This window comes from Nannospalax galili, unplaced genomic scaffold, assembly GCF_000622305.1.
Source record: "Nannospalax galili isolate Female #2095 unplaced genomic scaffold, S.galili_v1.0 scaffold606, whole genome shotgun sequence".
Classification (NCBI taxonomy): Eukaryota; Metazoa; Chordata; class Mammalia; order Rodentia; family Spalacidae; genus Nannospalax; species Nannospalax galili.
In genome coordinates, this window is record NW_008355477.1 from 1,428,422 (window position 1) to 1,479,512 (window position 51,091).

Sequence of the window (51,091 nt, forward strand, 5' to 3'; positions counted from 1 at the left end):
AATAGACATCTGACTCACTAGAAGGTTTCACAGTTTGTTTTCGAAGTCTGCTTACATTTCTTCTTTCCTGGTGTTCAAGAAAGAGATTAGAAAATAGCCCTTGGGTAGGTAAGGTTTGGTACAGAATTTCTAAATTCAGTAAATTGGGACCTGATCTCTCTCTCTCTCTCTCTCTCTCTCTCTCTCTCTCTCTCTCTCTCTCTCTTATACACACACACACCCCCCTCTTTTTCTCTTTTTTTATATTTTAGATCTAGTTGTAATACACTGAATGATGACTGTGATTCCTATGAGGGAAAAATGGAAAGTTATTCCTCCATCAAGTAAACAACTCATTTTCATTTGTTCAGGGGTTTTTCTCAATCCTTTTTTTTTTTGGATATTTTATTTACTGCATGCATGTAAGTGCATCCGTGTCATGCAATGCCTGTGAAGGTCAGAAGAGGCTGTCGGATCCCCTGGAACTGGACACTTGTTAGCTGCCATATGGGTGCTGGGATTCAAACCCAGGTCTTCTGCAAGAACAGTGTTCTTAACCGCTGAGCCATCTCCCCAGCATTGCTTTTCTCAATCTTAATTGAAGGTCCTACATCCCAGGAAACTCTAGGCTACCTGGAACATCTGTTTCAAGGCCAGCCTGGTCTACATAGTAAGTTTCAGGACAGCTGGGGCTACAGGAGACCTTGTCTCAAAAAGACCAAAAAAAAAAAAGAAGAAAAGAACTTGAAATTAACTTATGGCTTGGCAGTTAAGAGCACCTGGTGGATTTGCAGAGGACTCACATTATTTCCAGAATCTACATGGTTGTGTACTGTTACTCCAATTCCAAGGGATCAGGCACCCTCTTCTGGCATTTGAGGGCACCAAGCACTCATGCCTATGAATGCAGGCACTTAACATATAACACATAAAATAAATCTTTTAAAAAATCTATACAGCCTCTAAAAGTCATGCTATTAGACTTTTTTCGACACAGGATAGTACGTAGTCCAGGCTGGCCTCATTCTTACCATATAATGAAACTTCTCTGTCCTTCTGAACCTCCCAAGTGCTGGGGTTGCAGGCATGTGCCATTATAACTGATTTATCTGATTCTAAAGATCAAACGAACTCAGGGTTTTGTGCATACTAGGCAAGCACTCTACCAAGTGAGCTACATCTCCTGCCAACATTAATAGAGCATTAAATGACATTTAAAAGTGAAATATACTGAGTAAACAAAAAGTTCTAAAACAAGTATTCATTTGGCTAGACTACACGTTTAGCCATTGTTAATATTGCTAACTCTTTACATTTCTTGTCCTTGTATTTACTAAAATATTATTAATAAATGCCTAGTATTGAAGCACGCAAGCACATGAGACCATTTAATGCCCTGGGAGCCCCATATGGTTTTGAGTTATGCACACCTTCCCTCTTGTAATAATGCACTTGCATGAATTACACACACACACACACACACGCACGCACACACGCACACACACACACACACACACACACACACACACACACAAAATCCAAACAATGTGCCTAGCAACCTCAGAAGTCCCTTGATTCTCTACTTGCATTAGGCTACATGTACACCCGCCTCTGAACAATAGTACAAATTTTCCAGTCCCTGGAAATAATCAAATTTTAACAGTTTCAATTCAAGTATATTCCCAATGTATCTGGGTATGAAGACTACAAGGGGCAGTTTGGCCTGAACTGGTTTTGGTGCATATACAAAACTGTGTCCTCTAGTTACCTTTTAGGGAGACTCCCCTATTTACCATCTTATGCCTATGCATAATTAGGTATGCACATGATTAAAATTAGATGACTCGTGGGAAGGGACAATTTTAGTAGGAAAAATGAATGTATGACGTAATATATCAATCAAAATAGAAAAACACTCAAAGTACAATCCTTAGGAACCAAACTTTTCCTTCTCCTGAGCCTCATGAAAGGAAGCCCCAAGCAATAATCGGAGCCCTTGAAGACTCTCACTCATGTTGTGAGCTGTCAATCTTGACAGTGTATCCCTCTTTAATGTGTATTATAGCTTTACTCTGAATAGTGCTATCTTTCTTCATTGGAAAATCTATATGAGGCTATGTCAGTTCTTTGGGTAAGAGGCTAAGTACCAGCTAGGCAAGGTGGCAGACATCTTTAATCTCAGCACTTGGGAGGCAGAGACAGGCAGGTCTCTGTGAGTTTGGGGCCACCTTGGTGTGCATTGCAAATTCCAGGCCAGCCAGAGCTACATAGTGAGACCCTGTCTCAACAACAACAACAACAACAAAAGGCCAAAAGGTTTAATATAGGAATCTTATCCAGGGACACCCACTCTATAGTCTCTTATTCTCTAAAAATTAGCCAGTTGTGGCCTTCTGTGTGCATTGTACTCTGTTGTGTGAGGAAGCTTCACTGGTGAGAGTTGAGGAATCTATTAGTATTCTCTCCACCCCTTGTTCTGCTATGTTCCATGAGCCTTTGGTATAGAGGTTCCCCTGTAGTTGTGTCACTTAAAGCTGGGCATCTTTCAGACATATATCCTCTGTGTGTGACAGGTTGTGGAACTCTGTAATAGCCTCTATATGTTGCAAAAAGAAGCTTCTTTGATGAGTGGTGTATAATATATTTATCTGTAATTATAAGGATCCGTATGTAGCATATGGTAAGAAATTTCATTTGGAGCTGGAGAGATGGCTCAGCAGTTAAGACCACTGGCTGCTCTTGTAGAGGACGTGGGTTTGATTCCCAGCACCCATATGGTGGCTAACAATCTTCCATAACTATAGTTCTAGGGGAATCTAAAACTCTCTTCTGACCATCATGGGCATTGCACGACATGGGTGTACTTACACACATGTAGGCAATACTCTCATACCCATAGAATAAAAAATAAATTAAAAAGAAATTTCATTTGCCTAGATATATGACACAGAGAGTTTATTCTAGGATCTATGACCTCTACAGCCATGTGTATTTGGTTATATTTACAGTGTACCCATGAGAAGGCTTCCAGGTGTGAAATCCAGTGGGGGGATATTGGGGAGGGGAATGGATGGGGGAAAGGGTCCAAATTTGATTAAGAACTATTATATGAAATGCACAAAAACTCAATTAAATATATATTTTTAAAAAGGCCAAGAACCTGAAGACACCTGGGCTAGACTTTGACCTCAGATAACACTACATTATGATCTATAAAAGGTTCTTGGAATTGAAGAAAAACCTAAAAACAGTATTGCAAAAAGTTAGCAAGGTTTGAGTACATCTGTATAATTGATGTTACTATAGTCCTATATAAATTCTCTAAAGTATTTGTGGCCAATAAAGTTCTTATATAAATGCACATAAGACAACTCGTCTCTGTCTCTGATCTTCTTGTAGGTGTTATAAACACACACACACACACACACACACACACACACACACACACACAAACACTACTGTGTATAGGTTTTTAAACATAGAATATGGCAGTTTGAAACAAAGTTCTTAGGCTTATGTGGCCAAGAATCTTACCCAATGAGCCACCTCTCCAACCGTTGGTCATATTTTCTAAAAGTGATTCCCTTCTTCCTTTCCAAATTAGCGCTTCAGCTTCGGTGGTCAGACAAAAATAGATGCAGAAAGAGCTATCATTTGCACCACAGTTCTCAGGTACATTTGTTTTTTTTTTTTTCGGGGGGTAACCAGCACAAATCAGAGCTATATTCTTGGGAGTCCTTAGCCAATATGCTGCCTTAGAAGGGAGGGAATTATGACAAACAAATGTTCCAGGTTGCCTATGGTTTCCTGGGATGTAGGACCTTCATTAAGATTGAGAAAAACACTGCTGGGGAGATGGCTCAGCGGTTAAGAACACTGTTCTTGCAGAAGACCCGGGTTCGAATCCTAGCACCCACATGGCAGCTAACAACTGTCCGTAACTCCAGTTCCAGGGGATCCAACAGCCTCTTCTGACCTTCACAGGCATTGCACGACATGGGTGCACTTACATGCATGCAGGCAATACACTCATACACATAAAATAAAGATAATAAATAAAATATCCAAAAAAAGATTGAGAAATCCCCTGAACAAATCAAAATGAGTTGTTTACTTGATGGAGGAATAACTTTCCATTTTTCCCTCACAGGAATCACAGTCATCAGTCAGTCTGTTTCAACTAGATCTAAAATATTAAAACTGTTGGTGACACTGGGAATCATCTTCCTTCACACGAATTTTACAGAGATTTTTAGATTCAGAGAAGTGCAGACATTTTCCCTGAGTCCACAGTGTACTAATCAGGACCAGACTCCAGATTGCCACATTCTGAATCTAGGCTACTTCCCACTCTTTTCCATTTTTTTTTTTTTTTTGGCATTCTTGTTCCCTTTTTATGATGCTCTTAAAATGTAAAACCAGTTCAGCTGCTTTGTCCTCTGGCCACAGAACTCAGCGTGCTACCCCTTTCAGTGGTACTTTCGATGGGATGATGAAATAGGGTTGCAGCGGAATCGGCTTGGATGAGGCCTTGGTGGATCAACATCTCCGTGGTCAAGGGGCATTCATCTCTACCTGCCATTTGTGCAGCCCACTGGGAGTGTTTCCCACATGCAGCTATTTGTTGGCATGTAAGTGCTATCTTTGGCTCAGGCAAACATGTCAAGCCTATGAACCACTCCTAAAATGTCGGGTGTGGAGGTTGCATTCCCCATGGACTATACACCTAGAAAGCACACGAGAATCTTGCTTCTATCTTGCATCCTTTCCAAGGGCACACTTATTAGTTCTAAAATGTAAAGTTAGCATACAAACTGATCGGTTTAGTATGTCACATCACATGTCCTGCTCTGTCACTCTCCACCTTAAGACAGCCTCTCTCATTGATCCTGGAACTAGGCTGGCAGTCAGCAAGCCCCAACAATCTTCCTGTCTCTGTGCCTCAGAGTTGTGGAATTACAGGTATGTGAGTGGCCACACCTAGCTTTGTACATGGTTGCTGGAAATTTGAACTGAAGTCCTCATGTTTGCACATAAGCACTTACCGTGGGCCATCTCTGCAGTCCCACAAGCCAATCATTTCTAAGTACTCTATTGACTTGTACATTCAATTTGGATGAAGGATATGGTTGTGCGTTTCAAACACTAACTGCCATGTTCCCTGGCTATCCTTCTTTCAACACATCATATATGATGTACCAAACAGCCTATGCTGTTTTGTTTTCATCTGTGCTGGAATATAACTTACATTCTGGAAAATTCTGTGGTGAATTACTACTCGTAAGAGTAGTCACTTCACTTAAGTCCTTTGCAAACTCCTTGGGGTGCATCTTCCCCTTCCCCACCTGGCCTGGTGCCTGTAGTTCAGAGGGTGCATTAGGGAGGACTTGCATAGGAAATGAAACACCTCCAAGATGTGACAGCATTAGGTGGAACTAGAAAGCTGGTGTTCTGTTTCTACCTCTCATTTGCTTTCTTCTTTCTTTGTAGAATATTCCATTATGTTCTCTTTCAAATCGGTTCCTCAAATAGACCTATTTTACATTTCTTGGTGATTTTGAGGCATTTGGTTGCCAGTCTCAGCACTTTCCATGCTTTAAAGTTGTTTCACTGGAAGAAAATAATTATAAATGTATTTTGTCCCAGGGCAAGGGAAATAGATCTGTCTGTAAAGTGCTTTCGGTAGAAGCATGAGGATCTGAGTTCGAGTAAAAAGCTAGTCATGGTGGAAGAGCCTATAATCCCAGTAATGGTGAGGAAGGGACAAGAAGATCCCCGAACTCGCTGACCAGCCAGTCTAGCCAAATCAGCAAGCACCATGTTCAGTGGGAAATTCTGTTTCAAACAATTTAGGAAGATACCCGATGTCGATCTCTGGACGTCCTTCACACACACATGCCCACAACACACATACAGACACAAAACTATTTTGTCCCCAGGAGCATAATCTATACAGTTCCTAAACAGGGAGGTGCTGGAAGGGGACCAGAAGCCTTCCGATACCCCTTAATCAAAGCACACGAACTTTTATGTGGCCTACATTTGTGTTTGGGCTGTTCCAATAAATGGATATTGAACATGACTACTTGGATGTGGAAACACAATACATGGTGCAGCCCTTATTTTAAACATTTTGTGTGTGTGTGTGTGTGTGTGTGTGTGTGTGTGTGTGTGTGTAGGTCAGAAGACTATTTGTGGGACTGACTCTTTCCATCCACCATATGGGTCCTGGCATTTGAACTCATATCTTTAAACTTCAAGGCAGCAGCGTTTACCTGCTGGGCCCTCACTGGCCCCGGTCTTTAATTTTAAAGGAAACATCAACTTGGATGCATTAAGTGGAGCAGTGGTGATACCTTTGGGAGAGAAGCTTGCTAATAAGTCCTTCACAGAGAAAAACCTTCAAAATGGAGAAGAGTGCACTTTAAATGATGTTTGGTTTTCCTTTAATTTTACAAACTTGTTTTCAATCATAAAGTAGTAAACATTTTTAGATACTTCATAAACATATCACTTCATCAAAACTAATCACTCTAAAATGATGATACAAAGTAGGAAACAAAGTAGTCAGCATATTTTTATTGAAATGTTTTAGTAAACATGACAGAATCTTAAAATTCCCTATTCTCTAAAACCAGTGCAAGCACTTCAAATAATAAATTCTTGAATTTAGTTGACATCATATCTAACAAAGGAAAGTTATTATATGAACATTTATCAGTTGACTAATATAATTTTTAAGATGGAGGCTAAGCAACTTTGGTATATTCATATTTTCCTGGCTCCCCCTTTCAGTTAGATATATGTCTAATATACCCTCATTCAGTAGAGGTGGACAGGACTGATGTATTTGGTGATTTCATTTATGGTTTATTATTTTTTTCACCACAAGTAGCAAGGAATGAGAAAGTTCTGGGTTTAGACTGCTCATGAGGCAGTTCTCATCACTTCTGCTGAACTGAAACCAGCAAATATTTGAAGCCTACATTTGCACTATGTAAGGCTCAGTCCAGTCTAGTTGGTTCATGAATGTATTCAAAGGCAAAATAAGAACAGCAACCATTAGCTCCTAATTCAGAGGACAGCCATGCAGATTCTTAAACTTTTTTCTCTGAAGATCATTATGTTAAAACTGGCTGTATGCCAAGCACGGTGACACACACCTTTAATCCCACCACACTTGGGAAGCAGAGGCAGTTGGATCTCTGTGAGATCAAGGACCTGGTTTACATACAGAGTTCCAGGTCAGCTTGGGGCTACAGGGACACCCTGTCTCAAAAACAAAACAAACAAAAAACCAAAACAAAGAAAAAAAGAAAGACCCCCCAAATCCTATAGTTGTTGTACATATTCATAATCTTTAAATATCTTAGATAATACGATTACCTTTAAATCAACTGGCTTTCGTCATGCCAGCATACCAAAACTTGTTCATATGGCGTGCAGAATTGTATCTTCATTACACTCACAGAAGCATAACATTCCAAGAAATACATATGTCATATATTTATCACAAAAACTGCACAGCATCAAAAAGGCCTTTTAACACGTCTAGCCAAGACTTTGTACAATCTATATCCCAGAGCTGAACATCCCAGGTGACAAGACCACTTTCTCCAGAGTCACTACAAATGCTAGTTTTTGTAACAAGTTCAACGATACTTTCTAACTTTTCTGCTGCCCTGAAGCCTGAAATCCTAGCGTACTAGTCAAGTTTGTTAGTTACTCAGATTTTATTTTTTCTACCTGAAGAACTTAGGTCTGGATGTTTATTCTCTACTAGTTTTAAGATTCAGCAGGGGTAGAGATTGTTTAACATTCTTAAGCTTTGTCTACACAGGAAAATCCTCTTTAGGGGCAGGAAAATTTGGGTGGTTGTTTATCATCATACATACAACATAATTGAATCAATGGGATTTTTTTGCCACTTTAACAGATCTTATAAAGGACTGGATTTTTTTTATTGTTTTTGATTATGACAGGTAGTCTCAACTCTGTAGTCTAGGCTGACCTTTAACTCACTATGTAACCCAGGCTGGCCTCAAACTTGTGGCGAGCCTCTTGCCTCGGCTTGGGTGCTGGGACTAAAGATGTGAACTACTATACTTCGCTAAGACTGTCTTATCAAGAATGCAATCCTCAGGGAATCTCTCCTTCACAATCATTTTTGAGTCATTTTTGAATGTTATCTTAACAGCACAATTGTTTACTTTTTCATCCTCTTTTCATAGGCTTCTCCTGTCTACATTTTTACATAACTTTAGTGAAGGTAATCAGTTGCTAGAGACTTATTACCTCTGATTAAAAAGAACCAAAGAACATTTCATCAAAGCTCATGAAATAGGGCTTGAACAAATATATTTGGTGGCACTCTTAAAACCTCTCCTTTTTGTTTATGTCTAAAACAAAATAATGATGAACTTAATTAAGTTTGAGGGGATTTCAGGGAGTCTTTCTTTTGGTGGCTATCTACGACATGAAGTTATTGAGAAAAAAAAATGCAAGGAAAGGCTATCACTAAAAAGATGAAGTCAAAGAACAAAATGATAGGACTTGAGATGTGTCCCAAAAGAATTATTCTCCTGGAATGGATAGAGATGAGCATCAATGTGACGGGGAACGCACTGATTACATTTTGAAATATAGTGATTGCTGAACATCATGTTGGAGTTTCAGGTAAGTTGACACGTCATACCTTCAGAGTGGTAATAATAATAAAAAAATACAAAATTACATTGCTTTTGATATGTCTAATGTCTACCAAAAGTAAATGTGTCAGTGACTACCTTAGGTTCAATAAGATTCAGTCCAAATTAAGCATAATAGCTAAATAAATCCAGTTATCATTTTAAAATTAGAAAATAGATAAATTCAAACTTCATGGTAGTATAAATTTTCTGAGCTTCACTCTGAAGTAAAGGTCTATATAGGGTTTTACCCAAATGTCCACAGGCATTATCATTATATATTTACACAAAAGGCTTTCAACTGAAGTCACCTTTGGCAACCTTAAAATATATAAACGATTACTTTCCACAATGGGATTTTAGGTTTAAAAGTTGTTGCCTCAAAGTACTAAAACAGATGAGGGAAAAGATCATCTATCAGAACAAGTCAAGATGAGAAGAACATTTCTCATTTATGACAGTTCACTTACAGATCAAATAACTACCACCTTCCCCTACCCCCAAACTGGAAAGAAGTAGTCTCGACCTTTAGAAGGGAAGACACGGAATCTCAGAGTATACAGAGATCAGATGCTTTTACCAGTGATCGTCCTAGTATTGCTGAGTCCTAACGCTAAAACAGCAGATAGACAAAAACAGTGAGAAGTTGGAGGAGGCTTGCTCCACATTCTGCATCCTGTTTCAGACTACAGTGGGACATGGCTGAAGAGATAGGACACAGATTCCCCATTGTGCGTTCTGCGGATGGCTTCAGCCAGGATCATTGAAATGTCAATCACCTGAATTGCAAGAAGAGAACACAAAGGAAGGAATTAAATTCTATTTCTTTTAAAAGCCAAAAAAAGTCAGAAAGCTTAGAAATGTCTCTTCTAGCGTGCACATTGTGTGCTTTGGTCAAACCTCCCACAGCTCCTTCTTCTGAGAAGACAGACAACTTTGAGGTCTATCTTTGAAGGAATCGCCATCAGATAACTCAAACTCCCAGAGGTTCCTAGAGGGAAGGTACTCAGGGTAGGCACACGGGGCTGCTGCTACCCACAGCTAACCACTTCACGGGACATTTGTTGTTTTGAAATTAGTTTTCCTTACTCATTGGCAGAAGCTTTTCTATGTCTCAGAAACAACAGTGACCATCATCTTTTTAAAAAGTGCTGTCTCTTTAATTTTATTTCTTAATTATTTACTATAATCACGGCAGATAATTATGAAAGCAGCCATTTATAAAACACTGGACTTAAAAAAATCAAGATAACGCTATTTATGTTTTTAAATGTTCAATTTATTATTTTTTATTTTATTCTATGTGTTTGAGTGTATTGGCTGCATGTATGTAAGTGCACCCATGTTGTGGAATGCCTGTGGAGGTCAGAAGAGGGTGTCAGATCTCCTGGAACTAGAGTTACAGATAGTTGTTAGCTGTGATGTGGGTGCTGGCAACCAAATCCAGGTCCTCTTCAAGATCAGCCAATGCCCTTAACCACTGAGCCATCTCTCCTGTCACACTATTTATGTCTTGTCTACTCAACTTTCCTGGTGATATTTCTTATAGCGTATTATAAAGAAAGTCCTATAAAACATATCTTTCCACTTGAGTGCACTTCAGTATGGAACTCTAATCAGTTAAGACGTTTATTTTTAAATTATTTTATGCATGCACATGCACGTGTGTGTGTGTGTGTGTGTGTGTGTGTGTGTGTATAAAATGATGTATGAGTGGATACACATGTTCTATGGTGTGCATATGGGTGTCAGAACAAAATTTTGTGGAGTGGATTATCTAAGTGGGTTCTGGGAATCAAATTCCCTGGTAACAGGGGATGGTAACTGTGGGCATCTAGTCAGGAGACAAGAAAGAGGAAGCTCCTAACGTACTTAGTATAGCCTGCTGCTTTGTACTATCCCCTCATTTTTAGGGCAGTATATATCTAGGGGTGGAGTTGTTCTAGGTTTAACTTTCTCACTGTTTTCCTAATTTTGTTTTGTTTTGTTTTGTTTTGTTTTGTTTTTCTTGGTGCTTGGCATGCTAGGCATGTGCTATACTGAAAATATCCCTAGTTCTCGTAATGTTTCCATGGTGATTTTATTCTTTGTATTTTTTATGACATTCATTTGTGTGTAGGGTGCTGTGGGGTGATGTGTGCCATGGCGCATATGTAGAGGTCAGGAGACAACTTGCAGCAGTCAGTTCTCTCCTTCCACCTGCTGAGCCATCTCATGGGTGCCATTTGCTATTTCTTTGTGAGACAAGATCACACATAACACAGGGTGGCCTCTTCATAATGCCCCTACCTTTACTTTCAAAGTAATAGGATTCTACATGTGTAATGCCATACCCAGATCATTTACTATTTCTTAAAAAAAATACTTTGAGATAGGGTGTCATGCATTGCAGGCTTGCTTCGAATTGAAGTTGACCCTGAACTCCTGATCCTCCTGCCTCCACCTCCTTGAGTGTTGGGATTACAGGTATATACTACAATATCTGCTTAATTCAGTACTGGGTATAGAACCCAGGGCATCATGTATGATAGGCAAAAACTCTTCCAAATAAGTTTACATCACTAGCCCTCCTTCCCCCTTTCCTTCCCTCTGTCCCTTAGTTGGTGCCTCCCTTCCTCCCTGCTTGCCTGCCTCCCTCCCTCCTGCTTCCCTTCCCCTTTCTTTTTCATTTTCTATTTCTAAATAGTGATCACTAACCTCTTAATCCTAACCATTCTCAGGGATCAAACATGACTGATAACCCATTATGATGAGATGCTTCAGTCTCTGGTAGCATGTGCCTTATCAAGTAGTCACACACAGAAAGATGGATGCTATTTTAAGGATCTGAAGCACTTGCCTTGCCATGGCTGTGACTAAGGTTTAGATGTACCTGAATCTTGGAGCAGTGCTTCATTTTATCCTCTTGTGGAATGGTGTTGGTGACTACAACAGCCTCAAAGGCAGCATTATTTATTCTGGAGATAGCTGGCCCAGAGAAGATTCCATGGGTAAGGATAGCATAAACTTTGGTGGCTCCAGCTGAGAGTAGCCTGCAAAACAGAACATAAAAAATTACTAGTTGTGGGGTAGAGAGATGGCTCAGCAGTTAAGAGCACTGGCTATTTTTGCAGAAGATCTGGGTTTGAATCCCAGCACCCACATGATGGCTAACAACCATTCATAATTCCAGTTCCAGGGGATCCGATGCCCTCTTCTGGCCTCTGTGGGCATTGCATGACACAGGTGCACTTACATACATGAAGGCATAACACTCATACACATAAAATGAAAATAAATACATTAAAAAAATTACTAGTTGTCATATGCACACTGGTCATTCCAGCAACAGAAAGGCTGAGGCAGGAAGACTGTGATCTCAATACCAGCTGGAACTACAGAAGAATGCCCTATCTCAGAAAACAAAATGTAGTGTATACAAATATTCAAATATTCTTGAATTACTCTACCTTTGTATCTATGTTAGAAGTGTAAATTGTGTCTCATAAAGGAAAAGGTGAGACAAATGGTATTTGTGTTTAGCCCAAACTGGGATCTTTTAAATGTATGTGTTAGCAAAAGTCTTTGTCTTCCTTTAAATCAGAGATTATCAATCCAGGCATTTAGGTCGATGTAGTTCCTTTTTTCATGGGGGCCATCCTATCCATTTATCATGGGGAAATTCAATAGCATCCTGCCCTCCACACACAAGCAATATTCCCATTCCCTTCTTGTAACAACCAAAGATAGCTCTAAAACATTTCAAATATTATCCAGGGAACAAAACTATTGCTAATTGAGAGCCACTGGTTTCAAACAATAGTGCCAAAATCTATGATGTGTCATCAGTTCAGAACACTGTCAGGGAGCTCGTGAATGCATCTTAAGTTAGACTGCCCACCTCCTGAGTATTCCACAGTCATGCATGGCAAGGGAAGGCCCCCACCCTGGCCAAGGAAGCTCTGTGGCCTCTGGAAAGCCATACGACCTATAAGGTTATCATGAAGGTTGGACAAGGATGCAAGGAAACCCAACAACAACAACAGCAACAACAAAACACACAAACAAAAAACTGTTCTTTTGGGTTTGGCTTCCAGGAAATTACTTTCTTTGACTCTTAAAAATAATCTGAATGTCCAACAAAGAAAATGAAAAGGACCACATTTTTTTTTCCTACCAAGGAAAGAATGAAAAGAAAATGAGCCTAGAATTTCCTTAAGCTTAACACTCCAGTGCCAAACCATTAGCAATAATTCAAAACAGCCCCAAATTTTAAAAATCAAAATCCAAAAACTGCTTTTTTTTCTTAAGATGTCCTTATGCTTTTCTGAACATACTTATCTGCAGCATGGCAGATGGTTCCACACGTGTCTGCCATGTCATCCACCAGGATGGCCACGCGGTCTTTCACATCACCCACCAGAACCATACGGTCCACTTCATTTGCTTTCTTTCTCTCCTTGTGAATCAAAGCAAATTCCACATTCAACCTGTCTGCAATTGATGTGACCCTGTAGATGAAAATGAGCATGTAAATATAGTGCATTTAAGTCCATTAAGGTATGGGGGTGCTGCAGAGATGGGTCAGTGGTTAAGAGCATTTGCTGTTCTTGCAGAGGACCCAGGTTTGGTTGCTAGTACCCACGTGGCAGCTCACAACCATTTGTAACTCCAGCTCCAGGGGATCTGATGGCCTCTTCGAGTCTCTGCAAACATGGGGTGGACATGTGGTGTGTATACATTCACACAGGAAAAAAATCCTACACATAAAATAAAAATCATTATTATTATTTTTTAAATCTGTTATTGGGCTTAGTTGGTAAAGTCCTCACTTTAAACAGAAGTAGCTAAGTTAAATCTCCAGAAGCCATGTAAAAAAAAGCCAGGAGTGGTGGTACATGCTTGTAATCCCAGCACCCAGGAGGTGGAAACAGTGGATCCCTGGGACTTGCTGGTTAGCCATGCTAGACTACATGGCAAGCTCTGGTCAGCGAGAGACCCTGTCTCATAAAATAAGTTTGATAGCCCCTGAGGAATGATAATCTAAGGTTGTCCCCCGGCCCTTCCACATGTGCATGTGTGTGCATGCACACATACACACACACACACACACACACACACACACACACACATACACACTGGTTTTTAGGAAGTGTAGGTTAGTTGTAGAGCTTTTGTTAGAATGTGTAAGTCCCTCTGTTCCATCCCTAGTAATGCCAAAAAAATTGATGTTCTTAAAAAATGTATTTTAGGAATGTAGCAAACAACTGCACTCAAAATATGAAATGAATCAGGTTTCAGTTGTGAATCATGGGGTACACACTACACAACAGACAGGGAGAAACATGCTAGTGATAAACTCCACCTTTGTGGCAGCTGCAGTGATGCCTGGACACCCCCAACCCCATGTGCTTTTTAAAGAAATATTTTTATTTTATGTGTATGAGTGTTTTGCCAGCATGTATGTAAGTGTATCATGTGTGGGTAGGGACACCCATACACGCAGACGAACACTAAGGCTGGAAAGAGACTGCCTCATTCTTTGGTCACATTGAGTGGAAGGTAGCTTGAGGCTGTGAAAATACTGGTTGAGGGGCTAGAGATATGGCTCTGCGGTTCAGAGCACTAGCTGATCTTACAGAAGACCCAGGTTCAGTTCCCAGCACCTACATAGTGGTTAACAACTTCTGTAGCTCCAGTTCCAGGGGATCTGACGCTCTCTTCCAAACTCCAAAGGCATTGAACAACATGGGAAGGATACTTACCCTACCTCATTCTTTTTTTAAAAAGATTCTTTGATTTATTTATTTTTATATGCCCAAGTGCTATGCCTGAATGTGTGTAAGTATACCTGTGTCATGCAGTGTCCACGGAGGACAAAAGAGAGCATTGGATCCCGTGGAACTGGCTGGAGTTACGAACGACTATTAGTCACCATGTGGGTGCTGGGATTTGAACCTGGGTCTTCTGCAAGAAAAGCCAGTACTCTTAACCACTGAGCCATCTCTCCAGCCCCCCCCCACCTCATTCTTGATGTTGGGTGAAGCAGGTCAGTTCTTTTTAGAAAGTTTTAAGCCACATCTCAGCTCTTCTGAGGGTAGCTTGTTGAAATTCCCATTATATGTATGATGAAAATCCTCAAGTGGGGAGTTCAATTTAAAGTGATAATTTAGGGTAGTTCTCTAAAGAGCCAGCAATAATACAGGCAAATCCTCTCAGGATTACAATGAAAAATTCTACAGAAAGTGAAGGATAACAGAAAACAGTCACAAAACATCAAAGGAAACAAGACACTCAAATTGAAAACCAGTAACAGCTGTAACCAAATTAAAGGAGCAAAGAGTGAGCTCCAGGAATTAGTTGAAAATGAAGATAAAGGAATTATTTTATATTTCAAAGAAATAAAACAGATGCTTTGATAAAAATAAAAAGACAATACGGAATGCTCAATGAGATCCGGGAAAAACTGAAAAGAATGTTGAGAAATGTAAACTATGTTGTTTTGAGAGTCAAAACATAGTAGATAACAAAATCAAAATATGTAAAGACAGAATGTCTGAATTAAAGATGAGATGAAGTTATTGTCCAGAATGCAACCCAAGAAACAGAGAAAAACAAAACATGTCAAACAACCTCAAATATGTGAATAGCGGAGCAACAAAGTGACAGGAGTAGCCGAATTCTACGAAGAGAGAAAAACGCCTGGGATGATGGCTCAGTTGATAAAGTGCTTGCCATGCAAGCATGAAGACCTAAGTTCAATACCCAGCGCCACATAAAAAGCCAGGTATGGTGGTGCTTACTTTTTATCCCAGTGCTCAGGAAGGTGGAACCAGGAAGTTCCCTGAGACTCTCTGGCCAGCCAGCCTAGTCTAATTGATAAAATTCAGGTCACAGTGAGAGAGCCTATCTCAAAAACAAATAAACAAACAAAACAAAGTACACAGCTAGTGAGGAATGACTCCTGAGATTGACATCTGGCCTACACAGACACAGACAGACAGACACACACAGATACAAAGACACACACACACATGCACGCACGCATGCATGCACGCACACACGAAAGGAAAAAAGGACAAACACACTATTCAAAGAAACAATACTTGAGAATTTCCTAGGTGATCCAATAAACCTGACAGATGAATCCCAAAGCAACTTTAGTAAAATTGTAGAAAATCAGAAATCTTAAAAGAGACAGACAGGCTACCTAGAAAATAAACAATCAGTCCCAGTCTGGCAGCACTTTCCAATACCTACCATGAAGTCAGTTACCATTCTAGAACCAATAAAATTTTATTTCCACAGTAAAGGGGACATGAAGATATTTTCAGGAAAACTTTAGGATACAAGAATTCAATTCTAATATCCAACTTAAAGAAAACAACTCATACAAAAATAAAACAGTAGGCGATGCATTGAAATGTGGTAGAAAAAAAGACGTGAGCCAAGATATCAATCACTACATGGACAACACCCCTTTTAGAATTTTATTTATTGATTGTGTGTATTCCAAAGGCCATGGCACACAGGTGGTAGTCAGGAGGACAACCTATAGGGGTTCGCTTCTAATACTCTGTGGGTCCTGTGTCTCAAACTCAGGTCATCAGGCTTGGCTTGGCAGCTAGTGCCCTTACCAGCTGAGTCATCAAATCAGCCCTGGACAACTCTTGATAAATGTTGATTGTATAAAACTATAATGATAATGTCTATCTCAGCAGAAATAAAAAAAAAATGTCCTAGTTAAGAGCTCCAAAGTATACAAAAAATGATGGTAATAAATCTAAATATGTAATGGAAAAGGGAACAAACTTTCCAGTAAAACAGAAGGACTGTTAGTCATGACTGGACGTCCAATTTAGATTTTTAAATATCTTTGGAAACAAAGTGTTATTTTAGTGAAGTCAATGTTCCTCTTCCTCTTAGAAAGAACACAGTATGAACCAAAATCCCAGTGATCCCCACAGACAGACTTCCTTTCTAAAGTTGTCCATCTACGGGCTTGAGATATTGCTCAGTGGTTAGAACACTGTCTACTCTTACAGAGGACCCAGGTTCGTTTTCCAACACACACATGACAGCTAGCAACCATCTATAACTCCAATTCCAAGGGATCTGACACACTCTTCTGGCCTCCTCAGGCATTACATGTGTATACACACACACACACACACACACACAGGCAAAATGCTCATACACATAAAATTAAAAACATTAAAAAAATAAAAACAACAAAAATAAAGTTCTCCATCCATCAATGGTTTCCTTGTTCAAAGAGTTAACTGAAAGAAGAAACCTGTAATTTGAAGGCAGGTGAAAACTGTGTCCCATAGTCACTTTCAAGTATATACCATGCCCATGCCAATTTCATGACAAATCATTAAACTGCGATTAAGGAAAGACTGTTGTTTCTCAGAACATGAGACAGCTTTTTCCAAGAAAAGACACTTGAACAGCTTACATAAAATGCACACATAATTTTTATCTATTTATTTGGTAAGAACAGGAATTATCCTGGTCTACAGCATAGCACTGGAAAGTGCTGTCATTTGTGGCTGAAGTTCTAAGCCCATAAGTCCAGGTACAACCTGTTCTCTCCTCTCTGCCTCAAAAGCCCTTTACAAATTGACAAGCAGTAAGGCACAGGAGCCAGCCTAGGAAAGAAAGTGACCTGTGTAGCTTTTGACACTGGGGCACATAGGATGGACATCTGATCTGGGTGAGGACTTCCACCCACTTCAGTTACTCATTGGATTATGAGGCTTAAGATAAAGAGACAGATTCCTGACCAAAATCCCTGGGTTGCAATAACATCATTTCCCGAAAAGGCTATAGGTAACTAACCCCAGATATATAATGGAGACTTAATACATGCTCCTAGTAAATGATGCTAAGGCAATGATCATAGTGAAATCTCAGTTGGAAGGAGCTCAAAGAAAAATGATGTATTTGGGGCTGGAAGGACAACTCAGTGGTTAAGAGCACTGACTGCTTTTGCAGAGGACCTGGGTTCAGTTCCCAGCACCCACATGGTGGCTAACAACTGTCCATAACTCCAGTTCCAGGGAAATCTGACACTCTCTTCTGGCCTCCACAGGTATTGCACACATGTGGTACAGCTACATATATGCAGGCAAAAACTCATACATATAAAATAAAACAAGTTAAAAACTATGTTTGGGGGCTGGAGAGATGGCTCAGCAGTTAAGAACACTGGTTGTTCTTATAGAAGACCCGGGTTCGAATCCCAGAACCCACAGGGCAGCTAACAACTGTCCATAACTCCAGTTCCAGGGGCGTCTTCTGTCCTCTGCAGGCATTGCACGACATGGGTGCACTCACCTACACGCAGGCAATACACATAAAATAAATAAATAAATAAATAAATAAATAAATAAACCTATGTTTGATTTGTGTATGTATGTTTTGAGGCCAGGGGTCAGTGTGGGGTGTCTTTCTCTATCACCTTCTGCCTTATCTTTAGAGACAGAGTCTCTCACTAAACTTAGACCTCACTGTTTCAGCTGGCCTGGCTGGACAGAAAGTCCCTGGGATCTGTCTGTCTCTACCTCACTGGGATTATAGGCACACACTGCTATACCTGGCTTTTATGTGGGTACTGGGAATCTGAACTCAGGGCCTCATGCATGCACAACCAGTAGTAAACCACTGAGTCATGCCCCCAGTCATATATGTATATGCAATTTATTATCATTACTATTAGTGTGTGTGTTTGTGTGTGTGTATGTATGTATGTATGTATGTATGTATGTATGTATTTCTCACTCTGCACAGGTGGAGGTCAGAGGACAACTCTTGGGAGTCTGTTCTCTTCCAGTTTTCTTCTTTTCAGAACTCCACCATGAGTTGTGAGTTCTGGGGATGGAACTCTAGTCATCAGGCTTGTATAGCAAGTGCTTCAACCTGCTGAGCCATTTCACACTCTACCCCAACCCCTGTAGGTCTCATTCTTCTGGTCACCTCTCTCTCTCTCTCTCTCTCTCTAATATTTTCTTTTTTCCAACTTTCCATTTTTTATAGCACATGATCAATGATCATCTAATCAGAAAAAAGTTAAATTTGAAACACTTTCATGCACTTCCCAGGTCACTTTTAAAATGTATCTGTGATCTCAACAATGGTAGGCATGCTTCTTTCTTATTGGGTCTATTTGTTCCTCATCAATTCAATTAAGCCTCAAAGGCTACCCAAGAGTGACCTCCTGTGGCAATTGAAGTTTTACTTGGGATGAGTCTGGCCCCACACCTTTTGCTAATGCAACAAGCTGGGATTTCTCAGAAAGGCAAATATTTTCTGTAGTAAAACATGACTTTGTGCATTAAGCAAAGCAATCACTGATATTTTCATATAGCTCAGATATTACTGTAAGGCTGTTCTGGTGGACCTGGCAGATGGAGAACAAACAGCCTCTTCCAGTGTATGGGGATGACAGTGATGTATAGATTGACACTTTGGGTAAACAGAATGGGGTTGAAAAAATTCCTACATGCATGTTTCAACCGAGCTGACCTTTCCTGGCAGAGAGAGAGGGAGTGGGGGCAGCCAGATGGGAGTGCTATGAAGGGTTTTGAATAAAACATCATTTCAAACTGTGGCATTTACTTGCTCCGCTTCGTCTATTCTCTCTCTCTCTCTCTCTCTCTCTCTCTCTCTCTCTCTCTCTCTCTCTCTCTCTCTCTCTCTCTCTCTCTCTCTCGGTTATGAGTAGTGTATGTACAATATCTGTGCACATGCATGTGCATGGGGGCCAGAAGACATCAGATTCCCTACTCTATCACTCTCAACTTTATTCCTTTGAGACAGGGTCTCTCACTACGCTGGCTGTCAGTCATCCCCAGCAATCATTCTGTCTCCACCCACAGTAGCGGGGTTTCAAAGGCATGTGGTCATGCCTGGCTTTTTACATGGGTGCTGGGAATTAGAACTCAGGTCGATAGGCCTGAGCACGAAGTGCTCTTAACCACTGGGCATCTCCCAAACCCTATTCTGTAAAATTTTAAAAGTAGGCATTAGCAAGTACATAAACGCATTTAGTATACAATAAAAGATGTCGTTTCAAGTCAATAGGGAAAAGATGGATGGCAGAGTGGTTCTAGAATGACATAAAGAGCTGATGCAGGAGAGGGAAATTTGATTCTTATTTCTCTTTTTATTCCCTAATATATGTCAAATGCAAGAAAAATGGAAACATCAACAAAGCAAAAGAGACCCCTAAAAATATACAAAATCATAGGAGAAAAAAATTAAAGGCAAATGCTTCATAAACCCTGAAACCATAATGTGAAAAACTGATAAAAATGACTATATAAGATGGTTTTAAAAGTTCTTTGGAGAATTAAAATACAAAAAAAGGGGAAGAAATTAAAACTCAGGGAAATATTTGTGACACTCATGAGAGGCATCACTGTGAACTTGTTCTGTCTCTGCAGAGCTCTTGCCAATCCACAGGAAAAGTCCCAGGAAAAGAACAGTTCTGCTCACAGAAGATCACTGTGCCAGAAAGGGCAACCGCCCTCACCCACAGCAACCTGAACTCACAGGAAGACATACCACAGGTCACAAGCCTGATGTGCCAAAATGACACGGGTAATGTGCTGTGTGAGCGAGGCTGGGAAGCATGTCACTAGCACTGATACTGGACAATATCATCTGATATGTATCTTTTCTGAAATATCCCAGTTTGTACACTGTCCATTAAAACTCAAATGGCTAGTGCCTATTGGTTTGGCAGTTCTTCTAGGAATGTATCTCACGTATATACATGTACAAAATGACAAAGCAAGTCTGCTGCTCCAGGACTATACAAACAACGACAGAACCTATGAGTGGGTAGCAGAGGCCTGATCATAGAAATGATATATGCACACAAAGGAATTTTACACATCTCTAAAAACCACCAAGTGGCCCTGAATACAGACAGCATCATCTCACAGACTACTTTCCTGCACTGAAAAAAAAGGAGGAGAGCTAAGCACCAGCATTTATCTCTCTGTTTCCCGATCGAGGATGCAAAGAGAGCAGCCGCCTCCTGTTCCTGCCTCCATGCCTTCTCTGTCAAAACAGTCTGTACCTTCAAATCATGAGCCCAAATAAGTCCATCCTCCCTTAAAACGGTATCGAACAGATCTGGTAAGCAGCTATGGAATTAATGCCCAGCAGTGAATATAGCACATCAGCTACTTTTTTCTGGTTGCTGTAAACAAATATCTGACCAAGGAAGAATTTGGGAGGCCCAGTTTCATTTTGGCTCATGGTTTGAGGGAATAAAGTCAATCATCAAGGAACGCAGAGCTGTAGACAGGTCTTTGGTGGCTAACACTCCTGAAGTCTTCGTGGAATAGGAAATAGAAAGCAGACTAGAAGCTGAGTCTCAAGGCCCACCCCACAGAGTCCTAGTTCATGTGGCCAGGTCCCACTGACAAAGGTTCTATAATGTCCCAAAATAGCACTACCACTGAGGACCAAGTGTTCAAACACAAGAGCTTATAGGAGACATTTCACATTCAAACCACAACAGCACATTACACATTGTGTTAAAGAATCAGGGTGCTATGTGTTTGAATAACACAGTCCTGACCCTGGAAATAGCAAATGGAGCAAGTCACCTTTTGTATTATTTCAATTTATTTTCTCTTATTCCATTTATTTACTTATTTACTTATGTGTACATATGTGCATGTGTGTCACAGTTTGTGTGTGTGTGTGTGTGTGTGTGTGTATGCGTGTGTGTGTGTGTGTAGGTCAGAGGACAACTTGTGGGAGACGGTTCTCTCCTTCCAACCAGGTGGGACCCAGGAATCAAACTCAGGTCAGTCTTGACAGCAAGCACCTTTACGTACTGAGCCATCTCACTGGCTATTTATTATTATTTTTTTGCTGAGAGCATGCATTATGTTTTTGAATATGTATAGGGTTGGGATAGGAAAAAAAAGAAAAAGGAGGAGACAGGGGAAGGGGGATGAATTTATGATCAAAATACAATGTATAAAATTCTCAAAGAAATAATAAAACTGTTACTGAATACAAACCTAAAATAAGAACAACAAAAAGAAAGAAGGAAAGAAAAAAGGAAGGAAGAAAAACAGGTGAAAAGAAGTCAATGGAATCTATTATTCTTTGGGATTACTCTCTGTCAAAGTTATATTTTCTGGTGGTTGTTGTTGTTAATGCCAGAGAATAAAGTCATGCATTGTACGATTAATTGATATGAATAGTTCTCTAAATATAGGTCCATACATATAGAAAGACTAGTGTGGCCAGAGGCTAGCGTCAGGGGAAAGGGGAAGCAACTGCTAATGGGCACAGGGTTTCCTGTTGATGAGATGAAATATGCTGGGAGTAGACAACAACGGTGATATACTGAAAATAAGTGAGCTCTATAATTTAAATGTGTGAACCGTAAGTATGTGACTTACAACCCAATAAAGCTGTTATTACAAACCTAGAGCAGCAACTAGTCCTAGACCTTTGGCCTACAAGAGATTTGACAGATTTGAGAGCATATTCTACCATGGAATGTCACGAAGCGTTTGTATCAATGTCTAGCAGAAATGACTCTGAAAAGTTGCTCACATTTTTAAGTGTATGACAACTTCACATGGCCCAACCTCAACAGGCTGCCCAAGGTCACTACTGTGCCAATCACTCTTGGTGCCAGAAAATGCGGTGCTGCTCCCTACCCCATTACTGCCTAGATGGGGGCTTGGGAAGCTAAGTGTTGCTGCTGTCTTTTATATGTGTGTGTTTCCTTACTGTGCAGAGCCAGTTTCAGCAGATGTCAGAGGCCCCTCTACAGCTGTGGAGCCTCTTTCTGCCTTCCCTTCTATGATGGGACTCTAAGTGGCCATTGAATGGCAGCTGAGAGAATACAGTAAATGGGGTCTTCTGTTTTCTGAGAATCAGGACTGACATTAGCAAAGATGGGCACTGGGACTGCTTTTTGAGCTGCGTCTCAGCTTTTATGTTCTAGTTCTCCAGCTGAGCAGCAGGTGGATAAGGGTGCCAAATGAAGAAAAAGTTTCTGTGTGTGTGTGTGTGTGTGTGAGAGAGAGAGAGAGAGTGCGTGCGTGCATGCACGTGTGTCGTGCTGGAGATGGAACCCAGAACTGTAGGCATATATAGCAATCACCCCACCACTGAGTCACACCCTGGCCCCTGCACTTTCAAATCCTTGAGAAGCTTGAACGTCCTTCTTAACTCTGATCTCAAATTCTGAACATTCATTTATGAGCCTCCTAGCTTTAGCACTGGGCTGACGGGTGGGGGTGTCTCTTACCTCTCCCTTTCTTACCGTAGTCTCCAACTGGAAAAAAAAAAAGACAACCCAAACAAACCTCCATTCCATTGTTCCGACTTTGTAGATAGTGGCTGACAAGTTTCACAAGATGCAGGGTCACAGCCTTAGTTTGCAGTGAGCACAGTGCATCAGAGCAGCATTGTCTTCTTATTCTTGCTGCAGTCTCAACATCTGTGCCCTCGGGGCTCACACATTATTTGAAGCTCTCTCTGAAGCCAGTTGGATCTGACACTCAGCACCACTTTCTTAGCTGCTTACTATGCCAGTGCTAGCTGGTTTCTGTCTTTTTGCTCGTTTGTTTCTTTTTTTTAAATTTGTATTAATTTTTTAGATAGGATCTCCTTGCAGCCCCAGCTGGCCTGGAACTATGTAGACCAGGCAGGCCTCGATCTCACAGATATCTACCTGCCTCTGCCTCCCGAGTGCTAAGATTAAAGGCGTGCACCCCATGCCCAGCCTCTTGTTGTTTTATAAACTTGCCTAATTGACAGTCATTCTATCACTTTAAGGCACTGGCTGGCTATGCCCTGCTGGCTACAAACTCTGGGTCCAGGCACAAAGGGCAATGTTGGATAGCTGCCCTTGAATCATCAGAGATCAGGTGAAGTTGTGTGGTGACTGCTCCCAGACCATTTGGCACTGAAGAAATCTTTCTCCACATGGACACTGCAGCTGGGACTGGTTTTCACACGAATTTTCTTACCCTAGGGAGTCCATCATCCCAGAAAGAGTATATACTCACCAGAGTGTTGCATTGGCTTGTGGTTGGACTTCTCGTTTCTATTTTCTCCAACCAAAGGCTCTGTTTACTGGCTAAGGTCTCTTCTTTATGAAGGACCTTGCATACCAGGAGGCCAAGATCCAAGTCTCTTCCCACCTCATCCCATCCCCTAGGCCACCAGAGCACAACTTTCAGCCCATTCCTTAACATTTCTCTTACCTGGTCTACATATATACATTTCTTTTGTAAAATTTCGCTCTATTCGGGCTACCCCATTCAAGTGTTTGTGGTTGGAAGGACTAGCTTAGTCAGTTATACTGTTAACTAAAGTCCTTATTTCCCAATTAAGTTCATTACTTTTATAATCAGGAAATAACTAGATGAAATTTATATTCATCATTAAAACAAACCTGTACATATGGACTCTAAATAACATATATACAAAATAGATATACACATATATAGTGAGCATATATGCATTTCTTCTGCTTTCACAAACGATGAAATGGTAACAGGATTTCTGCTCAGGAAGCAAAGGGCCTACTTACTTACTCATTTGCAAAGTGTTAAGTAATTTAAAGCAAACCTTCCCTGGACCTCAGTACTATGGCACTTGCTTAGCATGTCTGAGACCTTGGACTCCATTCCCAGCAAAACACACACACAGATGCACACGCATGCACATGTGTGCACATGAGGACACACACACACACACACACACACACAGAATGCTGTCTTTTTTTTAATTGTCAAGTGTCTGTGTGTGGTGTGCATATGTGCCAGTATATGTGCTTGCATGTATGCACACACACGTGGAGGCCTGAGGTTAATCTTAAGAATCTTCCTCGATTGCTGTTCTACTGTATTCATTGAGGCAGGGTTTCTAAATCAAACCCAGAGCTAACTAATATGGTTAGCCTTGCTAGCCAGCTTACTTTGAGGATTCCTGTCTCTGTCTATCAAGGTTAGAATTACAGGCAAACAACCACGCTCATGAGGCATCTTCATAGTTTCTGGGGATTTGAACTCCAGCCCCCATGCTTGCAAAGCAACTGCTTTAACCACTGAGAAATCTCCCCAGCCTATAAATCATGCTTTCTTATCTAACACAGAAAGAAATACAGAAAGGAGAAAAGAACTAGGTAAAGAGAGAACTCTGCATAATGTTGCTTGCATGATACCTTTTGGCTCCCCCCGCATCTGGGGAAACGATGATACAGTTTCTCCACTCAGTGATGTTCTCCCGAATCCACTGCAGGACTGCAGGCTCCGCATATAAATTATCCACAGGAATATCAAAGAATCCCTAAAAGGAGAAATCAATGTCACTTTGTGGGTTTTCATTTGATTAAATGTGAAATTTATTGGTGAGCCTGATTGGTGGGGTGGGGATGGGGTTCATCACAGTGGAAGGCTTCATGAGTGCAGGGCCCATCACTTGTCCAAAGAACCATAATGGGATAAATTTGACCTCACAGTCATTGGGGACAAGCTCCTTCTTAGATATTACATCTTCAAATTCCATCTGAATTAAACTTGATAAAGCCTCACTTCTTTGAGATATGGATCTTTCTGCAGCCAGGGAACTTGAACTTGACCCTGTGCAAGGTCTCAATCACATGCACTTATTTTGTAGGTTGGCACAGATAGACATAATTGACCTGGTCAATATGAACAGCACTGCAGGACAGTGGGGGGAAATATGTGTTTCTAGCACTTACCACAAACTTTACATTCGTTATATATCATAAAGAAGGCACTGTAAATTTTGGACTGTGTTAGTGATAAAAGAAGCTATGAAGAAATTAATAATGTGTATTACAGGGTTGGGAGATGGTTCAGTGTGTATAGTGCTTAGTGTACCAGCATGGGGATCTGAAAGTGTGTGTGTGTATGTCCATGTACATGTGGAAGCCAGAGGCTAACAATGGATTGGGTTTCTTCACCACTTTCTTTTTTTTTGTTTTATTTATTTATTTTTATTTTATGTATATGAGTGTATTGCCTGCATGTATGTATGTGAACCCATGTTGTGCAATGCCCACAGAGGTCAGAAGAAGGCATTGGATCCCCTGGAACTGGAGTTACAGATGGTTCTTAGCTGCCATGTGGGCACTGGGAATTGAATCCGGGTCCTCTGCAAGAGCAGCCAGTGCTCCTAACTACTCAGCCATCTCTCTAGCCCCTCTTAGTTTTTGAGAAAGAATCTCTCACTGAACTTGGACCTCATCACACTGGGTAGACTGGTTAGCTAATAAGCTCCAGGAACCCAACTATCTATCTCCACCTCCCCTCCACTGGACTTACAGATGAATACTACCATATCTAGCTTTGACATGGGTTCTGGAGATCCATTTGCCTCCAGAAGTTGAAATGAAATTACATAGTGCATACTAATAAGAAGCCACTTCTGCATCCCTGAAACTGACTGGAGGCAAGATGTAATAGGGACCAGAAGTATCAACATAAAATTATGTCTCCAAATTCAGGGAAGACAAAAGACGGAGAGAGTAGCCATGCACCAAACTTCAGTAATGCTGACTCGTTTTAAAATTATTTAACTTAAGAGGTCACTAAGATATAGTTTGGTTTCTATTGCTATGTTAAACAACTGACAAAAAGCAACTCAGGGAAGAGTTAATTTTATCTTAGTCCATCATCAAAGCAAGAACTCAAGGCAAGAACCTGAAAGAGAAACTGAAGCAGAGACCATGGAGGAGTGTTACTTACTGTCTTGCTACCCCAGGTTTACTTAGCTACCTTTCTTATGTAGCCCAGGCCCACTTGCTCAGGGATGGCACTGCCCACAGTGGGTTGGGCCTTCCTACAACAATGAACAACTAAGAAAATGTCTTGCAGACATGTTCACAGGTCTGTCTGATGGAAGAAATTCCTCAACTGAGGTTCCTTCTTCCCAGGTGACACTTATTTGTGCTAAGTTGACAGAAACTGACCAACACAAGCCCTAACCACTAGCAAAAGGAAACTGTTGGTACCTGAATCTGAGAGGCATGCAGGTCCATGGTGATGATGTGGTCAGCCCCAGCAACGGAGAGCATGTTGGCCACAAGTTTTGCAGAAATTGGAGCACGGCTCTAAAAAATAGCGACAAGATTTGATAGTAGAAAAAGATGAATACAGGTAGATTCATCCCACAAAGATATACAATGAGGAAAGCAAACTACAGATAGAACCAATAAGGAAAATTACAAGTCATGATAACAAAAGATATATTCATTCCATTTGGTCACTAAATATTCACTATTGCTTGGCATTTGTTTTCTGAAATAGTTTCCTGTAGCCTAGGCTGGCCTCAAACTTGCTATATGGCCAAGGATGATCTTAAATTCATGATCTTCCTTCCTCCACCTCCTGATTACAGGCATGTGCCACCATGTCCAATTTATGTGGTACTGGGGATTGAATGCAGGTCTTCTTATATGCTAGGCAAGCACCCCACCAATTAAGCTATATCCTTAGTCTTACATACACTATTGCCAGACCATGCACTTGACACACTATATAGAACACAAATATTAAAGAAGCAGTCAAATAGATTTATTGTACATGTAACATCACAATTTCTATATTTCAAAATGTAAAGCATGCTGAGGTTTAACAAGATGGCTTAAGAAATCTCTTCTAATGGAAGATCAGCCCAAGTGGGCAAAACAGTGTTCTAGAAAAACAGACTGAGAAATGTAAGGTCTCCAAAGCCAAGACACCATCACACAGTGTAGCCAGGACCTAAAAGAAGTCCAGGTTTATAAAAGAACTGCCCTGTCTTGACATGAGTTTATTAATAATATATTGACATATCAATTATACACATACACACATATATGAAGAATGTGTGTGTGTGTGTGTGTGTGTGTGTGTGTGTGTGTTATGAAGAATCAGAGGAAATAGCTTAAATGTTACAGCAGGTATTTCAAAAAAGTGAAATTTTGGAGAACTGGTTTTATTTTTATCCCCATCTCTACTTATTTATTTTATTTTTTATAAGTATTTGTCTACACGTATGTAAGTGTAATCTGTGTGTGCAGTGCTTACAGAAGCCAGAAGAGGGTGTTGGATCCTTTTCATATGATAAAAAAGTCTGTAATATCAGATTCTCAATGCTTCATAATTGGCCTCATTCAGAGAATTACTTAGCCAAAATTCCAGGATAAAAATAAAATACAGATTGATGGCCATGACTTATTTGCAAAATAAACTCATCCACAATGCTAACCAATTCTGAGCTCTTACTATGATCTTATAAGCAGCCACTATAGTTTGAATGCATTTCCAAAAGTCAGCTGGCAACTTCATAGTATGAAGAAATGGGGAGTGTTCAGGCCATGGGGGCTTTGCCCTTGTTAATGAGATTAAAACCCTGGTTAAAAAGAAAAGGCTTCAGGCTGTGTTCTGTGAGCTTGCCCTTTCATCTTCTGCCATGTAAGGATACAGTGTTCCCATTTTGCAAGATAAAACTCTTCCTAGTCACTGATCAACTTCTGCCTTGGTCTTCGACTTCCAGATTCCAGAATTGACAAAATATACTTCTGTACTTTCTAAATTAACCAGTCTGTATTTTTTTAAATTATAAAAACGCAGAGTAAGGCATGGGGAGAAATTTTCACAACTCTCTTCAGTGGCATCAAATGGTTCTTATCTCCAGAATCAAAACTGAGGCAATATTTTTTTCTTTTTCATTATTATATTAATTACTGACACAAATTAGTTGTATAAATTAATAGGCTTCACTGTGCTGTGATATATACACACATATACACTTATTATGACCACCTTTTCAACTCTCTCCCTCCACTATATCCTTGTTGTCCTTTCCAGCTCTTATCCACAAATTTGGGGTTTTGAAGTTTTTCACAGCATGTTATCAAAATGATTCTTTTAAAAGATTTATTTATTGTTTTTTCATGTGTACAATGCTTGCCTGCATATACGAATGTGCATCATGTGTGTGCAGTGCCCACAGTGGCCAGAAGAGGGAGTTGGATCTCTTGGAACTGGTGTTACAGGTGGTTGTGAGCCCCTCATTGTGGGTCCTGGGAACTGATTCTGCATCCTCTGTAAAAGCAGTAAATGCTCTTAATCCCTGAGTCATCTCTTCAGTCCCGATTCTTATAAAAAGTTTCATTTACAACTTTAATCCAAGAGAAAGAAAAATCAGTTTAGCATTTATGGAAATGTGGATTAGCCCAAACTAAAACTTTTGATTCTCCTACTGAAAAGATACAGAAAAGCCAAGTGTTCTTCTATCAGCCTAGTAATGACAAAGAGTATCAGGTATTCCAAACTGTGGTGAAAGCAAATGGCATCCTTCCAAAAGTATAAATATGACCAGCTTTTAAAAATAATACAGAATTATAGGGGCCAAGATAGCTCAGTCAGTCAAACGCTTTCTTTATAAGTATAATGACCTAAATTCAATCCCCAGACCCCACAAAACAAAGCTGAGTGCAGTAAAATGTTCTCATAATCCTTGTTCTGGGAAAATAGAGACAGACAGATTCCCTGGGGCACACTGGCTAGCCTAGACTACCTGGTAAGTTTCAGGTCAGTGAGAAACCTGTCCCCCCCCGCCCCCCCAAAAAAGGCGGACAGCATCAGAGACCAGAGAAATGACAGTTGAGGTGGTCCTCTGACACTACGCACATATAGACACACGTATGCATGTGTACACACATAAAAAATTACAAGATTATAGAGGCTAGTGTCAGTTAAAAAAAAAAGAAACAGCTTATCAGTGAAATATGAACATGATCTTACAAATGATTTTGAAAAAAGAAAAAAAAATTGGGCTGACAGTGCTTCATCACTCTCAGACGTAATTATTCACTACTTTGCTCATAACCTACTGTTCCCACCAGGGGAAAGAAGTAGCAATTATCGAGGAGTGTCTACTGTGGCGGAAGCCAGCAAACTACAGCTCAGGGGCTAAGGACGGTTTCCACATTTAGAAAAGCACCGGAAAATAGATGAAAAATGGGATATTGCAGCATGTGAAGGTTATGTAAAATTTCCTAATTCAGTGTATATAAGGTACCACTGGAAGCCAGTCACACCCATTTATTTACATATTGGCTATGGAAACTACACTAAAACACGGAAGGCAAACTGTCACAACAAAAACCCCATGGTTCACAGATATATTACTTGGTTCTTTCAAGAAAGTTTGTCCACACAAGTACTATGAGCCAGGTACTTCATCAATAGGAGCAAATACTGTTCTTGGTCTTCAGATGAAAAGGCTGAAGATGCAGAGTTTAAGAAACTTTTTCAACAGCAAATTGAGTAAATAACAGTGTTGGAATTCAAACTGAAGGCCGCCTCGTTGCAGAGCTGCAATTGCAGAGCTCCTGCCACATGTATTACAATTATTATTGCATCATCTTCACTTGCCCTTGTGAATCTTCCATTCTGTTGTGTCATCATTTAAGAAACCGTTTCTTTCCTGTGAGATGCTGCTCCTGGGTTCTGGTACCCACAAACCAGAGCCCAAATAAATTTTCCATATATATATATTTTTCCATTTATATATTAAAAAAAAGATTTTTTTGGGTTCTTTTTGTAGGTACTTTCTCAATACAGTAATTATATAGAAGAATTTCATTGTCTCATTAGAGGTCATGGGTAATACAGTCCCAAAGGAAGGAAAAAGAACAATGGAAAGCCTGGGAGGGCTGCCCAGAGCTGCTCCTGTAGCCAACAAATTTTCTCACTGGGTCCAGAGATTAAGGGTAGCACATGCTTTCTATACTATTCAAATGCCACCTGGATTTCTGCCTCCCAAAGTGAAGCAAAAAGGCAGAGGTACCTGCCTTAACCCAAAATCATGTTTTGTGTCCTCACTGTCCCTTCACACTGGAAAATGGCAGTGGGAGGCTATGAAATGCAGTGCATTACCCAGTTCCGGTCATTTCTCATTTTTCTTACTAAAGCCTCATTGCCCTTACCCAAGCAGCTTCCCAGCACCAGTACATGGCCCAAGAGAGGAAATGAGAACCTTACAAGATGTAAAGGGTACACTTCAAATGACAAAACAAACTAAAAATCTTCCTTTCACCAGGTTTGAACAAAGAGTGAAATTGTTTCCTTACTATTTGAGTCCCACTGACTATCTAGGCTTATTATAAGACATGGTTCCATGGCCAACTAGGGCATTCAATGGGCAAAGACTCTTGCTGTGCAAGTCTGAGGACCTGCATTCAACCCCTGGAACCCACATAATGGCAGAAGGATAAAACCAACTCCACAAAGTTGCCCTCTGACCTCCATAAGCATGCCATGGCATGGGTGAGTTCATACACACACTTCACACGCACATATACACACTAATAATAATAAATTAAATAAGGCTTTAAAAAAAGAAGTCATGGTTCCAGAACAATCCATGGGTCACCATTGTCGACCTCTAAAGTCAGTCTATAGGCTACAGACCAGTGGCCATATATCAGACTTGCTCAAGACTTGTTTCTTGGCACAATCATCCTTGAGCATGCCTTTAATCTCTACACTCTCCTGTCTGAAGTGATCAATGGTAGAACACCAAAGCTTGACCAGACCTGAAAATAATCACCTTATACATCAATGACTGTCTTTAATACCCAGTGGATGGCCTAAATGTTGGTACCTGATTTAGGACTGCTGACCTCTAGAACTGTAAGAGAATGCATGGTGCCTTAACCCATTTTGTTTGCAGTTATTTGTTGCAGGGTTGCTAAGAAATAAAACACCTCTACGATTCTTTCTTTCCTCTAACAGTAAGTGTCACTTGTCTGAGCTGCCCTACCCGCTTTCTCTCAAATGTCACTGGATACTTGCCTCTGAACAAGTCTTATCTTTTTTATTTGTAATTCATTTGAAAAGGCATGGAACACTTATTCAAAATGCTACCAAAAGGAAAACACATCTAAATGTCTAACAATGGGAAAACTGGTAGATATCTGGTCAGAAAATGCAGTTCTGCAAAACAATTAAAGGTACTAGGGAAGCTATCAAGAAGACTCAGTAGGTAAAGGTGCTTGCCACCAAACCTGATGGCATCAATTTGATCTCCAGAACCCAGATGGTGAAGGAGAGAACTAACTGCCATAAGAAGTTATTCTCTGACCCATGCATGTACACACACACTAATACCAACACTATGGTTTAGATATAGCTTGTCCCCTTCTGGTTCATGAGCTGGAGGCCTGGTTTCCAGTGTGGCAACACTAAAGGTAATAGAGCCTTTAAGAAGTGGGGCCGAGGTCAGTTGGTATCACCCTCAGAATGGGTCCATGCAGTTTTCTCAGGGTGGGTATCCAGATTTGTTCTCTTTTCCTTTTTTTTAACAGCCTATCATGGTAAGGGAGTCAAGGCAGAAGGAACTTGAAACAGTGAGTCACATCCAATCAGAAAGCACAGAGAGAGAATAAAGGGGTGCCTGCCTCCACTCAGCTCACCTTCTCCCCTTTTATGTAGTCCAGGGCCACAAACCAGGGAATGGTGCTGCACATTTTTAGGCTGGGTCTTCCTACCTACATCAGTTAACACTACGGTCCTCTACAGACATGCCTACAGTCCAATCTGATTTAGACAGCCCCTCACTGAGACTCTTTTCTCAGTGATTACAGATTGTGCCCAGATGACAAACTAATCATCACAGTGGGTTATTGCCTATGTGAATGGGTTGTAAAAAGAATGACCTTGGGCTGGAGAGATGGCTCAGAGGATCACAACACTGGATGCTCTTCCAGAGGACCTAGGTTCGATTCCCAGCACCTACATGATGGCTGATAACCATTTGTAAATCCAGTTCCAGGGGACTTGATGCCCTCTCCTGACCTCTGTGAGCATTGCAGGACATGAGTGCACGTATGTGCGTGCAGGCAATACACTAATACACATAAAATAAAAATTTAAAAATTAGAAGATTAATTTATTTGGGCCAACTATATGGTCTTAAACACCCAAAAGGAAAGTATAACCAAAGAGTAAAGTTATCAGTATATTTCTTTAAGAGTGCAAGGGATTACACTTCCCAGACATTAGGCTTCAGTCTATATAAAAATTTAGACAATTATTTCTCATTGATGATTTTGTTCCTAACCAGAAAGTACTGCTTAGATGTAAGACTTCAAATCTTGGTCTCCAATACTGTAGTGCCCACCTGTAGCTAAGGGAAACAACCAGCTATTGTTCTAAAATGATGGATAAGTTTGTTTTTCCCACTCTCTAAAAGCCTTTGAGAGTTTGATTCTAACCACTCCAACAGCTATCAAAATACCTGAAAGCAAATCCTGAATCCATCACTCTAGAGTCCAGCCTTGGAAGACAAAAGAAAAATAAGGAGGAACCCAATAGAGGGATGCTTTTGGAAGCCCTTGTCAAGAAATTCTAATGGACTCTCAAATGGACATTTGAAAATTGCCCTATTCTGACTTTTTTCTAGTTCCCTGTCTAGAATTTGTAATGCTAATTATTCTTGCCTTTACTTCTTCACATCTCCTATTCACAGGTCAAAGGCTTTCTTTTCCCCCTACAGATAAGAGTTATGCAATTTGGGAGTCTTTTTGATAGACCCACTGAAGGGGTACTTCTCTTGTCTCACCCTGCATCCCTGTTCAGCATGGAAGAAGCCAGAGTGGTCTGCGTCCCTATTCCCTATTGACAATTTAGGTAACCTCTTCAGAGGATGGTGTGATAAGAATAGGAGGTAGGAATTGGCTAGGCAGTTAGGGTAAAAAGACCCCAAAGAAAAGTAGCCAGTTTCTTGGCCAAAAGTCAGGATGTCCTTGGGCCTCATAGCAACATACTCTGTTCCAAAGGCCAAAAATGTAGAAAGTATTTGGGAATTTGTATCTAATCCTTAGAAGATTTTAGGGTTACCTCTTTAGAGGGGGGAATGTTAGAGTAGCCAGAAGCCCCATAAAAAATAAATAAATCAGAGAAGAAGAAAGAGTAGAGAAAAAAGTGATGGGGAGATATGGGAGGAGTTTGAGGGGAGAAAGCGGGCATGGATTTGATCAAAACACCTTATGTGCATGTATTAAATTCTCAATAAATTATTTTTGAAAAAGTTAAAAGATTGAAAATAATGAACTTGGCCCATTCCTTCTCTCTTGTTCTTTGCTCACACTCAAACGTGTCCCTTCTACATGTGGCTAGTTCACTTCTCCACTAGGTTGTAAGTACCACCAGGATGCCAGTTATGCTGTTTGAATCATCAAGCCTTGTTAAATAAATTCCTTTACTTTATAAGTCATCAAGCTGCAGATCCTTTTGTTATAGTAATGCAAATGGAGTATAAAACTAACCAGTACTCTAATACAAACTCTGGCTCATGGACCAAATCTAGCTAGCTACATGTTTGGGTACTGCTTGTGAGTTAGTAATGTTTTTTTTTTTTTCATAACATATTTAAATGATGTGGAAAAAGTCAAAAGAATAATTTATGGCATATAAACATAAAAATTCAAATGTCTATAAATAGGTTTTTTGTTTTTGTTGTTTTGAGACAGGATCTCCCTGTGGACCCAATTGACCTAAAACTTAATATTTGGTTCAGTCTGGACTTGATCTCAGAGATCCGCCTGCCTCTACCTCCCGAGTTTTGGGATTAAAATTGTATGACACCATATCCAGCTTATGGTTTTTAAATTATTATTATTATTTTTTAAATGAATCCCCCCACTTCCCTACCTGTTCTGTCTATCCCCCCACTCTGGACAAATTTCTCATGTTCATGTGTATTTATTTTGCTCATAAATAAAGTTTTATTGGAACAGAACCACATTGTCTGTGTCTGTTTCTGAGGTATAGAGTTGGATAATGGCAATAAAAACCTATCATTTATAAAAAAAAATCAGCTGAGTCTCCTAATCTACTATATAAGGTAAATCATATCTTGAGTGCTGAATGGAGTTCTTCAGATCACATCCTTAATGAGAAATTAAGTGAATAGCAGCGTTTAGTCCTGAGTCTGAAAACCACTCCTGAAGAGATTGGGAGTAAAATTCAAAAACAGCTTAGGCTCATTTACATGTTTTTTTTTTCATATCTGGGGTGATCTTGAGTGCTGTTTTAAAACAACAGCTTAGAGCTGATCTCTGTAGTAAGGACAATGATATTCCCTCCCCAAACTCACACCTACCCAACAAGTTGGAATGGAACCTCATTTTGGAAAGAGGGTCTTTGTAAATATAATGTAAAGATATTGAGGTGAGGTCATTTTGGATGAAAGTGACCCTAAGTCCAATGATAGTATCTTCATAAGGGATAGAAGGGAAGCCATCGGGGGACACAGGTAGAGACTGAAGGGATGGAACCAAATTAAGGGATGTCTTGTGCCCCCAGGAGCTGGGCAAGGCAGGGAAGATCCTCCCTTAGGGCCTTGTTGGAGGTTGGATCAAATTATGGTAGATTGAATGGGGACCTCCAAAACATTATGTGCATGTCCTTATCCCCAGAATCTGTAAATGGAACTTACATAGCATCTTTGCAGATATAATTAGTGAAGGACTTTGAGATGAGACTATTCTAGATGAAGGTGGCCTTAAATGCAATGACACAGTGTCCTTCTGGGAGGCAGAAGAGGAGATTCAGACACAGAGACATCTCATGAAGAAAGTGGCAGACACTGAAAGGATGAGGCCACTAGTCAAGGGACATGTGAATGCCTCAGGAGTTGGGAGAGGCAGGAAGGATCCTCCTCTACATCCTGTAAAGGGAACACGGCCAGGACACACCTTGATCTCAAATAGCAGGCCCGTGAACCTCTGAAAGAATAACTCACTGCTCTTTTAATCTACCCCTAACAAACAACACAAGCTCCCTCAAAGTTTGCCTCAGTTCTCTCTTCTCTAATGTATCTTAAGGGCTAAGAATGGTATTTTCTTCTTTTGGAAACTTACAGAGCCCTCACTGATGGTAATGTTGCTAAAGGAATAAGCCATTCTCCTTAAAAGGATTAAAAAATAACCCAGACACAATATTTATTTTAATCAAACTTTTCATTTGGGGGAGAACTGCAGAGTCACATGTAGTTGTAAGGAAAAATGAAAATATCCTATGGCCCCTTTACCCAGTCTAACAATGGAAACAGCTTGCAGAACTATATGTAGCACAGTATTGCGACTCGGACTCTCACCTTGATCCAATGCAGTGATCTGATCTGGGTGGGCTTCAGTTTGATTGTACTCATTGAAGACTGTGTGTGTCTATGTAATTGTGTTTATTTAGTTCTATCCACCACCACACAAATACACGACTTCATCATGACAAGGATAATAATGGTATTTGCATACCTTCAAAAATATGCATTGCTTGCTTTGATATATGTAAACATTAACATTATGGTGGGTTCAGTGACAACTCTGAAATAGATAAGGCGAGGATACATATTTATGTGACCATTAAGAGAGAAAGAAAGCCAACACCTCTGGATATTCTAATCAAGGCAGTTGATGAAGAAACCCACAGCAGGTTTCTAAGACAGGACACACCTCGCCTACCTTGTCCTTTTTGTCTTGGCGGGCATATGGGAAACAGGGGATCACAGCAGTCACCCTGGATGAAGACGCAATCTTGCATGCGTTGATCATGATGAGCAGCTCCATGAGGTTGTCATTAATTTCTCCACAGCCACTCTGGATGATATAAACATCTTCTCCTCTCACACTTTCACCAATCTCAACACTAGGAAAGAACAGTGCCAATCTTAGTGTCTTTTCGTGTTGTTATAATAAGATGTCCAAATCAAAGCAACTTAAGGAAGGAAGGGTTCGTTTTGGCTCACAGTTCAAGGTACAGCCCATCGTGCCTGCAAAGATGGCAGGAGCTATATAGCTGGTCATATTCCATCCAGAATTCGAGAGCAGAGCAAGTTAAAAAAAATGCATGCTGCTGCTCAGCTCCCTTTCTCCACTTACAGAATCCAGGGTCCTAGCCAGGGAATGGTGCCAACCATAGTGAGTAGGTCTCACCAGCTCAATTAACACAATCAAGAAAATCCCCCACAGGCATGCCCAGAAGCCCATCTCCCAAATGATTCTAGAGTGTATCAAGTTGACAAGTGACTATCAAAACACTGATTAATATAAATTATGTCTGTGTCTCAGGAATCCCTGAGACCACCCCCCCAAGTTCAGTGGTCCAGTACATTCAATCATGGGACTCAGCATACAGGTGAACTCCTGACAGTGGCTTATGAAGGGAATATGACACATAGCAAAACCAGCAAAGGAAAAATATTTCATGAGGGGAAGTTGAGGGACTCCAAGCCCCCTCCCTGCCGGGGACTCAAAGAAGTCCAGTTCAAAACCTCCAGCAGTGAGCTGTGACAAATGGGAAGAGTTGCCTACTAGGGAAGAGCCTTGGAGACTCAGAGCCCAGGGTTCTTTTCTTTTCTTTTCTTTTCTTTTCTTTTCTTTTCTTTATAGCCCAGGGATTTCATTGGGAGCTAGTCACATACTCACCCACTGCCTAGTGCATACCAAAATGCTAGATTCTCTGGCGTGCTGGTGTTCAGTGTAAGTCACGTTGTTTCCTAACTGTTAATCGTTTACATACAGTAAGCCATTCTTACCAAGGAATGGTGTGGGAATCCTTGCAAGAGCTACGTTCCTACAGGCCAGTGAAGGGCTTACCTCTAAGGGACTCCCTTCTACATTCCAGGCATACTCTGATCACTACTTTTGGAAAAATCCTGTTAAAGGTAGTCATGGATGTTGTCTTAAAAATTCAAATCACTGGAGCTGGGGAGATGGCTCAGTAATGTGCCGGCCAGCACAGGCATGAGGACCTGTGTTTGAATTTTCAGAACCAACACATTTCTTTTTTAATGTCAGGTGCGATGGCACATATCTATAATTCCAACACCAGAGAAGCCAGAGAAGCAGACAGGTAGATCCTCACTGGCCAGCAAGTCAACTGAATCAGTGAACTCCAGGTTCAGTGATAAATGCTGTCTCAAAAATAAAGCAGAAGAGGGATGTAAAAAGATACCTGATGTTGACCTCTGGTCTCCATGTACACGTGCAGACAATCACACAAACAGGTGTATACACACACACACACAAATTCAAATCATGATCATGGTGTGGTAGTTCAGCCTATAATCCTATTACTCAGGAGGCTGAGAGAAGAGGATTCTTGTATGTTCCAGGCCAGACTACAGAGACCCAGTCTCGATACAAAAAAATATTCTATTACGCTAATAACAGATGAAAAGCCTGAAGACAACTGATTTCAACTTTTGATATGCTTTTTTGATAGAGATTTATTTTCAAGTGTTGGGCTAATTAATGAAGTTTGCTGACTTGATTTTTCCTGAGGAATCAGGTATTGACTTCTCACTATGGAAGATGAGGATTTAATACCTCCTCTTTTCTGCCCCATCACATAGATGTGCCCTTCCCCACTTGCCATCATGCCAGTATAGATCAGTATGCAAGCTAAAGATTGACATTACATTTTAACTCTGTAAATGATATTCACATCTGAGCCATTGCATGAAAATTAAATCAATGTTCATATTTTCATTTCATATGTAACTTTCTCTGTGTGATTTACAGTACCTTTTTTTTGCTGATTTTTTTCATTACTACATTCTGATTCCATCCCACATGCCTCATTAACAATTACAATCTTGGCCAGAAGTGGTAGTGCATACCTTTAATCCCAACCTTTAGGATGCAGAGGCAGGTGGATCTCTGTGAGATCAAGGCCAGCCTGGTTTACATAAGTGAATTCCAGGCCAGCAGAAGCTATAGGAAGAGCTTGTCTGAAACATAATAACAAAAGAAAACAAATCAAAAATTTAAAAAAAAAATCAAAGCTAAAATTCAAAACTGCATGCCTGAGAATTGTATACTTATAGCCATAGAGTTTGGGACATTCACTGTGACAGTCAGTCCATCCATGCTACCTGGCTGTCCTGTAATGAGAAATAAAACATCGTGTTCTCTGGCATATCCTTTACAGAGTACTGCAGAACAAGGAATATGATCAGTTCTGATAGAACACTTATTTTGAAAAGGTAAATGTGTTCCAAAATTTGGAACAATTTGATATATCTGGGACAACATGAATATCATGTGAATTTTTTTGGCCAACCTTTTATCTTGAGAAGAGATGCAGAAAACTGGGGCTATGTGTGCAGCTCAGTGATAAAATGCTTGCCTAAGCATGCATGAGACTCTGGGTTTCATCTCCAGTACTGAAAATTTTAATGCAGAAAACTTCACTGTGCCCAGATGAATACAGCTACTTAAAAATATATAAACATAACCTGGCATGGTGGCACACACCTATAATCACAGCCAAGATGACCCTGACCTGCTGATTCTCCTGCTTCCATCTTCTAAGTGCTAGAATTATAGGCGTGTGCCACTGCACTGAGGAGTTCAGAAAAATAAATGTTGATGTTTGATCACATTCTTGTATAAGGCTCTGTTAGAGGTGTTGATAGTATACTGTAAGCCTCAGGATGACAGGAACAGAAAGGATGCTAAACATACCTCTTATTTTGAGTGCTAAAGAATTAACATAATTCTTGGATCAATGAGATGGTTTAGTAGGTAAACACAGTTGCCAAGCAAGCCTGATAACCTGAGTTCAATCCCTGGAACCCACATAAAAAGCTGGATATAGTGGTGAGTCATCTGTAATCCCAGCAGTCCTACAGAGAGATGGGAAGTAGGGTCAGGAGAATCACTTGGAAACTCAGGACCCAGCTAGCCTAGAGTACGCAATGCGGCAGAAATAAGAGTGGCCTCGCTTCAATAACGAGGAAGGAGAGAACTGACTCCTGAAAGTTCTCCTCTGACATCCACATAAGCACTGTGGCATGCATGTCTCTCTCTCTCTCTCTCTCTCTCTCTCTCTCTCTCTCCCTCCCTCCCCTCCCCACCCCCCACATCATATATCTACACCTACAAATAATTTAAAAATTAATGTAATTATAGCAAGTACAAGAAAAATTTAATTTGGAAATCAAGTATTGGAAATCAAGTATTACACAGTTCAGAGGTTGACAAAATACAGTCGTGCAACCTATTTTTGTATGACTTCCAAGCAAAGAATGATGTAGTAGGCCCAATGATGACCTCCCCACAGAAGACATCTATACCTTAATCCTTTGACTATATTAGATTACACTGCCAAGGGGATGAATATATGCAGATGGAATTAAGGATCCTAATCCACTGATCTTAAACACAGAGGCTATATTTGATATTTGGGCTCATCCCATGCAGTCAGTCACAGTGGCCCTTCAAAATGGAAGAGGAAGATTAGTGGGTAGAGTGAGAAAGGGCCATGATGACTGAAGCAGGTCTAGAGATGTTCTGTTGCTGAAGTACCCAAAAGTCCAGGGCTGTGAGCTACCTACAAAACTGGAAAAGGGGCTGGAGATGTTAGCATAGTGGGTAGAGTTCCTGCCTAGCATGCACAAGGTCCTGATTTTGAGTCCCATCACTACATAAAACCAGGCATGGGGGGGCATACTTGTAATCCCAGTACTTGGGGGATGGATACAGGAGAATCACATGTTCAAGGTCATTCTCAGCTACACTGACAGTTCAATGACAGCCTGGGATACATGAGACCCTGTCTAAGGAAGAGAGAGAGAGAGAGAAGATAGATAGATGATAGATAGATAGATAGATAGATAGACAGACAGACAGATAGATAGAAAGCTAGAAAGGAGCCAGGGGTGGTGGCACATGCTTTTAATCCCTTGGGAGGCAGAGGCAAGCATGGACCTTTGTGAGTTCAAGGCCAGCCTGGTCACCATAGCAAGTTCCAGGCCAGCTGGGGCTACAGAGAGACCCTGTCTCAAAAAGACCAAAAACAAACAACCACCCCCCCCAAAAAAAAACAAAAAAAGGAAAGAAAAAAAACCAAAAAAACAAAAAGCAAGGATTTTCCCACAAAGCCTCAAGAGACAAGGCAGTCCTGCTGTAAGATACAAGATACAGAGCAGTAACAGGGACTACACATGGCCAGCACGGTCTAAAATATTTATGATCTGGCTTTTTACAGAGAGTTTCCCAACTCTTGATCTTATGACTGTTTATCCCCAGAAGATCACATTCTTTGGCCTGCCTTTCCTCACTTAGGAACTGCAATCCTCCTGTGACCAGCAGTCCAGGGGAGTACAGAAAACACCACGGGAACATTTCTTCCAAAGCCAGTCCTGTTTCTACTCACAGAGAAGACCCTTCCAATCTGTACTGTAGGTCTGGAACAGATTGTGGATAGAAGATCAACCCAAGGAAAAGACATCCCTAGACAAGAAGGCTGAAGCACGTAACTAACCAATGATGACTAGCTGTGGCAACTAAAAGATGGCTGAAGAGCTTATAACACATTTTTGTCTCATGGACCAGGAGCTATGTCGCTTCCCTAGAATCTGAGTCCCTTCCCAAGCATCTAGGACAGAAGCATGTTTGACCAACACAGTGCTACAGAAGTGATGACGTGCCAACTTCTAACTTCTAAGTTCAGCCCTTGACGGCTGGTAGTTACTATTTCCTGTCTTTTGAAACTCTCCCTCTTGGAAGCCAGCTTCTATGTTAGAAGGGAAGCCAAGCAGCACTGTGGAGAGCTTCCTAGCCAAGCTTCCGGAGGCAAAAGGAACCCACACTGATCAGCCTCGTGATTGAGTCATCCTCAAAAACAGACCCTGCAGCCCCAGCACCCACCCTCGCCGCCACCACTGGTGGCAAGCCTTCCTTGCCTGGACCTGCACAAACTTCAGATATGGAAGCCAAAAAAAACCCCACTGCTTCAAGCCATTCCGTTCTGGATGATTTGCTAAACGGCAATAACTAGAACACTGGGTCCTGTGATACAGATGAGGACCCAGGCAGTTAACTGACCAGGGTAAAATATTACAAAATATTTGTGGATACCATCATGAATGCTGCTGTAGCCATCATGGAAGGTTCTCTGGGGTCAGTAGAGAAACTGAACAGACTTCTCCCTATACATTGGAAATGATTGTGAGATGAGAAACTCTATCTCTGATGAAGTAGCATTTAAGAAACTGGGAACAGGGAATGGGGGCTGGGTGGGGAGGACAGGGACTGAGGACTAGGATACAGCATCCAGACTTCTGGTTGTCACTCAGCAAGAAGCTCTTAGGAAGGAGTTCCTTACATAAACTGAACCAATTTTTCTCTTCTGTGCTGGATAGCTTTAGTGTCAACTTGACACACCTGGGTTGAGGGAGCCTCAATTGGGGAATTACCTCCATTGGACTGGCCAGAGGCCATGTCTGTGGGGCATCTCCTTGACTGTTGAGTGATGTGGGAGGGCCCAGCCCACTGTGGGTGGTACCACACCCAGTAGGTGGGCCTGTGTTGCATAAGAAAGTACGTTGAGCAGGGGCCAGGAGAGCAAGCCAGTAAGCAGTGTTCCTCCATGGCCTGTGCTTCAGCTCCTGCCTCAAGGGTCCTGCCCTGAGTTCCTACCTTGGGCTCCCTGATGAATTGTGACCCGGGAGATATAAGACAAATAAACCCTTTCCTCCCCAAGTTGGTAGTGGTCAGAGTGTTTTGTCACAGCAATGGAGAAACAAACTAGAATATCTTCTTTTTGCCTTTTGGTGTCTCGTCTCTAGCATCGCATAGTGAAAACCAATTAGAGGATTGTTTGCAAAGATCAATGGCTGTCCCCATGCAGTTCATGGGGAAAAAAATAAGATTAACCTTTTTAAAATTCTACATATTGCAAACATAATGGAGTCAGGCATAGTTTTGCACTTCTGTAATCCCAGCACTGAGGCACTCAGGAGATAGTGGCAGAAGGATCATGAATTCAAGGCCAGCCTCAGTTACTACAAAGCTCTGGGCGAGCCTAGCTATATGAGACCTTGTTTCAAAAAAAGGCAAAAATCAACAACAAACAAAACAACATAAACTTGACCAACTAAACAAATAAAGCATAAAATGTAACTATATAAGCAATTCTCAGACTTCTTGCTGAGAGGCTCTTCAAGACCTTATGATTTCTAAATAAAATCAAGGCTTCTATTTAATATCAGTGTATAAGCAATCACAGTGGAACATCTGAGACAGTTTCACCCAACAGCCCACACAATATTTTTAGCAGAAATCCAACACTGACCTAGCAGTGAACTGGTCTTAATTAGCCATGCTCTGTCCCAAAGAATGGTGCAGCACTGAGATAACACAGGAGGGCTTTCAAACCCACTCCATCCAGAAATGTCTCCTTTATGTAGATGACAACACCTTCTGAACAAAGAGTCTTGCTCTATTGGTGTCCTTAGAGCTACTGATACTTGGACAGGACTGGGAAAATATTGCAATATTTAAACCTAGCTCCATCCTTCTCCAAAGTCCTGGATCATCGTCTTTTCATTAAACTTTGCAAAGTGAGGGCTGGTGATGGTTGAACCTGCTTGACTAGCATGCACAAGGGCCTGGGATCCATCCCCAACACTTCAAAAACATGCAAAGTGGCCTTTCTTTCTTTGGAGAAAGGAGCTCATATGTAGACAGGCTAATCTCAAACCTACTGTGTAGCTAAGGATGGACTTGAATTCCTGATCCTCCTGCTTCTGCCTCTGGATGGCTGGGATTACAGATGTGTTCGACTACATCCTGTTTTATGCAGTTGTGGGGCTCAAACCCAGGACCTCATGCATGCTAGGCAAGCAATTCTATGAACTATCTCCTCAGAGCCAGTGTTATTCTTTGTCCACAGGCAATACCATTTGATAGTTACAATGTTTCTTCTATTAGTTTCCAAGCCACATAAATGAAATTTACCACCCAGAAAAAGGTTACATGGGTTACATTGGTTACATTGCTCAAGAAAATCACTTCTACCTTTAGTATTAACCTAACTTCTAGGTGTACCTGGTGACCCATATACCTGTAATTCCAGCACTTTGAAGGCTGAGGCAGGGGAATTACTGTGAGTTCGAGGCCAGTGTAGATACATAGCAAAATCCTGTCTCAAAAAACTTAAGGAAAAGAACAGTAGGAAAAACAAACAAACAAACAAACAAAGAAACAAAAACAAAAACAAAACCTTCCCATAAATTCACAAATTCTCATTTGACTCAAAGTCATCAAGATTTTCTACTGTTTTCTGGAGGAAATTTTAGATGAAGGTTCTTTTTTCTTCTTTATATGGCTAACTGTTCCAGCATCATTTTAAAAAGTTGTTGGTTCATCTGGTACTTTGCCAAAGAGAATGGTTATCTGTCAGTGTGTACAGTTAACTGTACCATTAGTCATAAAGTGAGGGAAAGGAAATTGATCAGAGAACTTTGTGAGCATGTGGGAAGGGGAGCCCCTCAGTTCAAGCTCTGAAGAGGACCAACGCTTGGCTGCCCTAAATACTGATGAACCCCTCTCCCCGACTAGAGAAATGGGTGGAATTTCATGCCAAACTAGCTTCTTGCTGTTGTGCACAGCTGAGCTCCATAAACACAAAGAAGTTGCAAGTCCAAGCTGCGAGTCCACGATCTTGGAGGCAGGAAAGTTAGAGGAAGGCTAGCGGCACCCAGCACGTGCGTCCTGCGTTCTCACGCTCTTTTCAACTCCAGCACAAACCTACTTTCTGGATAAGGCGGTGCTAAGCACCCTAGCTGCTCCGGAAAGTCACCTGAGCAGCTGGCAGCACCCGGATCTCACACAAGCTGGATCAGACTGTATGCAGGCAGGCCCAGGGAAGTACTGTTTGAAAGTTTCCCCAGGTAAATCCAGTGCACCGGACGGGTACAGAACCTTTCCCACCACACAAGGGTCTGGGGTTCAGCTTGGTAGGGACGCGGAAACCCGGGCAGGTGTATCCACCGATGCCCCCGACCCCCCTCACACCGTCCAGGCACCGATGTGGTGCCCACACGCTGCATCAACACTCTCAGACGATCTGTGACCGTCCTGATGTCGCCCTTCCGGACTGGGGACTAGTGGGCACAAAAGGGAGGCCTGGGCGCATATGGATTGACCGGTCGCCATGGACCGGGAGCCAGAAGCCCGGCCATCAGAGAGACAGCCTTGGACGCGCTCGGGTACTGCCGGATGGCGGGCGGCGCGCTCCCCAGCTCAATTTCTCCCTAGACGCAGCAGCGGTGCCTCTGAGGCCGCGTTGCCGCCGTCCCGCCCCGGAAGGGGGGGCGCGGCGGCGGCCGCGGTAGCCCCGGCATAAGTCAACCCCTGGACTGGCCGGACCCGGCGGCCGGGGACCCAACGTTAGCGCCAGTGTGGCTCCCACCTGGTCTCCTGGTTGCTGAATTTCTTGGTGACCACCTTGCCCAGCTCCAGGCCCAGGCGATCGGCCACGCGCTGGGACAGGTCCTGGTGCGAGCTGCCGCTGAAGAGCACGATGTTGGGCATGATGACGCGCGGGTACCGAGCTGCGCGCAGCTTAGGAGAAAAGCGACAGCGAGTGCAACGCAGATGGCTTCTGCAGTAGCTGCCGGTGGAGCGGGAAAATGAGCCGGCGGGACCAAGGGGAGGGGAGGAGCGAAAAGGGAGGAGCTGGGGGAGGAGCGGAAAGAGGGGCGGGGAGAGGAGGAACAGGAGCTGAGCTGGAGCAGGAGAATGCCAGGAAGCTGCTTCAGCCCACGCTGGCGGAGCGGCAGGTTGTGAAGCCCTGGGTGGTCCCGAAGTGTCCAGGTGTGGTTACTACGTGGGAGAGCTCAGGGCCCCACACTTGACCCCTCTGACTTGCCTTGGCAGTGGGGAGGCCAATGAACCAGATAAACTGGACATGCAGAACATTGCGGGAAGGGGCCCTGGAGGTACCTGGCAGCCAAGAACCGCCTTCCAACCCGGAAGCCCAGAACCCGATGCCTATGGTTCAAATACATCAAGGGACTACGTGGGCCAGACCCACACAGTGGCCTTCGTTTGCACCAGGCAGCGAAGCATGTTTGCACTATGTAACCACATTTTGAGTCTGGACTAAGAAAAACATATTTCCCCAAAAAGGAATTCCTTTTCTCTCACGAGTTTAGAAGTGTGTCCAAAAAAAAAAAAAAAAAAAAAAAAAAAGTCAAATATCATTTTGTTTTGAATTTTGTCAAAAAAGCTGAAAATTTGTTTTCTTTCTTGTTGTACAAATGCCTACGTATCTTCTCTTGCCTCTGGGTGCACAACCTATAGCATTTACCCGCTTGGTCCTTAGTAGTTCAATGCACTGCTCCTTAAAGGGCAGAGTAGTCCCATATCTTTCAAACAGGCAGTCTGCCAGCCACCATTTGAGTCCCAAACACAGGTGCAGGGAAAGGGTTGCTCCCTGGAATCTAACCCATATGCTGAACTCCCTCATTTTAACGTATAACATAGATATACTGATTCTTAGGACAGCTTCACAACCTCCTGACCCTTGGATTCTCAAAAACCTGATCCTAAGATCCCTGTGCCTCCCTCACCTCCAACCTCTGTAGAAACAAAGACAAAAGCTTTTCTGAAGAAGCTAATATCAGAGCCAACCACTGGGCACAAACCAACTGTAAGGAAAGGAGATGTCCTCTGTGCCCATTGGAGGACTAGGGTGTTGGTAATGCTTTCTTAATAATGCTCCAGAGACAAATAAGCTTGTTAGAGAAATGACTGGGTTTTTTTTTTAAGGTTCAGCAAGAACTGGACTATTATTAACAGTGAAGGCCACCTGCAGTTGACTTGTAGCCTACTCTAAACCCACTTCATATTATTGGGATTTGGAACATTATAAGGATTGTCCATATTCTTGGGATTTTTCATCTGGGTCCTTGTATTTTGCTAACTGAAGTTACAAAAGGGTTTCCTTTTTAAACTCCAAATGCCTTCTTATCAAAATGTTGTCCAAAGCACCATTGCAGTAGCATTTCTGTCCCTTTTCATTATGCTTAGAAAGGTGTGTATGACCTATCATTTTTTTAAAGCCCAGATCTCTGTAAGATCGACTCCACCCTGGTCTACATAGCAAATTCCAGGCCAGCCGGGGCTACAGGGAGACTGTCTCAGAAAAGACCAAATAAATAAACAAATAGGATGATATAAGCCTACAATTCCATTAATTGGGAGATTCAATCAGGGAATCAAGTGTCCCAGGGTAGCCTGTGCTGCATAGTGAGACCTTGTCTCAAAACAATAATCTATCTACAATGTTTTTAAACTATCCCCACTTATATGTTGCATAAACTTTCAAATAACAGACCACATACACAAAGGTGGTACCATTAAGATAATATCGCTTAGCGATGTCCCATCTACCTTAGTTCATTTAAGTACACTCTACAATGTTCAAACAAGGATGAATTCACCTCAGGCTGTATTTGTCAAAACATATCCCACACGTTAAGTGGCATATGACTATACTCCATAATAAATTAAATTTACATAATAAATTACCATAGCAATGAGATTTATGCTCATACCCAAACATATGCCTACAACTTTTATTGAATGAATCTGCTAATGTAATTATATTTGAACTCTCCTAATAAAATTGACTCCCAACAATATTACTATAATTTTTCTGTCCTTATAATTTATCTCATAGATAAAACTGATTAATAATGGCATTCTTCCAAATAAATACATGCTCCTGTCAGAGAGAAAGGAGCTTCCTATTAGTATGGTGGAGCCAGGATTCTTTGATAACAAGACTGAGGGAGTATAAAATAGAAGTTAAAGTCCCTGGTCTATGGGCTGATTCATAGATGGGAGTTCTAGAAGGTACGATTGAATTGGGATTTGGATAGTAGCATGAGCATCAATATCTGGGATATCATGCATGAAAGGAAAATTGTTGGTTCAACAGTTTGATGAATAACTGTACTTAAATGATCAGTGTAAACAATGGGTAAAGTGCCGTTGTGATAGATGAAGATACTCATTGGAGTCATCAAAAATCATCATAAGTACAGGCTGTGCACAATGCCATCACCAGGAAATGTACAGGCTTAAGAGTACGACTACAGAATTTGTTTGTGTGGAACACTTTCTCTCCCAAGCCACTTTTCCTTGATCCACAGGAGGCAGATTGTGAAGAAACCTTGATTTATACCTGTTTCTCAGCCTCACCACAGCTGACAGTCAGACTCAGTAATTCTTTGCTATGGGCTCTCCCTTATACATATGATGCTGAGAAGCATCCTTGGTCTCTACTCACTAGATGCCAGTAGCCACTCTCCACCAGTTGTGACAACCAAAAGTGTCTCCAGATACTGCCAAATATACCCCAATGGGCAATATCATCCCAGGTTAAGAATCACTTCTGGGTGAGCCCCTGGCCCTTTCTTCCTCTGTGTGGACTTTTCCTTGTGGCCATTCAGGGTTCCTCACAGCAAAACTGCAGAGTTGCAAAAAGGAGTCCGAAAGACAAGCCTCAATTATATATTAATGCATGTGTGGAACTGTCATAATGAAATGCATTATTTTGTACACTAACTAAAAATTAATTAAAAATAAGTTAAGCTTCTTAAGCAAACAGAGATCAACATTCTGCTTGTGATATCCTTCAAGCCATGTGGCCAAGATTAGAGTCAGTGTGGTATAAGTAAACAGAAGAGCCGAATGCTAGGTCAACCAGAGCTCTGCCACAGGAAACTTACTTCCTGAGCTAGATGTGGATTGGGGGTGGGGAGGGTACTCCAGGAAAGCAGCCATGCTCAGACTCTGAACTCAGAGGAAGCAAAGACCATGTACTTTGTACATACGTGTGTTCGGGTCTTGCTCAAATCATCCAATATTCATTATTCTAAGATAAAATGTTTGCAAGAAAATTTAAATGAAATTTAAATGAAATTCCCATTGTCGACATTTAACTACACTGATTAATGGATAGGGATGAGATGGGAAAGAATCAATTGAGTGAGTGAGTGGACAGGCTCACATCTTATATTTCCTGTTTCATTTATATTTCCTGTTTCATGAATTCTTTGCATGTAGTAAGTATTCTGCACACTTGCTGAATGAATTTCTAACCTTAGACCAAGAAACAAAACAAATAGCTCAAAGTCTTGTGGCAATTGAAAGTTAGCAAAGGAACTAGAAGGCAAGTCTTTTCTTTTTCGGTGTTTTTTAAAATTATTTATTTAATAACCACATACTTAGAAGAAGCATTTCATTACAACAGCATTGACATATTCAATAACATTTTCCTGAGCTAAGATGCATCGCTTTCAAAATTGGCTGTAAATTTTTAGGTTTACAGTTGAATTATTACAGTTATACAATATTGTACTCAGTATAAACCCTATAAGACATAAAATTAAATGAGGTTTTAACCTTTAAAAAAGATCTCCATTTAATTATTAAAATACACAGTTTCATACAGAAAAATTCTTTTTCAATGCAATTGACATTGGATGTTTGCACATGGCTCCTTGGCATCTGAGCATGGATATAAAGTCATCAGGTAGATTTCAGTGGCAATGTTTTTCACATCTACTAATTATTAAGGAGCAAATTTTTATGCTTTGAAGAATTATTATTTTTTATCATTTGTCATTTTTAATAACTACATGATTAGAAGAAACATTTCACCACAGCTTTAACAGATTCAGTATCTCACTCCAGAGCAAGAGTACATCTCTTTCACAAGTGGGTGAAAGTTTCTAGGTTCACAGCTGAGTTAATACAGTTATACAATATTGAACTCAGGATAGGCCCTGTAAGACATAAAATTGAATGAGTTTTTTAACCTTTAAAAAAAGAACTCCATTTCATTTTAGAATACATTGTTCTTTGCAGAATGCAAGTATTTTAGCACACTTCAGAACAGTGCTGTCAAAAAGGCAAATAATATAAACCCCATATATAATTTACAATTCTAGAAGCCATATTTTAAACTAGTGTAAAGAAGCAGGTGCAATCACTTTAATATATTATTTGATCCAAAATATTATCACTCTAATATGTAATCAACATAAAATATTAATGAGATGTTTGTAGTCTTGTTTTGGTAGCAGGTCTTCAAATTGCGATGAATATTTTACACCTACGTGTTGCCTATTGCAAGTTGGAGTGTGACTGTGCCACACTTGAAGCGCTCAACAGTCATGTGTGGCTAGTAATTGCTGCTTTACAGAAAGAGGCTCTAGAACACTGATTTCCAAGAGCAATCAATGCCAAGACAAGTCCATACTCTTGTGTGTTTTTATCAGGGATGTGGCAAATAATACAGAGCTAATTATAAAACACTAAAGCTTATCAACAATTACTTTAAAAATAACCTAAAGCAGGGGCTGGGAAAATGGTTCAGTGAGTAAGCATGAGGACCTGAGTTCAGACCCTCAGTACCCACATAAAAGCCAAGTAAAAGCTGGGCAAAAGCCTAGCATGGCCACATCTGTACCTGTAACCTCAATGGTGGACACTGAGTGGGCAGAGGAATGAGGATCACTGCGGCTTACTGGCTTCCAGCCCAGCTCCAAGTTCAGTGAGAGATCCTGTCTCAAGGGAATATAGAGACAAGTGATAGAGCAGAACACCTGAAGTCCTCCACTGCCCTTTGTCTGAGATCTCACACACACACACACACACACACGCACGCACGCACACAGACACACAGACACACACACACACACACACACACACACACACACAGCACAGAGTATATACCCCATATACAAATATCCTAAAGTGGGCTCAACTTTATTCTTCTATTAGTGACATTTTCATTTTTAATGAAGTACTTTTAAATCTTGTTTTCCACATGTTTACTTTGTCTTCTCAACTTAGAATTTTGAATAGGCTTTTCCAATATCTCCAAAACTTAGATTTTTGAGACTCTTAAAAATTTTGTCGCTTTGCTTCCCTGGGCCTGCAAGACCTGCAGGACTCTCTCCTACCGGAAGGCCTCTCTTCAGGGTAAGTCGAACCTGCCCTCTGTGCCTTGACTCCCCCAGCCTCATTCACCCTCCTATCTCCCCCTCCAGTCTCTCCTCCTAGCCTGGGACCTGTCCCATTCCTTGTCTTGGCACAACAGACACCAGGGGAACCACCACTGCTTCTTGAGCCTTTTCATCCAGACCAACCCAGTTCTTTCTGGACTCCCAAGGAGCCCTCTGGGCCTGGCCCCACCCTCACCTCCCTCTGCTTCACTGGTCTGCACAACTCACCAGCCTGTTTCCCAGAAGCCCTCTGGCCTGGTCCTGCCCTCACCTCCCTCTGCTTCTCTGGGCTGCACAACACACCAGCTTCTTTCCTGGACACCAGGGCTGACCTTTCCTCTTCCTGATCCTCTGCATCCAGACCAACCCAGTTCCTCAGTGCTGTCCCCAGAATCCCTTGGGTCCTCTTCCCACCCCTATCTCCCTTTGCATCTCTGGGTGGCATGGCCACCAGCTGCCCTAGATCAGCATCTTTCTTGGGCCCTGATCCCAGGCCAGTCCAACCCCCAAATTCCTGAGGCCAAAATCTTTCCTGGAGGGATCCAGACCTTAGGAGA

General features: G+C 41.3%; 1 protein-coding gene across 2 annotated transcripts; it reads right to left on the bottom strand.

The window, feature by feature from the left end:
- Positions 1–6,543: 6,543 nt before the first annotated feature.
- On the bottom strand, positions 6,544–45,159 carry Prps2 (phosphoribosyl pyrophosphate synthetase 2). 2 transcript variants are annotated; one of them, XM_008852899.3, is made up of 7 exons: positions 44,924–45,159; positions 36,184–36,367; positions 26,680–26,778; positions 24,865–24,989; positions 12,983–13,156; positions 11,539–11,698; positions 6,544–9,445 (listed from the first exon to the last, which is right to left on the bottom strand). In XM_008852899.3, exons 1-7 carry the CDS (start codon positions 45,043–45,045, stop codon positions 9,353–9,355), a joined length of 957 nt encoding a protein of 318 aa, XP_008851121.1. In that variant the 5' UTR covers positions 45,046–45,159; the 3' UTR covers positions 6,544–9,352. The 2 variants fall into 2 exon arrangements, with proteins under 2 accessions (XP_008851121.1, XP_029411871.1); XM_029556011.1 differs by having other exon boundaries at positions 36,175–36,367.
- Between the last annotated feature and the right edge of the window lie 5,932 nt (positions 45,160–51,091).

Coding starts and splice junctions, on each gene's coding strand:
- Prps2 (XM_029556011.1), bottom strand. CDS start 45,045: ATGCCCAACATCGTGCTCTTCAGCGGCAGCTCGCACCAGGACCTGTCC. Junction 36,368..44,923: donor TTCAGCAACCAGGAGACCAG/GTGGGAGCCACA, acceptor GTTCTTTCCTAG/TGTTGAGATTGGTGAAAGTG. Junction 9,446..11,538: donor AGCACTGCTCCAAGATTCAG/GTACATCTAAAC, acceptor CTTGCAATTCAG/GTGATTGACATTTCAATGAT.